This window comes from Mobula birostris, chromosome 26, assembly GCF_030028105.1.
Source record: "Mobula birostris isolate sMobBir1 chromosome 26, sMobBir1.hap1, whole genome shotgun sequence".
Lineage (NCBI taxonomy): Eukaryota > Metazoa > Chordata > Chondrichthyes > Myliobatiformes > Myliobatidae > Mobula > Mobula birostris.
The window spans coordinates 42944450-43016538 of NC_092395.1; the positions used below are offsets into that span (position 1 = coordinate 42944450).

General features: G+C 43.3%; 1 protein-coding gene and 1 pseudogene across 1 annotated transcript; one reads left to right on the forward strand and one right to left on the reverse strand.

Annotated features, from left to right (window-relative positions):
- The first annotated feature begins 5058 nt into the window (after positions 1-5058).
- Positions 5059-19656, forward strand: LOC140188251 (ubiquitin carboxyl-terminal hydrolase 35-like; annotated as a pseudogene).
- Positions 19657-30635: 10979 nt separating this feature from the next.
- On the reverse strand, positions 30636-33023 carry LOC140187954 (immunoglobulin lambda-1 light chain-like). Its single transcript, XM_072243808.1, has 3 exons — positions 32913-33023; positions 32464-32826; positions 30636-31322 (listed from the first exon to the last, which is right to left on the reverse strand). The coding sequence occupies exons 1-3, from the start codon at positions 32956-32958 to the stop codon at positions 31000-31002; spliced, it is 732 nt and encodes a 243-aa protein (XP_072099909.1). The 5' UTR covers positions 32959-33023; the 3' UTR covers positions 30636-30999.
- Positions 33024-72089: the final 39066 nt, after the last annotated feature.

Consider the following 72089-nt stretch of genomic DNA (forward strand, 5'->3'; position numbering starts at 1 on the left):
CTGGTGGAGGGATAGCCTTAATCTGGTGAGTTTGGATATTTGGAGGAATCCTGAAGGGAAACATTCCATGAAGAGAATGGTGTAAAATTTGAACATCATTTGTGAGGAGTTGGTAGATGCAGGTAGTCTCAACAAACACTTGAATTGCAGAGAAGATTACAGGCCAAATGCCAGTTCATAACTACATTCAGCAGGACCTGGACAACATTCAGGTATGGGCTCATATGGATTAAGTAATATTCATATGATGGATGTGCGGGACTGGTGTCATGTTCAAGGAGAGTCTGTCAAGCTACCTACCCGTGGCATTCAGCGCCAAACCACCATGATACTTTGCCACTATTTATAACATCTAAGGCAAGGACATAAAGGAATATTTTCCAATTTTGTAGAAGAGTACAGCTCCAAAAACATTTCAGAAGGTCAAAACTATCGAGGAGAAGGCAGCCCAATTTCCACCACCCAATTTCCATTGCCATTGACATTCATTTACTCCACCATGGATGGTCCCAAGCCCAGTTGAAAGAGGTGGAGTGTTGGACATGGGTCAAGCAATACATCCTGTAGAAACCAAGAGCTACAGAAATGCTAAGAGAAGCTTCAAAGAGCTCCTCCCTGAGAGAGGATGGGTCTTTGAAGATGGGCTACACCTGTGAACATCTTGAAAGAATGGGCCAGGACAGAGAACTCTGACCTGTGGCCGATGCTCCAGGAGGGTGATAGGCTTAAACAAACAAACATCAACATTTGTTCTATCCCCCAAAGGTGTACAATGAATTTAGTGTGGTCCACTTATAAAATGTCCTGTTGTTACTTCCCCATGTTACTCTAGCAACACCTTCCAAACCTTTCAGCTCAACCGCAAATACACAAGGTCAGAATAAGCAGGAGGTGTCCACTGCAAGTTCACTGCGAAGTTACTAACTTAGTAGACTTGGAAATATCTACTAAGCAGATAAAAAAATACCTATTCTTGGACCTTAGAAAGATTTCTATAAATGTACTGTGTTAGGGAGTTTCCTGAATCTTTAGCCTTTGGGAGAAAGTAACTAAAACATGAATATTTTGAGTTCGAAAAATGTTCTGTGATGTGAGGCCACCTGTGAGCTCACTTGAGTTTTATCGATCTCTATCTTACAGCCAAGATATCAGTGCAGGGAGATTCAACTGTTATATTGAAGCTGGAGCCAGTTAAGTATCTGAAACTGCTGGACTGTGGGGAGAAAGGCTGGGGCATGCAATATTTTTAATATTGAGCTGGTCTGCAGTGAACAGGCCAAATGGCCTCACTTTCTGAGGGAACCATTCTGATTCGCCATTATTTACCCTCTTATGATGACCTGTGAGTGTGAGGCGGTGAATTTAGTTCTGACACCTCCAAAGTAAAGCCTTCTTATTTTTTGCAGTTCATGAAGTTGATAATTGACTGATGTTTCCCAGTTTTTTCACTTGTTTCTGTACTGTCTAGTCATTGAGATTAAATGGCAGCATCCATCTCCAATGTAGTACAACTCCCTTTTGTAACTCTGGTTAGATCTGGAGATGATATTGTCCAGAAGGTTCTTCGAGAGTCAAAAGGAGTTTCCAAATTTATGGTTACAGCTGTTTCATCAGATGTTCATCATGGTAGAGGTCAGATAAGTCCAGCCTGTACCAGCAAACAAAGCAGAAAAATCACAAAGGATTATGAACAAATGTTTCACTTCCATATTGGAAAACCAGTCGGACTGCTCCCTGATAAGAAACCCAAGAGCAGTGACTGATTCACACATCAGTTTGGCAAATATACAGTGGAAACAGATATAAAAATCTACAGATTGCTAAATCTACAGGTTGCTAAAAATCTACAGATAAATAGATTCAAGATTCGAGATTGTTAATGTCATTTCCAGCCACTATGCAAGGGCAAAGAAAAATGAAGTAATTGTTACTCCAGATCTGATGTAGCACAAAAAGCCTGAAGATAAGAATACAGTACTAAAAAAAAGCATGCTAAACATAAATACCATAAGGACATAAGACATAAGAGCAAAATTAGCTCATCTGGCCCATCGAGTCTGCTCTGCCAATCAATCATGGCTGATCTTTTTTTCTCCTCCTCCTCAACCCCAGTTCCCGGCCTTCACAAATACATGAGATAGTTTACATACACAGATTGATTGTATGTCCATAAACTGACACTAGGCACAGAATTGTCTGTACATAAGGTGACTCTGACAGGAAATGATGAAGTAGAGGTGATGGAGGTGTGCATTTAAAGGTGGAGGAGTTAGTCATCCTTCGTACTTGGGGAAATTAACTGTTTTTGAATCTAGTGGTCCTGACATGGATGCTATGCAGCATCCTCTCAGCTGGGAGTGGGACAGTCAATGTGCAGGGTTGGTGGGATCCTTCATGACATTACTGGCACCATTCTGCTTTTACATCCTTAATGGTGGGTCAACTTGTGCCGCTGATGCATTGGCCATATCCATTGTATAGAACTTCCTGTCCAGCACAGAGCAGTTTCCTAACCATGCAATGAGAAAGCTTGTTAAGATGCTCTCTACTGTGCATCTACAGAAGGTCATGAGTAAAGATGTGCATAGTCCAGCTCACTTCAACCTCCTCAGAAAGTAAAGTTGTTGGTGAGCTTTCCCAGTTGTGCAGGATGTGTTCTGGGACGATGAGAGGTGATGCATGATGTGCGGCCGATGTGATGTGTGCGGTGTGAGTTCTCCTGACATCAATAACAATCTTCTTTGTCTTGTTGACATTGAGGAACAAGTTAATTGCCTGGAACCAGACATCAAACTCTTGCACCTCCTCTCTGAAGGCTGTATTATCATTGTTGGTGATGAGCCCCACCACTGTTGTGTCATTGGGAAACCTGACAATGTGATTACTTAATGTTTGGCTGTGCAGTGATGTGAGAGCAGAGTGTTTAACAATGGGGTGAGCGCAGAGCCCTGGGGGTGGGGAGAACCCGTGTTAAGGATCATGGAGAGGGAGGAGCAGTTGTGCATCCTATCTGAGGTCTGTTTGTTCGGAAGTCCAACAACCAGTTGCACGGTGGTAGATTTAGGCTGAGGAGTAGGAATTTGTTCACCAGTGTTTGTGGACAATCGTGTTGAATGCTGAACTGAAATCCAGAAACAGCATTCTGACAGTCCTGCAGGAGGGTCTTGGCCTGAAACGTCGACTGTACTCTTTTCGATAGCTGCTGCCTGGCATGCTGAGTTGCTCCAGCATTTTATGTGTGCTGCTTGGATTTCCAGCATCTGCAGATTTTCTCTTGTTCTGACGCAAGTGCTCCTGTTCTCTCGGTGTACCAGGGCCAGGTGCATGACAGATGCTATTGCATTCGTCATTCAGTAAACATATTTGTGAGTGTCCAGTGTGGCGGGAATGAGCTTTTGATGTGTGCCATTACCAGCTATTCAAAGCACTTCATGATAATTGGTGTCAGTGACACCGGTCGATAGTCGTTTTGTTCTGAGAGTGTCGAGTACTTATCGTACAGGAATGATGGCGGCTGATCTGAAGCATATGGGACAGCAGCCTGGATGAGTGAAGTGTTGTAGATGTCCGTGAGGAGGTCAGTGAGCTGGTGTGTACATTTCCTGAGTGCTCAGCCTGGGATGTTGTCTGGCCCAGCTGCCTTATGGGGTTTGACTCCCTGCAGAGTCCTTGTGATTATACAAACAGGAAAGCAAGTGTAAGCAAAACTAGAAAAAGACAATAAAAGCAATAATTTGGGCTGTAATTAACACACCTCAGTCAGAATCAGAATCAGCTTTATTATCACTGACAGATCCAATACACTTCCCTTGTGACTCTCTCTTTTGTAAAATAAAATCATTTAAAATCTGAGGACAATAACATGCAAGGTAGGACATTATTAGTAGTTCTTCATGAGATAAACTGTCCAAAACATTGATGGTGACAAAACAAATGATGGTGACGAGGAGGTGTACAGGAGTGAGATAGATCAGCTGGTTGAATTGTATTACAACAACAACCTTGCACTTAACGTCAGTAGGAACAATGAACTGGTTGTGAACTTCAGGAAGAGGAAGTTGAAGGAACACACACCAGTCCTCATTGGGGGATCAGCATTGGAAAGTGCGTGCAGTTTCATTCAAAAGGCGATGACTCAAACAGACAGTATCCAACATTCAGGTCCCATCATTCAGGACATGCCCTCTACCTAATGCTGCCATCAAGGAGGAGGTACAGGAGCCTGAAGACACACACCCAATGTTTCAGGAACAGCTTCTTCCCCTCTGCCATCTTATTTTTGAATGGGCAATGAATCCATGAATACTGCGACAGTATTTTTCCTTCTCTTTTTCACTACTTGTTTAATTTAATCTTAATAATTCTTTCTGTCCCCTAATGGGTGGTGTATTTGTATATATTTCCCTCAATGTTGAGGACTGGGAGTTTGAGGGTTCCGCGTAGATATGTGAAAAGGTCGAAGAGTGTATCAGCAACCACCTGCATACGGATGAACTCAAGCTGTAGGCTAGAAATGAAAGAGACGTTGACTTACTAATCCACCTGACAAGGGTGTATGGAAGAGACATTGGGATGTCATTTGAACTGGAAAAGTGCAGCGGGAAGGTGGTAGGAAGAGGGAAACTCATCAATACTGAGGGAATTGAGTTACCTGAAGGTGACATACCAGATCTACAGGACAGCTACAAACACCTGGATATCCTGCAGACACATGGAAGCCACAATGAGGACACAAGGAAGGCTGCAACATCCAAGTACCTCCAGAGAATGAGACAGGTCCTTAAGAGCCAGCTGATTGGGAAGAACATGGTCAGAGTCATCAACACATTCGCCCTGCCAGTCATCAGATACCCAGCTGCAATGATGTGCTGGACAAGGAACGAGCTGGAAGCCAGTGACATCAAGACCCAGAAACAACCAACAATACATGGAGGCTTTCTCTCAATGTCTAACACTGAGTGACTGCACACCTACTGGAATAAACGGCGATGAGGTCTTGGAATTGTCAAGGCCACAATCCTGGAGGAAATGTGAAACTTCTGTGAGTATGTCAGGAAGATGGCCCTTAAGGATGACCTGCTTAGAGAATACCTCAGGCAGCAGGCTGGGGACATGGGTGAAGCAGAGCCAGAGCACCAGAGGCCATGGCAGGACAAGTCGCTGCATAGGACGTACCATCCCCAGATATCAGAGGTGGCTGACATTAGAAAGTCCTACCAATGGCTGGAAATAGCAGGGCTGAGGAACAGCACAGAGGTGCTGCTCATGGCTGCACAAGAACAGACACTGAACACAAGAGCAATAGAAGCAGGAGTCAATTAAACCAAACAAGACTCAAGATGCAGACTGTGGACGGATCTCCACTGAAACCATCCAGCACATAGTAGCAGAGTTTAAGATGCAGACAGGGACAGCATACACAGTCAAGTTGCAGGAATTGTGTACAGGAACATCTGCACTTAGAATAGATTGGACACCCGCAAGATCAAATGAGGAACACCTGAGAAGATAGTGGAGAATGACAGAGCTGAGATCCTGTGGGACCTCCAAATATAGACTGATGAGCAGGTATTGGCCAAGCAACCAGATATAGTAATACAGGACAAGAAACAGGAGAAAGCAATGCTAATAGATGTGGCACTCCCAATTGATAGTAACATCAGGAAGAAAGAATATGAGAAGCTGGAGAAATGCCAGGGTTTGAAAGAGCAGATACAAACAACATAGAAGGTTAAAGCCAGAATAATTCCGCTGGTGATAGGTGCACTTGGAGCTGTGACACCTGGACTGGGAGAGTGGCTCCATCCAATCCCAAGAACAATATCTGATATGTCTGTGCAGAAGAGTGCACGACTAGGGACGGCAAGGATACTGTGCCAAACCCTCAAGCCCCCAGGCCTCTGGTAGACGACCCAAGATTGAGGGAGAAATACACATACTCACCACCCATAGCAGGTGAGAAAATGTATGTGCCCCTTATTGAAATTTATCATTTATTAAATTATTATGCAATGTAATGTAGTGTTGCTGCAAAACAACCAATTTTATAACGTATGTCGGTGATATTAAATATGATTCTGATGCCGAAACATTCCCCTTAAAGAAAATACTGCCACAAAATGTTTAACATGGAAACTTACTGTAAATATAAGTGAACACTTCAGTTATTTTTCAGACAATGTTGTTTGTTTCCAATATTTCAATCATAAATTATCCTGTTTCACTCTATAGAGTCCGATATTTCAATACTACAAATACACTAATACAATCTGACAATAATATTCCAACTTGTTATCAATGAACTGTAGAATATTAAGACCCAAAATTCGAGTCATTGATAAAATTTAACCGAGATTTTCTGATCCTTGGAATGACAATACTACTTTGAAAGCCAGCTGCACTCATTTCAATATAAAAAGTTTGACTGGGTGAGGCAAGGCTGCTGCGAGTTGGTTCTGCAGCAGTTTACACTGTGAATGGAGGAGGCCTGGAATGTAACACAGTGATAAAATATTCCATGGGAAATTGGATGTTATCGTTAATGTGAAAGAAACAACCGATTTTAATTATCAATTTTATAAATAAAAACAGCCCCGCAATAAAAAAAAAGCTTTGGTTCAGTTTTAGAGCAGCTGCTGCCTGGGTATGAAAACAGCAAACATCTGTGGCTACAGCAGGATATGAGCTGTTATTTTAAGGATGGGACAGCCCAGAATGCTTACATTTGCCATTTCTACCAAATATCATAGTTCCTGTTCCACCTGATATTATTTTAAGTATCTGTGAAGCACTTGACCTTTAAAGGGACATTATCTCTGGTGCTACCCTTGAGTTATGGCAGTGAGAACAAGAATTACTTCAGAAATTGTGCTATGTTGACTGTCAGAGCAAATTCACCCCACAGATTTGTTCACTGAATTCCAGGGGAAGAAAATGTTAATGAGGCCTGACGGTTGATCTGTGCGACAGTCAGTTTACTCCCATTAAAGAGTTGTAGAATATGGCTTCTGTTAACTGCCATCTACTTTACAACAACCTGTTGATCACATCTACCAGTACGATCATTGACAGAAGAATCTTCCATATGTGGATTGGTGAGGCTGAGGTCAAGTATGTTTCTCTCTGCTGTTGCTCATTCATTGTCTGCTGCAGGCTCTCACTCGAAGCTCTGTCCTTCAGGACTTGGCCAACTCAGTCTGTGTTGGTGCAACCCAACCACTCTTGGTGACCACCATAGAAGTCCCAGTAAACATTCTGTGTTCTTGCTTCTATTAGTACTTACTCTGTGTTGCTCAACATGGGGAACATTGATTCATCCGTGGAGGGAGGCCAGGAGATTGTAATCAGGAGGAGGTCTCCGTGTCCATGTTTCTCTTGATGTTACGAGACTTCACTGTGTTTGGATTCAATGCTCAAGACACCAAGGGCTCCTTTCCCCTGCTGGTACACCACTGTGCCCCCACCTCCACAGAGTCCTTTAGGAAAATACGCACCCAGGATGGTGAGGGTGAAATTGCCATTTTGTCTCTCCTGCTCCTGTCTGTTGCTGGAGCCACACTTTGCACAATGTAATGTCAAACAACCCAGAACCAGGACATCTCTGCAGGATGATGGATTTCCAGCATATGCAGCATCTCTTGTGTTTATCATCATTGCAGAAGTTCCTCTGGGAAGTATACTCATCCCAACTGCTTCATCAGTGACCTTCCTCCCATCATAAAGTCAGCAGTGGGGTGTTCACAGGCATTTGCAGAATGTTCAGTTCCACTTGTAACCCTGTCACCCCTCAGATGATGCTTCACTGCCAGCCTGTATGCCGCATATTCTTTCTTCCTGATGTTACCGTCAATTGGGATTGCAGTATCACGTCGGCAGACAAAATCAAGCAAAGTTCCTCATTCAATTTGGTGGTATTTGTTCTAAGTGTATTTAATAAAGAATGGAATTTGTCCTATTATACACGACCAAGTCCAAGAACCCTCAGGTGGACAATGATACTCCACTGGATTATATAATAAGTGTGGATGTGATGAAGTGGTTGGACCATATTTCACAGGATTGTCTCAAACTAGATACAGGTTCCAAAGTGTTTGTAACAAATGTTGACTTTTCATTCATTTCCTTAGACACTGCCTGACCTGCTGAGTTCCTCCAGCAATTTGTGAGTGTTGCTCTGTAGGTGAGCATGTTCTCCTATGAGATACCTGCTCATTATATTGATTGAGACCTGTGCCCATTGTCAAGCAAAATGAGTGAAGTGTTTGGCTGGATCCACGACAAAAATATTTCTGGAGATCTGGAAGGGAAATTCTGTCCAACACAAGGAAGGAAGGACACTTCATGGGGCACTGAATCAGCAAGCATGGAGTAAGCTGGAGGTTAATTTCTGAGATGAGTGAGTTGCCTTTGTCTGGAGCAGAAAAACAGATTTTAAAAAAAGCCAGATGTTGGGGGAATTCAGCAGGTATAGCAGCATCTGTAGAGGGAAATGTACAGTTGACATATCGTGTTGGGTCCTTTTATCTAGACTGAATGACAAGAAGGCAGATATCCAGTATAAAATGTTGAAGGGAAGGGGTGGAACTAGAGGTGGCAAGTGAGAAATGGATCAATGTGAAGGGTGGGGGGTGACAGATAGATGGAGAAAGGGAAGGTGGAAATGATGACAAAGATTGGAGGTGATAGATGGAGGAAACCAGGGCTGAAAATAATGGAATCTGATTGGGGAAGTTGGGTAATGGAATGAAGTGAGGAAGATGCGGAGGGCAGATGGGAATGGTGAGGAAGGGGAGACATAGTGGAACAAGTGTATGGGTCATGGGCAGATGTAGTAGGTAGAGTGAGGAACTGAAATTGAGTGTTAGGAGATAGGGAGAGCTTAGGAAAAATGGGGAGACCAGGAGAAGAAAAAATAGGAAGAGAGGAGGAACAGTTGACTAGAAATTAGAGAATTCAGCTCTCATGCCATTAGGCTGTAGTCTACCCAGGTGGCATAGAAGGTGATGATCCTCTAGTTTGTGTTTAGCTTCGCCATGGAAGAGGCCGAGACTGAGCACAGACATGTCAGTGTAGGAACAGGCTTGAAAATTAAATATATAACAACTGGGTGCTCTATATAGTCATGGCAGACAGAACACAAATGCTCAGGAAGCTGGTCATGCAGTTTGTGCCTTGTTTCACCAATATAGGAGTGGCCACGTTGGGAGAACCAGATGGAATAATCTAGGCTGGAGGCTTTGGATGTGATTTTGCATTTGCATGTCTGGCCAGGAACCAGGATGTCTGATCTTGAAAGCTACCCCCATCAGCAAGTCTATCAATTCTCTCTTAGCTCCCCCCATTCTCAATATTTGTATTCAAACAAAAAACCATCAAACTTTCAGTGTGAGAAGATCGAAGTTTTAGGACAGAAAATCTGTGAACAAATGAAAATATGATTCAGTAAATTTTCAGCTTAGGTTTATGCATATTTCTTGAATATTTGAAATGCATTCCTGGGATTTGGGCATCATCGTCAAGGCCAATATCAATTTCCCATCCCTCATGGAGTGGTGGTGAACCATGGACTGGACTCGCTGCCAACCTTCTGAGGCAGGTGCTCTCACAGTGACGTTGGGGAGGGTGTTCCAGCAGGTAAATTGAAAGACTGGCGAGACATTCAGGCCAGGATGCCAGTTTGAGAGGGGGCCTGAGGAGGTGGTAATCTTCTACATAGCTTGCACTTGCCCTTCCTGGTGACCTTGGCCACTGTTTAGGAGGTACAGTCGGAGGAGCTGAGTGTATAACTTGAGATTTTCCACCCTGCAGCCACTGTGGGCAGTAGTGGAATGAGTGAATGTCTCGAGGAGTTATTCCAGGAGGTATGATCAAGAGTGCTATTGTGTCCAGGATGACACTGAGCTACCTTTGAGTTATTGTGACTGTTATCAAACCAGTCAGTGGAGAGTACTCAAGGTTTAGGTATTACAAGATCATAAATATAGGAACTACTTTAGGCCATTTGGCCCATTAACTCTGCTCCGCCATTTCGTCATGGCTGATCCATTATCCCTCTCAGCCCCAATCTCCTGCCCTCTCTCATATCCCGTCATGTCCTGACTATACAAGAATCTATCAATCTCTGCCTTAAAATATACCCAATGACTTGGCCTCTACAGCCACCTGTGGCAACAAATTCCATAGATTCAGCACTCTCTGGCTACAAGTTCCTCCTCATGTGCATTCTAACAGAATGCTCCTCTATTCTGAGGATGTGTCTCCTGGTCTTAGGCCATCCATCATGAGAAACATCCTCTCCTCATCCACTCTATTAAACCCTTTCAACATCTGATAGGTTTCAATGAGGTCAACCATCATCCTTTTGAATTCCTGTGAGTACAGGCCCAGAGCCATCAAACACTCTTCATATGACACATTTTTCAATCCCAGAATCACTTTCATGAACCTCCGTCGAACCTTCTCTGGTTTCAGCACATCCTTTCTTAGATAAGGGGCCCAAAACTTCTTACAATACTCCAAGTGAGGCCTTACCAGTGCTTTATAAAACCTCAACATTACATCCTTGCTTTTATATTCTCATCCTCTTGAAATGAATGCTAACACCATATTAGCCTTCTTCATCATTGACTCAACCTGCAAATTAACCTTCAGGAAATCCTGCACAAGGCATCCCAAGCCCCTTTGCATCTCATATTTTTGCATTTTCTCTCCATTTATAAAAATAGTCTATCCTTTTATTTCCTCTGACAACACGCATGATCATGCACTTCCCAAAACTGTATTCCATCTGCCACTTCTTTTCCCATCCTCCTAATCTGTCTGGGTCCTTCTGTAGCCCCTCTACTTCCTCAAACCTACCTGCCCCTCAACCTATCTTTGTATTGTCCATAAACCTTTCCACAAAGCCAACAAATCTGTCATCCAAGTTATTGTTATATAACAGAAAAGAAGCAGTGCCAACACACCCCCTGTAGAGCACACATTGTCACTGGCAGCCAACCAGAAATGGCCTTCCTTTATTCCCACTTTTTGCCTGCTGCCAATCAGCCACTGCTTCTTCTTCTTCTTCTTCTTCTTCTTCTTCTTCTTCGTCTTCTTCTTCTTCTTCGTCTTCTTCTTCGTCTTCTTCTATTTCCGGCAGTTTGGACGCATCTAGGCATATTACAGCCCTCCGCAGGATGTCTAATTAATTATAGAACTTCAAGGAATTCAAATTCTTGAATATAACCTAGTCTCACTTCTAAACTGAATGATAGACTGTTCAATCTGATGTTGGTTCTCTTGATGGCCAAACAGAGATTGAATAGAAAACCAAAATAAATGTAAGCCAGATAGCCTGTTGAAAAAATATACTTCTTTCAATTTGGTATCAATTACAGCTCAGTAAAACATGCTGGACTGTCTCTGGACTACCACAGTCACATAATCCAGTAGGATGTTTTCCTATTATCTTTAAATAATAGTTTAGCCCACAATGCCCCAACCTAAGTCTTGTTAATTTCACCATATCTCTACGATTTAAAAAGTAACGGTTTGAGACCTTCTTAACTAGTGGGTGACTAGAAAAATAATGCCTGCCCTTTGATTCTTTTTTCCAATCCTCCTTCCACTTCCTCTCTATACCTTTTTAAATCCTACTTCTCAATTCTGCTCTGCCTAGGGGAACTCTAATTTCTACTTGCCTGCTCTGTAAGGAAGCCTTTGCAATGCCATCCACAATTTCATTTCCCTCCACCCCAGCATGCCCAGGTATCCATGAAAATCTAACTGTACAACCCATCTTCCCTACTCTAAAGAACACTAAGAGAATCTCAATAACTGTGTCAGGATGAGCTTTTGATTCATTCACTTTTATAGCTTCTAAGGCAGCAGCAGAATCCGAACAGATGATAACTCTGCATGGTCGAGAGTCTTCTATCCACCATAAGGCCCAGAGGATTGCTAATAATTCTGTTGCAAAGACAGAAACACCATCTGAAACCCGGTGATCAATCCAAGTTGAGACCCATACATCCCAAATCCTGCCCTACTGCTCTCTGGGTCCACTGAACCACCAGTAAAAACCTTCAGATAAGATCCGCATTTTGTTATTTAAACATTAATTTGTGATCAACACTGATGAAATTGCTCTGCTTCCTTGAAGCTGAAAAAGGAGGAATAGGTTTACTTCTGGTTCGAGCAAGAACCAAAAAGGTACAGGTGGGAAACAAATTTGGTCAACTATGTCTTCCTCAGTCAGTTTCAATTTTACAGCCCAGTTATTAACCAAATCTAAAATTGGATATCTTTTAATTTTACTTTGGCGCTCCGACTTCCCCTGCAAAAGTCACTTTGGCGGACAGCTGTGATTGAATCCATTTAGTTTTGCCCAATACTGCAGGCCAAACTGAATTCATCTTAAATGTAGAGACACTTCTCCCATCCCCACACATAATGCCGGGACTGATGTTGTTCTAAAAGCTCCACAACAAAGTCTAAGTGCTTTGGACTGCACAGTGTCTAGTTTTCCAAGCACTGCCGTAGCAGCAGAACCATATGCAATATAACCATAATCTATAACTGATCTAATCATAGCTAGGTATATTAAGTGCATAGTTTCCTGCCCTGCTCTCCAGTCACATCCAGCAATATTTCTCATAACATTTAAAACTTTCTCACACTTTCCAATTGTTTTATCTATATGAACCTTTCAAATAAGTCTTTCATCAAACCAGACACCTAAAAACTTGAATACCTTGACTTTTTCCAGTGGAGAATCATATAGACACAATTCATAATCAGGAATCTTTCTTCTCAAGCTAAAAATCATATATTTGGACTTAGAAACAGAAATCCTGAAACCCCATTTTTTAGCCCAGTTTTCAACTGACTTTTGTACCTGCCCTAATATATACTTGATGTTTCTTCCTCTTTTCCAGATTGCACCATCGTCTGCAAATAATGATTTGCCAAATCCTGTCCCTACCTGATCAAAGATATCATTTATCATGACATTAAAAAGAACTGGACTAATGACACTTCCTTGAGGGGTACCATTACCTATTTTAACTGACTTGGAGATTGTTCTGCCTATTCTTACTTGAATTGTCCTTTCCTTAAGGAAATCTTTGATCCAATTAAACATTCTTCCTCCAATTCCCACATCATGGAGTTTAATTTATAAGCCCTCCTTCCATAGTGAGTCATATGCGTTTTCAATATCTAGAAATACACTTACCATTACTTCTCTATTTTGAAATGCTTTTTTAATATCATGATCTAAAAGGGTAACAGATTCCCATTGTTGATCTTCCAGTTCTAAAACTATTTTGATAGGCAGCAAAATGTCCCTTATTTTCCAAAAAGTAACAAGTCTGTTGGTGACCATCCATTCCATAATTTAACAAAACACTGACGTTAAAGCTATAGGCTGATAAGAACTAAGACTAGACGTACCCTCACCTGGCTTTAAAACTGGAACTACCACCGCATGCTTCCATTCACTGGTAATTTTCCTTCTTTCCACACTGAGTTAAACAATGCTAGTATTTCTATTAATACAGAGTCATCTAAATGCTTAAGCAATTCATACCACAATCCATCCCTACCAGGAGATGTGTTTGAACCTGATTGGACAGCTTCCTGCAATTCCTGAAGGGAGAAAAGCAAATTTATGGAGCTATTATCATCCAAACTCCTGTCCAATTTCCAACTTTCCTTTAACATGATTTCCTTTCTCAAATCACCTAACTCTCCAGAACTGTGTAACTCTTGGAACACCTCTGCAAACATATCAACCTTTTCCAGACAAAATTTTCATTTGAGGACACCGTGCTCACTATGGCCCATTTGATCATATCATGCCTGAATGTGCTGTGTGGATAGTGGAAAGACCGAGAGTTGTCACCACCATATAACAACCTTTGACCTAACCCTGTGTCTAAGCTATTTATCTGGCTGGACCATTTGAGCTTTTGGACAATGTTAACCCTCAGGATATTAATGGTGGAGAATTCAGGAATGTTACTGTCATTGAATGTCAAGGCTCTGTGATGAGATTCTATGTTCTTGGAGATTGTCATTGCCTGGCACAATAGGTTGCAAATATCTCTTGCCACTTATCAGCATATGACTGAATCTTGTCAAGGACTAGGTGGCCTACGGGCTGGGTCTTCAGCATTAGCTAAGGGGTTAAAAGTAAAATTGGCCATTCTGCTGCTAAGTTGGTAGAGTCCTGAAGCACAGATCTTGCAGACTGAGCCTGTGGCAGGAAGTGAATGAACAACAGCAGGGAGAAACATACTTGACCTCAGTCGCACCAATCCACCTGTGACAGATGGGGACTAATCCCATTTTTACATCGAGGACTCCTTCTGTTGTATGATGTTGTCTGGCATCACAGACATGTTACAGAGAATAAATCCAGAACAGCTGACAGCTCAGTTCGGGGCATCTCTGAGGCTCTCTGGACTCTCAGCATCAGCAGAATTGTCCACCACCATAAGCTGTAACCTCACAGCCCAGCATATCCCTGAACCTCCTTCACTGTCAAGCCAGGGCATCTACTCCAGTTGAATGATGAGCACAGCAGGGGTTCTGGGAGCAGCACCAGCCAAACCCAACACTGATGAGGTCTCGGCATGGAGAAAACACAGCACCGCTTCATTGCTCTGTTCTTTTCATTGCAATAGAAAGGGAAACAGGCTCAGAAAATGTAATGGGAGTGAATTCACCATCATCCAATTAAACCCATCAGCTCTGATTAACATTTCCTTCCAAATTCAGTGAATAAACCTGAGAGGTAAAGTTACTCAGACAACCAACGTGACAGAATTTCTGAAGCAATTCTTGTTCTGAATGTCACAATTCCAGGAGAGAATCAAAGATAATGTCCCTTTAAACAGCCAGTGCCTGATCGATTCTTAAAGTAAAAAAGGGTGGAATAGAAACTACGATATTTGGGTATTGTCATATAAAAGACAGTTCGTAACGTCTTGTCTCAGTTCTGGCCAGCCCCTCACCTTAAAATAACAGCTCATTTCCTGCTGGGGCTGTAGATGATTTTTTTCATGGTTAATTCAGGTTAGGTTTAAATCAGTGGTTGCTGGGCGGCGCAGTGTGAAGGTCTGGGAGGGCCAATCCCGTGTGGTATGTCTAGATAAACAAAATTAAATAGACTTTGTAGACAGGTGTGTGAGATGAACCTAGCGGAGATTGATTAACTTCGCTCGGTACTGGACTGCCAAGGATTGGCAGTTGGATGTCATGAGCAGCTTCTTCAAGAAATACATGTTTCATCATTTTAGAAGGTCTCTGGTTTTGTGCATTCACTGTGTCTTCTGCTACGTGTTTCCAGAACTTCCATGGAGAGTCAATTAACCTGCTGGTTCTGGAACAAAACAATATAGACCCTGCTTTTTATCATGGGCTCATAAATCAATGCTCCCTTGTCTTTGAATTACAGCGTGAAAGGTTCTCTCAGACAGGAGTAAGGTGGCCAAGATAATTTCCATCCTCTCTGCCAGGCCCTTTGATGGGCAATAACTTTATGGCAGAAAGATGCACCTGTGTGATCTGATATAAATTTCTTTCCAAGAGTGGAGGGGGCATCTGTCAACCTGCCGGGGGCTCAGAGACACCCAGCTGACTCCTCCAGCTGCATCAGGGTGTGCGATCCATGGCCGACTATTCTATTGATTTCCATATCCTTGCGGCAGAGAGTGGTTTGGACAATGATTGCTTTATTCAGACTGGGATTAAATGACCAGCATTAAGGTGTTCTTGCAACCAGGGATCAGGGAGAGTATTTGGAGGAATTTATAGACATGGCCGTCAGAATTGACAACCATATTTCTGGAAGAAGAAAGGCGTGACGTGACACGACTGCGCAAGCATGTGGACATCAGCCAGTGAGAACAGCGAGAAGATTTTAAAAGGAGACAGCTTTTTTGAGATGGTGTTGGAGGAGAGGGAGACAGAGTAGAAAGGCTTTGGCTCAATGGGGCTTCGGCGATAATGGGTTGAGGTGAGGTAGGTTTCTGTGTAGATTACAGACAGGAAGTATGTGTGTGAGGCCGGTGTTCTGTGCTCGGTGTCAGATATGGGAAGTCTGGGAGACTTCCAGCCTCCCGGATGGCCACATCTGCACCAGATGCATTGAGCTGTAGCTCCTTAGGGACTGCGTTAGGGAACTGGAGGTGCAGCTCGATGACCTTCGTCAGCTCAGGGAGAGAGAAGAGGTGATAGATGCAGCTAATCACACCGGGGCCTGGGGAGACAGATAAGTGGGTAACAGTCAGAAGAGGGAAGGGCTGGAGTCAGAGGCTAGAGAGCACCCCTGTGGCTGTACCGCTCAACAATAAGTACTCCTGCTTGATTACTGATAGTGGGGGAAGCAACAGTGGCACAGAGTCTGGCCTGTGGCTCGGAAAGGTAGGGAAAGGAAGAGGATGGCATCTGTGATTGGGGACTTTATAGTTAGGGTGTCAGACAGGCGATTCTGTGGACGCAGAAAAGAAGCACGGATGGTAGTTTTCCTCCCAGGTGCCAGGGTCTGGGATGTTTCTGATCGCGTCCATGACATCCTGAAGTGGGAAGGTGAACAGCCAGAGGTCATGGTACGTATTGGTACCAACGACATAGGCAGGAAAAAGGAGGAGGTCCTGAAAGCAGACTACAGGGAGTTAGGAAGGAAGCTGAGAAGCAGGACCACAAAGGTAGTCACCTTGGGATTACCACCTGTGACATGTGACAGAGAGTATAGGAATAGAGTAAGGTGGAGGATAAATGTGTGGCTGAGGGATTGGAACAGGGGGCAGGGATTCAGATTTCTGCATCATTGGGACCTCTTTTGGGGCAGGAGTGACCTGTACAAAAAGGACAGGTTGCACTTGAATCTGACAGGGACCAATCTCCTGGTGGGGAGGTTTGCTAAGGCTACTGGGGAGAGTTTAAACCAAGATTGCTGGGGAATGGGAACCAAACTGAAGAGACGGAGGAAAGGGCTGTTGGTTCACAAATGGAGAAAGCTTAGAGACAGTACAAGAGGGAGGATAGGCAGGTGTTAGAGAAGGCATGTGTCTCTTTGAATGCAAGGAGTATTATGAACAAAACAGATGAGCTTACAGCATGGATCGGTACTTGGCGCTATGATGTTGTAGTCATTACAGAAGCTTGGATGGCTCAGCGGCAGGAATGGTTACTTCAAGTGCCAGTCTTTAGATGTTTCAGAAAAGACAGGGAGGGAGGCAAAAGAGGCGGAGGTGTGGCACTGTCGATCAGAGTTAGTGTCACAGCTGCAGAAAAGGAGGGATTGTCAATGGAGTCTCTGTGGGTGGAAGTTAGGGACAAGAAAGAGTCAATAACTCTACTGGATTTTTTTTATATACTACTCAATTGTAACAGGGACATCGGGGAGCAGATAGGGAGACAGTTTCTGGGAAGGTGTAACCATAACAGGGTTGCTGTGGTGGGAGATTTTAATTTCCCAAATATTGATTGACATGTCCCTTGAGCGAGGGGTTTAGATGAAGTGGAGTTTGTTAGGTGTGTTCAAGAAGCTTTCTTGACACAATATATAGATATGCCTACAAGAGGAGAGGCTGTACTTGTATTGGGAAATGAACCTGGTCGGGGGTCAGATTTCTCAGTAGGAGAGCCTTTTGGAGATAGTGATCACAATTCTATCTCCTTCACCACAGCATTGGAGAGGGATAGGAACAGACAAGTTAGGGAAATGTTTCCATCTTATTCATTCTCCAGACATTCCCTGAATCCTTGGTTATCTATGGTTACATCTTCATAATAATCGGTTTAACTGGTGTTCTGGCACCATTCAGAGCTGCTCGACCCTCTGCTGGGATCAATGCCTTCGAAGAGGTTCTGAGACACCTTCCCCTGGTTCCAAGAGGCTGACCTGATTCTGTTGACACACAGTTCCGCAAGAATGTGGATGTATTTGGTGGATTATCAATTGCATTGACGACTGTGGTTCAGTATATGCCATTGGAAATCATGTATGGGATCATTGAAATCTTGATTAATGATGATTGCATAATAGATATAGAAAAGGTGACTGTTTTGACCAATATGACTGATTGGCTTTGATGGTCTTTGCCAATAACATTGATAAGTGGATAATTGGTTTACTGAAATGTTTGGCAGCTGTGAAAAAGTTCAGCATTTTGATTGACGTCACGGTTTCAGTAGTTCATTGGGTGTTATCAAGGCTCTTTCACCCAGTTTTAAGAGCAAGAGGACTTGCTGTACTGAAATAACATGCTGGGCTTTTTCCAAGGGCTGAAGTAGCTAACACTGGGCGTCATAGTTTCAAGGTGTTTGGAAATAGGTACAACAGGGATGTCAGAAGCAAGTTTTTTAGATAGAGAGTGGTGGGTGTGTGGGAATGCACTGCCAGTGACAGTGGTAGAGGCGGATACAATAGGGTCTTTCAAGACACTCTCAGAGAGGTACATGGAGCTTAGAACGATAGGGGGCTATGCAGCTAATTCAAGGCAGTTTCTAGAAAAGGGTACATGGTCCGCACAACATTGTGGACCGAAATGTGCTGTACATTTCTACGGTCTATAGTCTAGATATGCTTTTAAGTTTGCAACATTTTTTCAGAAGCATTCCATGTGAGCTTGTTCGTCACATTCCCAAATTCATGATATCACCCTCCAAAGAGTCCAACTCTGCTATGCACTGTTGACAACAAATACCTGAATTTGTGCACTGCATGATCTTCTGCTTTTCAGCCTTCCCTGACCTATATGAATCTGTAATACAGGCAATAAAGGATTTTCCAATTCCAAATGAGGTAAAACAAAACAGCTACTGTCAGAATGTGCGAATGTCACAAAGTAATACTTGGGAAACTTTGTACTCAAGACTTGTTACAAGATCGGATGCAGCAAAGATAGGATTTGCTGATGTGACAATACCTACTAAACGAAGAGTGTCATTCAGATCCTTTTCATGTTTCCTGACTACATGCTACTCAAAGAGAGTGATTCACAGTCATTAATGATGAAACTTCAATGGTTGGTTGTTTTCCTGGAACATAGTCAGCGACCTGCCATCTCTCCCAGCAGCTTCTTGAAAGCTTCATATCCTCTATGGTTTAATCAAGGGGTGAACCAGGACCTTCAGAGTATATAATATATCTATTGGAAAGCTGCATGAAGAAAAGCAGACTAGTAAAGGGATTCTCATGGACAGAGACATTCAGACAGTGAACCTTGTGGAGAATTTTGAGATCGAAAGGAAACGAAAATAGAAAGAACGTTTGAGAGGTTGCTTTTACAGATCTACCCCTAACATTTCTGTCACCAAACAAGGTCCTGCAAGTGTGTGGTCATTCAAGTGACTCGAATATTTCAATGAAGATTACGAGTGCAGATAATTTGGTATCACAAGCTGAGCAACAACACACAACTGTTAATGTTCTAAATAAACAGACATAAACAAAATATAAGCAGTTTTCAGTGCAAGTGTTAATCAGTTCCAATGGAAAAACAAGTGAGGAGACTGCAGCATTTAGAATTAGTTCCTTGTTACCGAATGATTTTACAGAGGCCTCCAGCGCAAAAAAATCTGTGTCTCATAAATTGTAGATCAGTGTCTGACCTTAGTTGTAACTTCCTTACACCAGAAATGCTTCCAGCTGATAACAGATAATTAGATGTAGGAAAGATGGTGAAATTGACAAGTTCTGCAGGAAATCAGGATATAGTGTTGATGCATTTGTCAATGTAATGGAAAAAGTTGGGGAGGGATGCATAACCAACAATAAGACAGGCATAGCTGGGTGCATATGAATACATATGGTTTTGAGCTTCTGGAATGTTGTTGAAGCTGTCCTCATCCTGACAACTGGAGAGCATTCCATCACACTACTGACTTGAGCCTTGTCAGTGGTGGACAGTATTTGATGAGTTTGGAGGTGAGTTACTCACTAGAGGATTCCAACATCTGATCTGCTTTTTTAGCCATGTTGCGTACTGTATATGGTTCCTTCAGTATCGTGTGAATGGTAAGACCCATGGTACAAAAATGCCAGTTGGGAGACTAGCAAGTTGGAAGACATTAAAATGTCGAAGATGAGGCATCCTGGATATATAAAGTTCACCGAGTTAAACAGCACAGTACCAGCCTCTCTGGCCTAATTAGTCCATGTCAACCAAGATCTCCATCCAGGTTAGTCCCATTTCCTATTGTTTGGCCCATAACATTCTAAACATTTCCAATCCAAATACCCTTCCAAGTGTTTTTTAGAAGTTGTTAGTGTACATGTCTCCACCCCTTCCTCTGGCAGTGCATTTCACAAATATGCCATACTTTCTGTGTAAAAAAAGTTACCTCTCAAGTTTAAAGATTCGTGATTCAAGATTGTTTAATATCATTTCCCGTACACAAGTATAAAGAAAAACATAAGAATTGTTACTCTGGATCTGATGCAGCACAAAAGCCCCACGAAAGATAAATAACACAGTAATAAGAATTTAAAAACACTATTAGTATAAATACATAAGATAGCTTGTATACATTGATTGATTGTCTGTCAACAGAGTGATGCCAGGTTGCACATAAGGTGACTGACAAGAAATAATAAAGTAGTGGTGGAGTTAGTGTGTAGAGGGGTTGATTCACCTTCCTGCTTGGGGAAAGTGACGGCTTTTGAGTCTGGTGGTGTTGGTGTGGATGTCATGTAGCTCCTCCCTAATGGGAGTGGGAGAAACTGTCCATGGGGAGGGTTCTGGGATCCTTTATGATTTTACTGGCACTTTTCTGGCACCTTTCTGTATATATGTCCTTGATGGTGGGTATGCTGCAGGATGACATGAGTATGAATGTGCAAAGTCCAGCTCTCAATTGCCTCTTCAGAAAGTAGAGGTGTTTATGAGCTGTTGTGACTGTGTAGGATGTCTTCTTGGACCAGGTGTGTGATGTGGTCTCCCAGGAGTTTGAAACTGCTTGCAGTTTCCACTGCTGTGTCGCCCATGTCAATGGGATGCACGAGTTCTGCTGAAATTGATCATCTTCTTTGTCTTTCTGACATTTAGGAAGAGGTTATTCACCTAGCAACAGTCTCGACCTCTTCCAGTTCCTCTCTGTAGGCTGTCTCAGCACTGTTGGTGATGGGCCCTACCTCTGTCATGTAAGGTGTTCCCTCTGAACTTAAATCTATGTACTCTTGTGCTTAATTCCCCAAAACACGGAAAAAATACTATCCTATCCCTTCATGGTCTTATACACCTCTCTGTGATCAGTTCCAACCTCATTCACCTCTCCCTATAACTCAGTCCCTTAAGTCCTGGCAACTTGTAAATCTTGCCAATAACTGCATTCTTTCCAGTTCAATAATATCTTTCCAACAGCAGTGCAAACAACACTGAACATAATACACCAAGTGTAACCATTGCAGCATCCTGTACAACAGCACCATGGCCTCCCAACTCTTATACTCATTGCTGTGACTGATGAAGTCCAATGTGCCAAGAGCTTTTGTTACCACACAGGCTACCTGTGACTCCACTTTCAGTTAAGCTTGTACTTGCACTTGTCACATATCCCGTGAGTATGCTATTGAAATGATGTAATTGCCTGATGCCATTGGAATTATGTAATGGTCTCGTGCCATTAGAATGATGTAATTGTCTTGTGATAGTGGGGTGATGTGATATCATGTGATGACATGTTTCAACTAGTATAAAAGGGGAAACCGCAGTTGTTGCGTAGTTCGTTTTGGTGACTTCCGTTGGTAGTTAAGCCATCGGAGAAGAAGAAAGAGCGAGAGTGAAGAATCCCCAGCCCCGAACGAACCCTAAAAGGATTTGGGGTTATCCTGCAGCATTCGGCACAGTACGGGTGTGACATGTGGAATCGTTCACACGTGGCACGAATATTTTGTTCACCCTAAGATGGCAAGGGTTGTGCGATGATCACTTTGTTGAAAGGTCAGTTACATTGAGAAATCGTATTCTGCGTCATAACAAGGCATTGCGGCTGGGAGCTGCGTCAGCAGTGACATCTTTACTTTGGGGACTGTTTGAAAGCTGGTTTGGAAAGTCTCTCCTCTCGACTATTTTCAGGAATTTTTTGGACTTATTAAATTAACACCTTAAGACTTAAGTGCTTTAATAAGATCTGTTAAGAATTGTCTTTAAATTTGACCGTTTGATCACAAATGACACATAACGCTGTTACTATCCATCTTAAGTTAATTGTTTGTTTACTGTCCATGTTTTTGAGTAGAGGTTAATAAATGTTGTTTATTTTATAAAAACTTGACTCAAATTCATCTCTATTTTTACTGGTTATAACACACTCCAAGGTAGCCCTTTACACCATCACTCCATATTCATGTGAAAGTTCGACCTAGATTTGATCTTCCAAAATGCAATGCTTTGCACTTAGAAATACCGAAACATAGAAACATAGAAAACCTACAGCACAATACAGGCCCTTCGGCCCACAAAGCTGTGCCGAATATGTCCCTACCTCAGCACTACCCAGGCTTTTCCCATTGCTCTCTATTTTTTAAGCTGCATGTAGCCAGCCAAGAGTCTCTTAAAAGACACTTTCATTTCTACATCCACCACCACCACTGGCAGCCCATTCCACATACTCACCACTCCCTGCATAAAAAACTTAGCCCTGACATCTCCTCTGTACCTAATTCCATGCACCTTAAAACTATGCCCTCTCATGCTAGCCATTTCAGCCCGCATGATCAATGTCTCTCACTATCTTGGACACCTCTATCAAGTCACCTCTCATCCTCCATCGCTCCAAGGAGAAAAGGCCAAGTTCACTCAACCTATTCTCATAAGGCATGCTCCCCAATCCAGGCAACATCCTTGTAAATCTCCTCTGCACCCTTTCTATGGTTTCCACGTCCTTCCTGTAGTGAGGCGACCAGAATTGAGCAAAGTACTCCAAGTTGGGTCTGAGCAGGGTCCTATATAGCTACAACATTACCTCTCAGTGATGTTATCCAAATTGAACTCTATTTGACATTCTTCATCTCACATCCCCAGCTGATCAAGCTGCACCTGTAATTATTAATGATCTTCTTCATTATTTAGTATTAATCATGTCTTGTATGTTTTTATTCAAGATGACAAACATTAATTGGTCCAGCACCATCCCTCGAGGCACAACATTAATCATAAGAAACCAGACCAAGAAACTATCCTGAAATATCCTGTGAGTGCCCATGGTCAATATGGGTCATTATACAGTTCTCCCATTCTCAGCTGTGTTTGTTGCACATCAAGCAAACCTTCACGAGTGCAATGCCGAGAATGGGTCAAAGTTCAATGCTCTGAACAAGTTCATGCATCGACATTACTTCTTGGATGTTGCTCAAACGAGATCAAATTCTCTCAATGAAAGAATTCTACCTTTGACGTTGGGAACAGGAAGTGTGGCTGCCCTTTTCCGGGTGACCTTGTTTTGGTCCAACATTTCATCTCTGAACATGGATACGCTATGGTTTCCAAAACCTGGTCTCAACACTGTCATTTTTCAGACAAGGCCAGGATTAGCTGTTAATTCTAATAAGGGCCAACAGGGAGTAGCTGAAGAGAATAAGGGAATTTTCCACCTCTGCTCAAAGTTAAACCATTCAGCTTTAATCTTTGTGTGCTGCAATTTTCCCTCTTTCTCTGAGAGCATCAGGAGCATCAGTCTCACTGACCCAGTGACCCTTCTTCCCATGGGAATCCAGACAGTGAGTGTGGCAGACAAGAGCAAGTGAACCCATTTGGCCCAGTGCTGCCCTCCTCACACAGCCAGCAATCAGGGTCACCGACAGAGAGCGGGAGTGTGGACATGCTGGCTGAGCTTTAACTTGTAATCTGAAGCAGGGACGCTGGTTGTAGTTACTGCAATCTCCGGGGAAGATCAATTGAACCATTTTGGAAAGGTAGCATGACACGGACCTTATTGGTCTGTACATCTCATTGAATGATTATTGCATAGACATATTTTGTTATGTAAGTCTATCCACTCAGTGATGGCTGTCATCAATGACATACATCTCCCTCGAATCCATTACCCTATTTATTGCATTCAGTTCTGGTCATCCCAATATGGGAAGAATGGGGAGGCTTTAGAGAGGTAACAGAAGAGGTTTACCAGGATGCTGCATAAAGTTGACGGCAGGTGGGATAAGGAGCGACTGGATAAATCGGGTATATTTTCCCATGGTGAAAGTGTCTGATACTCGAGGGCATTCATTTAAGTTGAGGGGGCTAAGTTGAATGGAGATTTGCAGTGCATATGCTTCCACAAAGAATGGTGAATGCCTAGAATGTCCTGCCAGAGTTGGTAGTGGAGGCAAATATGTATTAGTTTTGTTCCTTTCCTATCTTAACAGAATCAAAATATCTCCGTACTTTTTCTGCTTGGGATACTATGGATTCAGAGATTAATGACCAGGGTTTGCATTATACAGTGGATGATCATTAATGAATGTCAATGATGCATTGTGCTCAGCTTCATTTAGGAGATTTGCCCCACTGGAGTTAATTATTTCATTACCTTCCACCAGTCTCTGACATCCTGAATGTCCTTGCAGCACAAAATTGCTTTACGATCGGCCACTTTAATCCTTTAAATATCTTTCCTCCAAAAGGAGGAAATCAAGGGGCTGAAACCAAATTATAGACTCCACCAGGAACTGGTTTTCAGAATTTTCCTTTTTGTAATCAAATAGAGATGTAGTCAGTCAAAACATATACCAAGCTTCAGAAGGAACTTTTGGAATATCAAAGCATAGGACTTATAAAAAAATACAGAGGCAGGGGGATGAAGCGAATGACAAGAAATTTATGTGAGAATTATGAAAAATTGGATGTTTTGATAACAAGACGGTTGGGGGCATGGAAAATATACTGAAGAATTACAAGTGGAAAGCTAAAAGAAGAGACAGAGAAATAGGGATAGAGGCACATGACACAAATCATGAGAATTTTAAATTGGACACAAGGTATCAAATTAGGGCAAGTAGAGATGGATAATCGATCAATGGATCCTGATGGTGTTTCTCAATTGTATCAATGAAAGTGATGTATATATTGCTGGCAAGGACAAAATTTGTTGCCCTTCTTCATTAGGAGAAGGCATTCCTGATGGGCTGCCTTCTCAACTGTCCAAAATTTGTGTTATGTATGTACAGTACTTCTGCAGTGACATTGGGCTGGAGGTTCCAGTATCCATAGCAGAGACAACAAAGAAACTATTCAGGATAATGAGTGACATTGGGGTGAGGAAGTGGAATCCAGCTCATCTTGTTCCCAAGTGCTGGTTTCTCTTGACCTTTGTGATGGTGCAAGTCATTTGTGTTAATGATGCTGCTGAAGAAGCCTTGCAGTGAATCTCGATTCCCCCCTCATCCAGATGGATTCCATCCAGGCTCAGACACTGTAACATGCTGTATTTCACTAACTGCAGTGCCATTGATATTATAATCAGCTGTGTAATCTATCCTTCAGCAGTTTTCTCCAGAGAGGGTAGAATAAATCTGCTGTTATTCCTCAGCCTCACTGACTCTCCAATTGTTATTCCCCAATTGGTCAGGTCATAGTTTGGACTGCAACTGCTTTTGGCAAAATAGCATAGAATAAAACTGAACTCAACGGTCCCAGGACTGGCCAAGTTCTGCCTTATTCCCATTTACTTCCTACCGAAGCAGTGGACCATGCATTGGGAGAATAGACACTAGGATGCTTAGATAGCCTGAGAGACATATCAGACAATGTTGTTATCTCACAGCTTCGGTGACCTGGATTCGGTTCTGAGTTTGTCCATGTGAAATTCATATGTTCTCTCTGGGACCATTGAGTTTCCCACTGATATTCTGTTTTCCTTGTACAGTGCAGATATGTTACTGTAAATTGTACCTTATTGCAATGAAGCAACAAAAGAATCAAAGGATGTTTGATGGCATGTGTGAGTAAAATGGAACCGGCATCAATGGGGTTACTCTGTTGGGAGCTTTTATGGACCTAATGGGCTGAATGGCCTCGTTAGGTGCTTACCTAAATAACAATTCCACAGTTTATGCTGTAATATTTGATTACTGACATCTTTCCAGTATAAAATTATGACAAATGATGATTATTTTCCTCCTGTAGAGGTGCGGAGATATCACGAACTGAGACGAAGTTAGTGTGAGATTTCTCTGATGGGATTCATGGGTCTTGAACATTGCATCATAGTTATTTAGTAAATATGTTTTTTTTTCCCCCCAGGAACCTCAGGCTGCAATGTCTGTGTTGTGGGAGATCAAACCTGTGATCCCGCTCAACACAATAAATGACCGAGCACTCAGAAAGGAAAACCCTTCCTCCAGGCAATGATGCTGCCTGACTTGGATTCACTATTGTAGATATTCAATCAACTGGACAGCTCCTGACATACCCACTAAAGATGGAGTCAGCTGATTCTTTTCTGCTGATGGAAGGAAGATTCTACCTGCTACTGCCAATTAGATCTGAGCTGGCACTGAGCTGCCTATCTACAGAACAAAGATAGAATGGATCAGAATGGTGCAAGGGTGGTTATATTGAAGTGAGGTCCAGTGTTGCTCAGTAAGGTGAGTTATTAGAGTCAGTGATATGTCATGATTGCAAATAGGTAGATTTTCTTATGCACATTGACTAAGGAGAGGAAGTAGATTGCTCAGCCCTTTGAACCTGCTCTGCCATTCAATCACATTATGGTTGATCTTGCTGTAACCTTAAAGCCCCATTACTCCATGTTCCAATAACTTTTCACCCTCTTACTGATTTTACAATGTGATTTGAATCTGTTTCCACAGCTTTCTGAGAAAATGAGATCCCAAGGTTTGTGATTCTCTGAGAGAGAAGCAACCATTGATTCACATCTGTCCTAAATAGCCAGAACCTGAATTTTAAACATGAACACCATGTTGTAGATGCTCCTACATGAGGAAACATCCTGTCCATAGCCACTCTGCAGAGATCCCTCCAGAGACAATGATCCAATTAGTTTCCCTCTCAGCCTTCAAAATTCCAGTGGATACAGGCCTCACTTTCCCTCACAAGATGACCTATACATCAGTGTAGTGAATCTAGTAAAAGAGGATAAATGAGAGGGAAATGTCTGTTCCTGCTTCTTGCTAGTTGGCTGATGGTGCAGTGGCATCTGTACCAGACTTCAAGGTGAGTCGTCTCTAGTTTGAATCCATCTGGCCCCTTGTTCACTTTACATCCGTGCTGCATTGAGCGTCGAGCTACCAACTTGGCCTCATTAAAAACAGGCACGTGGTGAAGAAACTGCAAAGAGTATTTTCAGTACAGCAGATGATATCTCACCAGTACTTCTTTCAACAGAAACACAGATTGCTGTATTCAGATAAGCTACCTGGATCTGATAGATAAGACACCTGGACCAGATTGACTGCAACCCAGGTTTCAGAAAGACGTAGTTGATAAGATTATTGAGTTGAGGCATTAGTAGTGATCCTTCAAGAATCATTAGATTATGTAATATTTTTGGAAGAGCAGAAAATTATAAATGTTACTCCACTCCTTAAGAAGGGAAGAATGCAAAAAACAGGAAATTATAGGCCAGTTAGTCTGACTTCAGAGGTTGGCAAAATGTTACAATCCATTATTAAAAATGAGTTTTGGGTGCTTGGAGACACTTGATAAAATAGGCGAAAGTCAGCATGGTTTTCTGAAAGGGAATTCTTGCCTGTGAAATCTGTTTGAATTCTTTGAGGAAATAACAGGTAGGATGGAGAAAAGAGAGTTAGGGTAAGTTTTTTTACTTGGATTTTCAGAAGCGTTTAAGGAGGTGCCACACATGACGCTGATAAACAAGATAAGATCCCATATTATTACAGGACAGATACTAGCATGGACAGTAGATTGGTTGACTGGCAGGAGACAAAGAGGGAGAATAAAGGGGACCTTTGGTGATTGCTGGTGACTAGTGGTGTTCCACAGCAATCAATGTTGGGACCACATCTTTTCACATTATATGTCAATGGTTTAGATGATGAAATTGATAGATTTATAGCCAAGTTTGTGGATGATACAAAGATAGGTGGAGCGGCAGGTAGTGTTGAGGATGCAGATAGTATAGAGAAGGACTTGGACAGATTAATTAAGAAAATGGGCAAAGAAGTGACAGATGGAATACAGTTTAGGGACATATATGGTCATACACTTCTGTCGACTATTTTCTTAATGGGGAACAATTTTAGAAATTAAACATGCAAAGAAACCTGGGAGTCTCAGAGCAGGAATCCCAAAAGATTAAGTTGTAGGTTTCGAGTACAGGAGCAGGGAGGTACTACTGCAGTTGTACAAGGCCTTGGTGAGACCACACGTGGAGTATTGTGTGCAGTTTTGGTCCCCTAATCTGAGGAAAGACATCCTTGCCATAGAGGGAGTACAAAGAAGGTTCACCAGATTGATTCCTGGGATGGCAGGACTTTCATATGAAGAAAGACTGGATGAACTGGGCTTGTACTCGTTGGAATTTAGAAGATTGAGGGGGGATCTGATTGAAACATATAAGATCCTAAAGGGATTGGACAGGCTAGATGCAGGAAGATTGTTCGCGATGTTGGGTAAGTCCAGAATGAGGGGCCACAGTTTGAGGATAGAGGGGAAGCCTTTTAGGACTGAGATTAGGAAAAACTTCTTCACACAGAGAGTGGTGAATCTGTGGAATTCTCTGCCACAGGAAACAGTTGAGGCCAGTTCATTGGCTATATTTAAGAGGGAGTTAGATATGGCCCTTGTGGCTACGGGGGTCAGGGGGTATGGAGGGAAGGCTGGGGCGGGGTTCTGAGTCGGATGATCAGCCATGATCATAATAAATGGCGGTGCAGGCTCGAAGGGCCGAATGGCCTACTCCTGCACCTATTTTCTATGTTTCTATGTTTCTATGTAATGCTGGGACTTTATAAGACATTGGTCACACTGCATGAGGAATATTGTGAGCAGTTTGGGGTCCCTTATCTGGAAATTTATATGCTGTCATTGGAGAGAATGTTCACGAGAATGATCTCTAGAATGAAAGGGTTAAAATACGTGTTGAGTTTGATGGGTCTGGACATGTACTTGCTGGAGTTTTGAGGAATAGGGGTGGGGGGTGGTGTCGCAATCCCATTGAAACCTGTTGAATATTGAAAAGCTGAGCAGAGTGGATGTGATGAGGATGTTTCCAATAGAGGGAGAATCTGGGACCAGAGAGCAGAGCCTCAGATTACAAGGATGTCACTTTAAAACAGAGCTGAGGAATTTTTTTAGCCAGAGAGAGGTGAACATGTGAAATTCATTACCCGAGACACTGTGGAGTCCATGTTAACGGGTATATTTAAAGCAGAGATTGATAGGTTCTTGATGAATAAGTGCATCGAAGTGTACAGGGAGAAGACAGGCAAATGGGGTTGAGAAGGATAATTAATCAACAATGGCAGGGCAGACTCGATGGGCCAAATGATCTAATTCAACTACTATGTCTTCTATAGTTATTGATGAAGCAGCAGGTGGAATGTACAGCATCAAGAAATGCTGCATTGATATCCTGGGACTGGGATGTTTGATATAGAATAACCACAACATCTTATTCTGGTGAGATATGATTCCAGTCACTGCTATGTTTTCCTCATGATATCCATTGATTTTAGTGTTACCAGGACTTGATGGCATGTTTGAGAACAAACGGACACTAATGGGGTTGCTCTTTTGGGAGCTGGCATGGTCCCAATGTGCTGAATGGCCTCATGATTTATTTTCATAAATTCCACTATAAGACCATAGGACAGAGGAGCAGACACCGGCCATTCGGCTCATTGAGTCGGTAGCACTATTCGATCGTTGCTGATTTGTTATCCCTCTCAAACCCATTCTTCTGCCTCCTCCCTGTAACCTTTGACACGTTTTCTAATCAAGAAAATATCAACCTCCATTTTATGTAGCGGGCTGTTCGGGAGGGAAAGAATGGATCAAAGTAGGAACGGGGTTCGGGAAATAAATGCGATAGCGCTGTAAATGGAGATAGTTTGAGAGTTCAGCCTAGGAAGCATTTGTTGGGGGTAGGAAGGAGAAGAGAGAGGACGAGAGTGCGGCTGAGGCAGTAGGGGAAGGGGGATCAGGAACTAATGTGAAACAAATCCTTAACTATTCTGTCTCTGGACTCTTGCATCCGCACACTATCACCCAAAAGATAGTCGAGGAACAGGTTTAAACTTCTGACTGGGCAATTTTCATCCCTTGTGACCCAACCATTTCAGATAACCAGACTTTCTAGTTTGTGTCAATATTGGTCTCTTCTGACGAAGCCTCATTAGCTCAGAACATAACTACAATTTATTCCTCTCTCCGCCAATGCTGCCCAGGAGCCTGGAAATTTGCAGCCCCGATTATGTTCATTTCCTGTATTAACTTTCCCAAAGCCAACTGTTTCGTTCTGATTTTACACCGCAGCCTTACAGTCAACCCATCACCCTATCCCCGATTCTCAACAATGGAACTTCCTTCCCAAGCTGCCGCACAGATTTCCTAAACTTCACCATGCCAGGTCACGAACCAGAGCCGACAGACGAATCAACTCCCTCTTCCCTCCTCCCACACAGTGTCACGAAAGATGACGAAACGCACACACTGGAATCGTTCCTGCACTGATCATATTTATTGGTAATTAATTATCGTCAGTTAGTCTAATTACGAGAAGGAATCACAAAACATTTATTAATCATTCTAATTAATCCAAACCCAGTTTCAGAGAAAACCAAATATCGCCTGAAATTTCCAGAAGACAAGTAACTGTCCGCTTTAACACCGTGTAGCCTCTCAGCAGGAAAAAGAACATAATCAGCCTCGGGTACAAATATTCCAACATCAAAGTGGAAACTACAGAGAGCGGAACAGAAGGGAAGTACCGGGAAGAGCGAGTGAGAGTGGTAGAGATGAAAGATACAAGGCCATGATCACCCGTTAATCGGGAACAAACAAGGCCGAAGCCGCGCTCTGTTTAACAGCTGGATTGTGTGACTGTTGCGGATATTGTCGAGGCTGCTCCTTGTTGAACTGAGCAGGAGTACCTCTTCCCACTGCTCCAGTCTGCGCCGGGCACCGTCAGGTAGCTGCTGAGACTGAAGGTTTTGTCCGCGTTCTGAGTCACTCCGCTGGTTTGCACCTCACTGCTCGTCGGACGGTCGTTCACTGTCCAGCTGACGACAGGGAATCCGATCGACAATTTACTGACCAGGCAAACTAAGGTGCCCGATCCTTTAGCGGAGATCTCCTCGGCTGACGGCCCAAGTAGTTTCACTGACGGGTCTGGGAGCTGCCGATCTGCAACGGGAACAAGAAATAACGTGTTTCAAGTCGCAGAGGAGCTCTCGTCATTTCACAGTTTGACAGAAGCGTAATTAAGTTTTCAACTTCATTGAGTTGAGCCCAGAGTCTCACCGAGGGACAAGACAGTGCCCATGGAGGACGGTGCATGAAGGTCAACACGGAAAATCTAGAAATCTACTGTAACCGGTGAGGCTGTTGGTCTTTGAGTCATTCCCGGAGTTGAGAGACACACTGGCATCAAAGCGCCCCAGAGTAGTTTAATGTGCCCACTCTCGATGCCATCAGTGACACATTCCTCCTCTTCCCTCCGGTCCGCCCACCCATCATTAATGAGAATATATATGTTACAATCTGCTCTGCCCCAGTGGGCGAGGGCACTAAATGCGCGGTCCTGAGCTCCATGGAGCGGGTCAGGGTAAGACCGCTCTGTGACCTGTGATAATGTCGAACGATTCGGCTCCCACTCACATGGGGGACGGGAGGCTGGATTCTCCGCAGAATCTGAGCACTGGCCACAGTCGGTGTAGTGACCGGGATCGATGAGCAACGGTTCCTGGGAAGGAGCAGCTCTCACGTGAATCGGTGGCAGGAGAGAGAAGGCAAGGACTGGGCAGTGGGAGAGGGTCTTTTAAGGGATGGGTGCTGGAGGAGAGTTCCGCCCTCACTGGGAGGGCAGGACGTTTCGCTGGAAAATTCGAATTAATAACTTGAAACTTGTTGTTCTGCTGTGTTTGCAACTATGGGCTGTCTTCAGCCGGCAGTGCCCTATCCCCACGGACAACTTTGGCCCCACTTTAGGAAGATGGATCCCTTCACGTTCGTTCCAATTAAACCAACACAAAAACAGACAAACTAAAACTAGGGCAGAAGTAAAACGAATGAACAGAAAGTTTGTCCGAATCATGGTTTGTCAGAAAACACAACCGGGAAGAGTAATGCTTCATTAGAGTACGGAAACAATTCTCCGAACCCAACTCTATCGATTAAAACTGACACTGCTCGCGAACACGATTAGACTGTAAATCAACACTTTCATTGTAAAATTCGCTAGGTAATTATAACGTATAACTTGTTAATTGACGGGTGACCGTACTTATGGCGTGGTCGCCGCAGGAGATGTTTATCGGACACTTACCTGTAACAAAGAACTTGGTCCCTTGGCCGAACACGAATGAGTAGCTACCACCCGCGTAAAACCACTTTCCGCAGTAATAGACGGCAGCGTCATTCATCTCCACGTTTTTTATGATTAACTGGTAAACGGTGCCGGCGCCGTTGGATGTCGATGTGAAACGGTCGCTGCTAAACCCAGGCCCGTAGGTCGGGGCGCTGAGCGAGTGATGGTAGTACAGGATCCATTGTGGAACTGTTCCCGGTGTCTGCTTGTACCAACCTACATAATAGCCATCCTTTGTTCCGACGTTACAACTCAGCGTGGCCGTGGCTCCTGGACTCACCGACACGGTCGGAGGCTGAGTCAGAGTCTGGGACTCTCCAGCTGTGAAAAATCAGAAATTCAACTTTAACCATTGACTCTTTAATGTGACCCCAAGACCCACCTCAGCAACCAGTGACAGTACTTACAGCCCAGCCACACTGCTAGAGACCAGAAAAAGCACAGCGTCCGCATCGTTACTGCCCGTCAGCTTCCTGCCTCCTGTCTGTAGGTGGATCTGTGACTGACTGGCCGCCGCTGCCAATGGAGCCCAGTTATAGAGCCATTCACACCGGGGAGGAAATCGATGCAAATCAGAGTGACTGACACTGACCAACCAGAGCGGGGTTCGGAAACCCTCCCATATACTGTCACATACCATCGGGTTGAGGCGGCGACATTGTTCGCAACTGACTGATCTGTTAAAAACAATTTGCGAATGAAAAAGTGATTCATTAACATTTCCCAAACTATGCCTTCATTTCCCTGATTCCTTCCTTCAGTAACAGATGCCCCTCACACCTCCAGTGACAACAGGACAGGACTGTGCAAGCTGTTGAAGGGTCTCGGCCCGAAACGTTGCCAGTACTGTTTTCCATAGATGCTGCCAGGCCTGTTGGGTTCCTCCAGCATTTCGCGTGTGTTGCTTGGATTTCCAGCATCTGCGGATCTTATCTGGTTTGTGATAGAGCAGTGCAGGCTTCCTGTTCCCACATCAGTCATTCAGTCATGGAGTTCAAACCCAGTTTGGCAGTTTGAGGGGTTGAATTCGTTCTAACTGTCGGGATTTAGATCAGTGCGGAAAGTATTGACTATGAATGTAAGAATTGAAAGGTTTATTCTTGTAAATGTTTTTTTCAGTATGAGTAACGTTTATTTTAATGTGAAATCTAACTTGTGCGACCCCAGTTTAGCGCTACTGGAGCGGGAGAAGCCGGACTGGGTGTGAAAGCCCCTCAATTATTGTAGCAGTGTATCACCGAGGGGGCCCCGTGAGTGGCAACAGCCCTATTAGCTTTAAGGAATGGAAAGGACAGTACTGAAAACATTGGCCATGAATGTAAGAATGAAATGACATTACATTTAATTTTTGTAAATACTTTTTATTATGAATAAAGTTGATTTTGATGTAAAATAACCTGTCTGACAGACTGCGCCGGGCCGGTATATCCCAATTACGGAGAGAGTACCTGGACCCTGGACAACGGGAAGTAGGGACAATTGGCGTTGCTCTGGTATTTGTCAAGGCTCGACAAAACTGGAACAAGAGGAACGAAGTAAAGTGCCATCACAATGAAACTCTAATTAGCGGGAACGTGCATATTTACGAGCACGATTGTCGAACCTGTTCCGCAGCCCGCCTTTGAGGACGCGCAGTCCCTGCGTCAGAGCCCGTGGTTGTGACATGTACTACCGAAAGGCCACAGGCAGCACAGCCTCCCGGAATTTGCTGTCCTCCGTCCCCAGGCGACAGCGAGCGGGAGAGTCAGGACCAAACAATGGCCTGGAGGAGCTGACTGGCTCCATCCATTCTTTCGTATCAAATAAAAATGTCAGAACCGATAGTTTACGATACACGGCTTCGAGGGACCTGCTGGAAATGCACAATGCTATGCTTCTAACTGGCGCTTGGCAGACTCCATGAAAACGGGTATTCACCTTTTTTTTAATATAAAAAAAGGGCATCCAGAGCTTTATAGCTGACCTGCTAGAAAATTCTACTTTCAAACTTTTCACGTTTAAACACTGATCAAAAGCGAAATACAGCAGAAACAATTCTGATGGTGTCCGCTGGAGAGAGAAACAGGGTTCCAATATCTGACTCTCATCAGAGACAATGATATCTTTTATTATATTTCGAAGGTCAGTTGCGTTTCAGCTATCAATCAGTCTTTTCATTTGAAACAGCGTAGTATGGTGTTCATATCTACCCAATGGGAACTGATTTCTAAACGGAGCTTTCTGATGAAACTGAAAAGCTTGAGCATGTAGATATTTGAAAGAAGATGTGCTGGAGATTTTGGAAAGCATCAAGTTGTGTAAGTCTACGGGACCGGACTAGATGTGCCCCAGGCAACTGTGGGAGGCGAGGGAAGAGATTGCTGAGCCTCTGGCGATGATCTTTGCATTACCAATGGGGATGGGAGTGGTTCCGGAGGATTGGAGGGTTGCGGATGTTGCTTCATTATCCAAGAAAGCGAGTATAGATAGCCTAGGAAATTATAGACCAGTGAGTCTTACTTCAGTGGTTGGTAAATTGATGGAGAAGATCCTGAGATGCAGGACTTATCAACATTTGGAGAGGCATAATATGATTAGGAATAGTCAACATGGCTTTGTGAAAGGCAGGTCGTGCCTGACAAAGCTGACTGAATTTTTTGAGGATGTGACTAAACACACTGATGAAGGTAGAGCAGTAGATGTAGTGTATATGGATCTTAGCAAGGCATTTGACAAAGCACCCCATGCCAGGCTTATTGAGGAAAAAGAAGGCATGGGGTCCGAGGGGACATTCCTTTTTGGATCCAGAACTGGTATGCCCGTGGAAGGCAAAAAGTGGTTGTAGATGGGTCATATTCTGCATGGAGGTCAGTGACAAGTGGTGTGCCTCATCGATGTGTTCTGGGACCCTTACTGTACATGATTTTTATGAATGATCTGGATGAGGAAGTGGAGGGATGGGTTAGTAAATATGCTGATGACACAAAGGTTGGGGGTTTTGTGCATAGTGTGGTGGGATGTCAGAAGATACAGTGGGAGATTAATATGATGCAAAGCTGGGCTGAGAAGTGGCAGATGGAGTTCAAATAAGGTAAGTGTGAGGTGATTCATTTTGGTAGGTGAAATATGATGGTAGAATGTAGTATTAATAGTAAGACTCTTGGCAGTGTGGAGGATCAGACGGATCTTGATGTCTGAGTCCATAGGGCACTCCAAGCTGCTGCGTAGGTTGACTCTGTGGTTAAGAAAGCATATAGTGTATTGGCCTTCATCAGTCGTGGGATTAAGTATAAGAGCTGAGAGGTAATGTTGCAGCTCTATAGGACCCTGGTCAGACCCCACTTGGAGTACTGTCCTCAGTTCTGTTCGCCTCACTACAGGAAGGATGTGGAAACCAGAGAAGGGTGCAGTGGAGATATGCAAGGATGTTGCCTGGATCGGGCAGGATGCCTTATGAGAACAGGTTGAGTGAACTCGGCCTTCTTTCCTTGGAGCGATGGAGGATAAGAGGTGACGTGATAGAGGTGTGAAGGGTGATGAGAAGCATTGATTGTGTGGATAGTCAGAGGCTTTTTCCCAGAGCTGAAATGGCTAGCATGAGTGAGCACAGTTTAAGGTGCTTGGAAGTAGGTACAGAGGAGATGTCAAGGGTAAGTCTTTATGCAGTGAGTGCTGAGTGCATGGAATGAGATGCCAGCGATGATGGTGGAGGCGGATATGATAGGGTCTTTTAAGAGATGCCTTGACAGGTACATGGAGCTCAGAAAAATAGAATGCTATGGGTAACCCTAGGTAAATTCTGAGGTAAGGACATGTTTGGCACAGTTTTGTGGGCCAAAGGGCTTGTATTGTGCTCTAGGTTTTTCTATGTTTCTATGGTTCTATGAATGAATTCACAGCATTTTGCTGTAAAGGCTGCTTTTTTGTGGCTCTTTTGAATGACTGCTTACTTTTCTTTCAGTCACATTGTGTAAACTTTCAGAAATGAAAGCCACTTCTAAACATGTCTGCCAGCACTTTACAGGAGTGATGGTTTGTGAGCTTTTTACATTTCATTACTCATTGATAAATCTGGAAAGCCCCATGCAATTGGAGAAGAACAGATTTAGCCAGCTGAAAGGAAGCTTCTGAGTACAGTTTTGCATAAATCACCAGGCCAAATAATTGAAGCCAGTGACAACTCTGTTAAAAGATGAATAAATGAAATATCTGAGAATGTGGAGGACACAGTGGGCAACAGAATCTGTTCTTCTTGTTTGTCTACTGCATAGAGCCTTTGTTGAAATGCAAACCCTATTCCTCTAGTTTTGAAATGGACCTGGACCAACCTTTGATTCATCTGGGAATCCAAGATGGAGTGAATAAGACTGATCACAATGCATAAGTCCTTAGACAACTGAGGCAATAACATATGTAATGTCGTCCTCACCCTGATGAGGATATTCATTTGTGGTTGCTTTCGACTCTCTGTGGAAGACTCTAAGTATGTGGGCACCAGGTACCACTATCAAAGTTTTCTCTATTCCTGGTGTTGAGAAGGACAAGTATGGCACCTTTGTCACACAATGTCCCAGTCAGCTGGACGCTCGCTGCAGCCACTTGTAAGGGCTTGGTGGGGAAGGACCACAGTGGAGGGTTCTTCCACGAAGGGAAAGGGAGAGACCAGGTTGGTGAAGAAGCTCCAGAATTGTTGCACTCAGTATACCCCCCAGGAAAGGGCATAAGTGGGAACGGTGTTATTGGCTTGAAGGAATTTAATTGAACACTACTTAACACCTTTTAAAAAAAATGACAAGGCATTGCATGGTTTATTCTTCTGAATATTTTTATGAATATAGATGCTACCTGGCCTGCTGAGTTCCTTCAGCAATTTGTGTGTGTTGCTGTCACAATATGTGCTGGCAATGTTGGAACCCAAGTGCAAAGGAAACACAGAGTCCAATGAAGAGATGACAACCAGAGTTTATTCATAAAAATTCCAACAGAACATCAGTGGCTTGGGCAAGCCGCACCGCGAGATGTAATATTCTCAAAACAAGAACCCCACAACTAGCGCTAATTGGGCCTCTGCTTAAATATTACAAGCAAGATGGAATCCCTGAGCCTTAGCAAGTTTAATCATCAAACACCCAGAGACTGCGTTGTAGAGAGTAAGTTGCTCAGAAAGAAAAACACAAGGAACTCATAAATGATTAGCAAGAATTAAGCAATTAAGCTGCTCTTAGAAACCTCAGAGCCCAACACTCTCCGGCTTGTCAGACAAGCCTGAAGAGCTCATTACAAAGTCATATAATAAGGCTGGTGTTTCAAGTGTAGATTTTTCTTGTTAATCAAGACAGTCTGATAAAAGAGGATCTGGCAGGGAATCTCAGAGCAATGGGAATGGACACTCCAGGCAATGTGAGACCTCAGGAGCTTTCCTGTTTTCTGGACAATGATGGGTACAGGAGGTGTTTTCAGCTGGAAGAACAGATCCTCTGGGATTTGGAGCTTGAGCGACAGCAATCCATCCACAAGGCTGAATGTTTCTTGTGCAGCAGGTTTCAGGAGCTGGTCATCCTGCAGCTAATGTGAGTGCATGAAGCAGGGAGACTGGCAGATCACCAGGCAGACTGAAGTGCAGGCAGGTGGGTCAGCAGATCCTTGAGGACTTCCTGCTCTCTCACTGTATGATATTCAGTGTACTGATTGATGATAGTCTTCCTCTAAGGACCTAAGCATAACCAGACAAGTGGGTTCACAGTGCAGGCAGAGGAACAAAAAGAAGAATAGTTCTTAATTTGAAGAGCAGAAAATCCAACTGTATATCAAACAAATAGGCTACCTAGCCCACGTGCCAACAATGATGTCAAGTTAAACTGAACCAATCTGCTTCCACCAGGTTGATATCCCTGTTATATTCCTTTGGCTGCTGCAGTTTCCTTCCACGTGTCAAAGGGGTGCAGGTTGGTAGATTAACTAGCTGCTATAAATTGCCCCAGGAGTGTCAGTGAGTGGAAGAATCTGATGTAAATTGAAGAGAATGTGAAGGGAAGAAAATGTAATTGAATGGGATTAGTGCAGGGTTAGAGCAAATGCAGATTTGATGGACAGTACAGACATGATGGGACGAGGGGTCTGTTTACAAACTCTAGGTATGCTGCATATTATACAGTGAATGTGAAGCAAGACTTTGCAAATGCAGTCAGAATTTAAGGAAGCTGTAGGAAGATTAGGAAGCAGGAGAAGAATGGTGAGAATCTCTGGATTAATTCCCCTTCTTCACTCTGTTGGTGCTGTAAGGTGCAGGTAAATGTTAGCCTGAGGATATAGTGCAGGAGGGCAGCTGCAGATCCATGGGTGACTGAGATCAGTTCATGGGTGGGTTTGTGTGTGTGTATGGGTGGGGGTGGGGTTGTAGTCAGCTCAGGCCAGACTGTGCGACCAGAGCTGTGACCAGCATCCTCATAGGATATTTCACTGGAGTAGGAGGGAATGAGAACATGGGAAAGTAGCAGTGTGGAGGATAAAAGCTGGAAAGAGGAATAAAGAGAGATAAGTAGTTCCAGAGCAGAAATAAACATTTTTTCACAAAGGTCAAATAATTACAAAATACAAGAAGCTCCACACAAGATTCATAATGTGTGCAATTTCAAAAAGGTTATTAAACAAGACTGATGAACAGTGTTGGTTGATAATGTTGTGATAACTTCCATCCAGTCAGCTTTGTGGGATCTGATGTGGCAAATGAGGCTAATGTGAGAACCACAGACTCTTCTGGGGATGAGGAAGGAGGAGGTCGACAGGTGAGGAGTGTGCAGTCTGTGAGAATTTCTGCTCTCTCCACTACTGATACAGGAACTCAATATGTTCCTGGTCCAGGGTCTCGAAGTTGTTCCTTCTCAAAACCAAATGCTCCTTTTTGACTTGATTGATTAGAGGCCCTAGAGTCCAGGAGTCAGTGAGGATATTGCATTTCTTCAAAGGGGCTTTGAGCACATATTTGAATCTTGTTCTCTCTTCTCCTATTAAACACTTCCCATGGCAGAGCTCAGAATATGAGTTATGTTTGAACAGTATGGACTCAAATATCTGAACAACCTGTCCTGTCCAACATACAAAATTCCATGTATCTACGCTGTTACGTACCCCGTAACTGGGTTGCCAAACCAGCAGAACTGGAACGCTTGTTGGAGTCTGGATTACTAGGGACTAATAAAGTTTTATTGAAGAAATAAGTAATACAGTACACTAATCGTAAGGATATCAATGTAACAGGTTAGCAATGATAATACACACATATACACAGAACTAGGGTAATAGGAATCAACCAAGCTCTATCGCAGTCTTGGGGTAAAATGATCAGTCTTAAGTGAAGCAGAGTTCAGTTCAGTTTAGTGCAGTTCACAGTAATCGCTGTTGTCGTACCGTTGGAGAGAGAGAGAGAGAGATGCACTTTGGTTTCAGGCAGACCTTTTGATGTCTTCGCAGTTGGTTTTGGGCAGACCTCTTGATGTTTTCTAATCCCGCTGTGGTCACCGACTGTGACCCCTCCATTCCGGATACGATCTTTCTTCTGCGGTGAACCCGGCAACCAGGCAAGGGCGGACACACGCCCCAGGTTCCCACCGATCATACCTTTACACCCTGTGAGCCTCTAGTCGGTTCCCGCGAACCGGTCCTCCAAGCTCCCACCAACTTGTTGGGCCACACGGCTCTTTCCAGGGTCTCGTGGTGTGTGTCGTGCCTTAGCAAACCTGCTCCTTTTATCCCCCTGCTGGGGTATCACCTGTCCATCAAACTTCAGACAGTTCAGGTTCAAAGCAACCAGTCTGTCAATAGCTGAATTGTGTTTCTTTCCCGTTAATTCCTCTCTTCTCTCTTATTAGCATTTTGAATGTTTCTCCATTGTCTTTCTTATCTCTCTCATTAGCATCATCCATCCGGTAGCTCCGCTGGGCGTCACATATGACAATGCACTTAGAACTGCTCATGTTGCCCTGGGCCCCTGAAAGTTCTTCACTTGTGTGGAGATTCTGTTGGTGGTACTTTACAGTCCTTGAGATGCCTTCTGTAAGTAAGGTAGAGCTCAGGTGTATCTGAAAAGACAGGGATCTGTGTTGTCTGGTGAACTGTGAGTTACATGACAGCTGAGTGTAAAGTTCATTCTGTTGTGTTCCTCAACAAGAGGGTGAACAATGCTTTGGAGCACTGCCTGTGTGCAGGTATAAATGCTCGAATCACTGGTACAAAGCAGACTGGCTACTGAGGTTTGGGAATCTTTGCTCTTAGTGCAGATATGCTGGTTGAAGAGTTTCCTGTTAGTTCTGGGGATCATCTGCACTCCCTGTAGAATGTTCTTGGAGGTGATATGCAACAAAGGAGCAAGGCAGTTTGAAAAAAGTGTTCAGGAATGTCTGCATGTTCATTTGACACCAGTCTTTACAATGAATAATTCTATTGCTGAACTTTACTAGAGCAAATGTAAGGTAGAACTGAATTACATTGGGAACCAAATTTGGGAAGGATGTTCTAAAAATTGAGGGAGTCAAATGAGTTTTTGCAGAGTGAAGAGAATGCCCCTTGTTCCTGTGGATGAATAAATTTCACACTTTGATTCAGGGAGCAGCTCTATGGTCACTGACGAAGATGATTGAAGAAGATTCTGTCATTGACACTCCCAGTGGTGGAGAGATAGGAGACCCCTCTGTAGTTGCCACAGTTGGACTTGCTTCTGCCACAATCTATGTCTGTGACCATTTTCAAGTTTTGATTAATGAGAATTTTGTAGTGCAGGTGCAAAGGAGTGCAGAATCTGTTTGCTTATCAAAATTTATATGGGATCTTGATCTGTTGGCTAAGTGGGCCTAGGAATGGCAAATGGTGTTCAATCCAGATAAGAACAAGGTGTTTGTTGTTTGCTATCAGCCATGTTGTATGAAGTGGGTGATCATTGTCTTTCCATGACCATGATTGTTCTTGGCAAATTGTCTACAGAATCCATTGGGTTGTCATTGCCTTCTTCAAGACAGTGTCTTTACAAGACAGGTGACTCCAGCCATTATTAATATGCTTCAGAGATTATCTGCCAGGCGTTGGTGTTGTTGTGATATGCACCAGCTGCGCATATTACCATCCATCACCTGATCCCATGGCTTCTCGTGACCCTTAGCATGGGTCATGGGGGTCTTGGAGGGGCGCTGGGTCAAAGCAGGTCTTACACCATGCCCAATGGTGACCTGAAGGCAAGCAGAGGGAAGGATCACCTTGCATCTCCTTTGGAAGAGAGTTATCAGGGCATAGTCAGCATGGATCTATTTGTGGGAAAGTGTGTCTCGATAACTGATTGAATTGTGAGGAAAACCGAGAGATTGGATCAACTGAGTTTTACTTCCCGTGAACTTGCAAAGCCCATGGTATGAGTTGATAGGAGTATATGCAATTATGAGGAAGAGAGTGGGTAGATATTCAGGATATTTTCCCAGTGGAGGAAGAGACTTTAACTGGTGAGGTAGGACATATAAAGGAATCCTGAGGGGAAATTTTCCACTGAAAGAATGGTGGGAATCTGAAAGGTGACTCATGAGGAGATGGGAGAGGCACATTGTCTCAACAGGCACTTGAATTGCAGAGAAGATTACAAGCCAAATGCAGACAAGTGGGGCTAAAACGAATAACTACAATGTTTGGCATGGTGGTGCTGGGCTGAAGGGCCTGTTCCTGTTCTGTATAACTCTGTGACTCATCATAGCCTTTAGTTCAAACACTGACCAAAGAGCTGAATTCCAGAGGTGAGGTGCAACTGACTGCCCTTGTTATCAAGGCAAAATTTGACAAACTGTAACATCAAGGAGTCACTCTGAAGTCAATCGGTATCACAAGGAAAACACAGTAAGGACTGGAATTATAATGCACACAAAGGCAATTTATGGTTGTTATATGACAATCTTTCCATTCCCAGGATGTCATTGCAGGGGTTTCTCATGAATTACACTCAACACAACTATGTTTAGATGCTTCATCTTGATGACCTTCCTTCCATTGTTAGAAAAGAAGCAGGAATGAGGATTGATGTTTGCAACTCATCCGCTAATCCACCGGTTCATAACTACATGCAGCAAGTCCTGGACAACATTCCAGAATGGAGTCATAAGGACCAAGTAATGTTCACATGACAAATATGCCAGACAAGGGTCATGTCCAAGAAGAGTGTGTCAAGTTATCTCCCCATGGCATTGAATGCCATGATCATCACAATACTTTTCCACCATTTCTAACATCTAAGAGAAAATCTGCAGACGCTGAAAATTTGACCATCACACAGAAAACGCTGGAGGAACTCGGCAGGTCTGGCAGCATCTATGCAAAGAAGTACAGTCATCATTTCAGGCCGAAACCCTTCAGCAGGACTCACACAGGACTTCCCGTAAAAAATGTAGAGTTTCAGAAACATCAGCAGGACTTTCAAAGGCCTCATTCCTGGGAAATGAGGGATCTTCATGTATGAGCTTCACCTGGAGGGAACTTGAAAGACTGGCCCAGGACCGAGGACTCTAGTCTGCGGCCTGTGCAACCCAATTGTGATATGTTTAAATAAACAAACATCAATATTTATTCTACACACCATTGGTAAAATGCCCTGCTGTTACTTCCCTTGGTTACTCTAAGACCACCTTCCAAAACTTTGAGCTGTATTACCAAGTACACAAGGGCAAAATGAGCAGGAAATGCTACCTGTAAGTTCACTGCCAAGTCACAACCTATCCTATCTTGGAAATAACTAGATAGTAGATAAAGATATCTCACCTTGGACCTGAGAAAATTTCTACTAATGTACTGCATTTGGGAGTATTCCGAATGTTTAATCTTTGAGAAAATGTTACAGAATGCTTTGAGTTCAAAAGAGTTTTGTGTTATGTGTGGCCACATGTGAGTTCACTTGGGTTAGATCTATCTCTATTACACAGATGTTAGTGCAGGGAGATTCAATTGTAATATTGAGAGAGAGCCAGATACATATCTGAAACTGCAGGGTTGTGGATAGAGGGCTGGGGCATGTAATATTTTTAATATTGAGCTGGTCGGAGGTGAACAGGCCAAATGGCTTCACTTTCTCAGGTAACCATTCTGTTTCACTATTATCCAGTCGCTTATGATGACCTGTGAGTCTGAGGCAGTGAATTTAGCGCTGGTGCATCCCAAGTAAAACCTTCTTGTTTTTGTGCAGTTAACAAGATTGATAATTGTCTGATATTTCCCTGTTTCTTCACTTGTTTCTGTACTGCCTGGTCACTGACATGAAATGACAGCATTCAACTCCAATATTGTGCAACTCCCTTTGTAACTGTGGTTACATCTGGAGATAATATTGTCCAGAAGATTCTTCGGGAGGCAAAAGAAGTAGCCAGTATTATGGTTACAACTCTTTTATCAGATGTTCAGCATGGAAGAGGCACAAAAAAGCCAGAAGATAAAGAACACAATAATAAACAGAAACACAATAAATGTAAATACATAACATTGCTTATACACATAGATTGATAGTGTGTTCATAAACTGACACGAGGCACAGGAGTGTTTGCCCATAAGGTGACTCTGACAGGAAATGATAAAATAGTGATGGTGGAGGTGTGGGTTAGTGCGTAGAGGTGTTGGTCATCCTTACTGCTTGGGAATATAACTAATTTTGGTTCTGGTGGTCCTGGCCTGGATGCTACACAGCTTCCTCCCTGATGGGAGTGGGACAAGCAGTCAAGGAGCAGGATTGGTGGGTCCTTCATGATGTTTTTGGCCCTTTCCCAGTACGTTTCTGTATGTCTGTCCTTGATGGCACGTAGGCAAGTGCCAATGACTTTGTATTGAACTTCCTGACCACCATAGTGCAGTTCTTTTACCATTCAGTGATTAACCTTGTTCGGATACTCTCTACTGTGCATCTGCAAAAGGACATGAGTAAAGATGTGCATAGTCCAGCTCCCTTCAGCCTCCTCATAAAGTAGAGAAGTTGGTGACCTTTCCTGATTGTGTGAATTGGGTTTGGGAGCCATGTAAGATTAAGCATAATATTCCCTCTCAGGAGTTTGAAACTGGTCAAAGTTTTCATTGAGGTGCGGTCAATGTTTTGTGAGTGGTTTGAGTTAGATCTCCTGAAGTCAGTAACAATTTCTTTTGCCTTGTTAACATTGAGGAAGAAGTTATTTGCCTGGCACAGGCGTCGAACTTTTCCACTCTCTGTCTGCAGGCTGCCTCATCATTGTTTGTGATGAGCCTCACCACTGTTGTGTCATCGGTGAACTTGACAATGTGATTGCTTGGGTGTTTGCCTGTACAGTGATGTGTGAGCAGAGTGTGCAGCAGTGGGCTCAGCACCCAGCCCTGTGGGGAGGGGGGCACCTGTGTTGAGGATGATGGACAGGGAGGAGTGATTGTGCATCCTGACTATTTGAGGTCTGTTTGTTGGGAAGTCAAATGCCCAGTTAGATACTGGTGCATTTAGACTGAGGAGTAGGAGTTTGTTCACCAGTACCTGTGGGACAATAGTGTTGCTGCTGAACTGAAATCCAGAAACAGCATTCTGACACAATGATCTAGTTTTTGAGGTGTACCAGGGCCAGGAGCATGACAGATGTTACTGCATCTGTCGTGGAGTGGTTCTGCCAGTAAGCATATTGGTGAGTGTCCAGTCTGGCAGCAATGGAGATTTTGATGTGTGCCATTACCAGCTGTTCAAAACACTTCATGATAATTGGTGTCATTGCCACCGGGTGGTAATTGTTTAGTGTGAAGGTGTAGAGTTCTTTGGAACAGCAATGATGATGGCTGATCTGAAGCATGTGGGGACAGCAGCCTGGATGAATGAAGAGTTGAAGATGTCTGTGAGGCGTCAGTGATCAGGTGTGTCCATTTCCTGAGTGCTCAGCCTGGCATGTTGTCTGGTCCAGCTGCCTTATGGAGCTTGACTCTTTGCAGAGTCCTTGTGATTATACAAACATAAAAGCAAGTGTAAGAAAACTAGAAAAAGAAAATGAAACCCTGCTGGTTTGCTTCGCAGCGTAGGTCGAGGGAAAGCACACTCCGGTCCCGCCAAACCCGTGAGATTGAGACAACTCTCCCATCCCCATCCCTGGTTTGTGTGGATGCTGTGTAATTTGCAACCCAATTACAATGCAGTGCCAAGAAACAACAGAGAGCACACTGTGTACGATTAAAGGAATTACATTTACGAATCTTAACTAAAGGGTTAGGAAAGAAAAGAAAGAAAAAGCAAAAAGATCTCAGTATAATTAAACAGTCAAATGTGCACAGTTGGAGCTCAATTCACCGATCCTCAGTCAATATTGCTGCCTGGCTCAACTGAATCATGATCTCCCCATCCGGTCATATCCTTTCAACCGGTTCTCTCCAGCATCTTCTCTCTTCATCTCACACCGAACAAAAGACCCAGCTCACATTCCAAAGCATCCGCTATCTCGAGCCATAACCCAAACACTGCTTTTACAGAAAAACCATTAAGTTAGCAGTGAAACATTTACCAGGGTGTTACACTCTCTCCCCACCAAAATTAGTCCTGTCCTCATGACATTGAGATAATTTGTTACCCCTTCATACAAAGCACGAAGTCCAACCCAGGTGTAAATGGCAGGCTGACTCATAGCTCACCAAGGTGCCACACTCTGTTCCCTGGGTGTGACATAGGTCAGTCTGTCTGGGGTGGTCTCCTGACTCTTTGAACCTCCTTACCCCATCATCATCTTCAGCTTCAGACACTCCTTGAGTTCCTTCATGTCTACCTAGGCAGGCTTCTGCCTGTCCAGTACTTGTGCCTCCTGACAACTCAGACCCCTCGTCACTTGGCTGAGCAACCCTCATACCCAGTTACTTTAGAGTCCAGCCTCCCATTATTTTCTAACCGCAAATCTGCCTGTCCAGTGCGAGTTCCCCTATTTCACTTGCCTCAACATGAGAAGACACAATAGACAATAGACAAAAGACAATAGAGAATAGGTGCAGGAGTAGGACATTTGGCCCTTCGAGCCAGCACTGCCATTCACTGTGATCATGAGTGATCATCCACTATCAGTATCCACTTGGCCTCCACAGCCTTCTGGGGCAGAGCATTCCATAGATCCACCACTCTTTGGGTGAAAAAGTTTTTCTTCAACTCCGTTCTAAATGGCCTACCCCTAATTCTTAAACTGTGGCCTCTGGTTCTGGACTCACCCATCAGTGGGAACATGCTCCCTGCCTGCAGCGTGTCCAATCCGTTAATAATCTTATATGTTTCAATAAGATCCACTCTCAGCCTTCTAAATTCCAGAGTATACAAGCCCAGTCACTCCAATCTTTCGACATATGAGAGTCCCGCCATCCTGGGAATTAACCTTGTGAACCTACGCTGCACTCCCTCAATAGCAAGAATATTCTTCCTCAAATTTGGAGACCAAAACTGCACACAGTACTCCAGGTGTGGTCTCACCAGGGCCCTGTACAGTTGCAGAAGGACTTCTTTGCTCTTATACTCATTTCCTCTTGTTATGAAGGCCAGCATGCCATTAGCTTTTTTCACTACCTGCTGTACTTGCATGCTTGCCTTCAGTGACTGATGTACAAGAACACCTAGATCTCGCTGTGCTTCCCCTTTTCCTAACTTGACTCCATTTAGATAATAATCTGCCTTCTTGTTCTTACCACCAAAGTGGATAACCTCACATTTATCCACATTAAACTGCATCTGCCATGCATCTGCCCAGTCACCCAGCCTGTCCAAGTCACCCTGCATTCTCATAACATCCTCCTCACATTTCACACTTCCTCCCAGCTTTGTGACATTGGCAAATTTGCTAATGTTACTTTTAATTCCCTCATCTAAATCATTAATATATATTGTAAACAGCTGTGGTCCAAGCACTGAACCCTGCAGCACCCCACTGGTCACTGCCTGCCATTCCGAAAGGGACCCGTTAATCGCCACTCTTTGTTTTCTGTCAGCCAGCCAATTTTCAATCCATGTCAGTACTCTGCCCCCAATACAATGTGCCCTAATTTTGCCCACTAATCTCTTATGTGGGACTTTATCAAAGGCTTTCTGAAAGTCCAGGTACACTACATCCACTGGCTCTCCCTTGTCCATTTTCATAGTTACATCCTCAAAATCTTCCAGAAGATTTGTCAAGCACGATTTCCCCTTCATAAATCCATGCTGACTTGGACCAATCCTGTTACTGCTATCCAGATGTGTCATAATTTCATCTTTTATAATTGACTCCAGCATCTTTCCCACCACCAACAACAGGTTAACCGGTCTATAATTCCCTGTTTTCTCTCTTCCTCCCTTCTTGAAGAGAGGGAGAACATTAGCCACCCTCCAAGTTGGGAATCTCTTCATCAATTATTGGGGAGTTTGCGAAGGGCAGCTTATACCACACCCCCATTTCCTCATCCTCCGAGTTTGTAACATATTCAGGGTTGGGGTCCAGTCTAATCCTTCCCACTGCTGGGTCTTCAGTTCACTCACGTCACCGCAGAGTTCTCTTACTAAGTGTAAGGTCCATTCAGGCTCTGGGTCAACACGTACCTCTTGTGCCAGAGGTGGAAGGTGGTTCCAGTGGAGAATCTTGGCAGGCCCATTCCATCCTTTGGTTTCTCCTGGAAAATGGTTATGTTTGGCCTCTGACTCTCCGCTACATAGAGCGTAGCAGTTAGCTATCTTATGTTTCCCAGGTAGCCCCCAATTCTTCATGAGGACTCTGTCTCCAGGCATTGGCTGGAAGAACCTAACCCTTTTATCATACCTCCTCTTATTTCCTTGATCCTGCTTGGTAGCTGAGTCCTCAGCGAGTTCAAAAGCCTTTTTCAGCTCCCTCCTCATTATCGGACACATATTTCAGATAAGTCTTCTATTTACATTCTTCCCCACCAGTCCCAAAACAGAGATCAAAAGGCAACCTCACTTTGCTCCCAAGCATCAGATAATATGGTGACTACCCGGTAGCTTCAATCTACCATCTGTGTACAATTATAGCAGTGGACCAGATGTCCAATATGTTGACTACAGCTGTTCTTTTTACTGACCTCCAAGGTTCCGAGCATGTCTAGCAAGGGCTGATTGAAACTGTTGGTCTGGGGATCACCTTGCAGGTGATAAGGCATAGTTCTCGACTTTTCGACTGCAAGCATGCTCAGTAACTAATGTATGAGCCTACTCTCAAAATCCCGTCATAAGATCCATTAGGCTTCCCTTTGCATCCAAAAAAACTTCTAGGGCTTGCATGTAGCCCGCAGAAGTAGCAAAGGAGTTCTGTGTCTATGAGGATCTCACTATGTCAGCGGCTGGTCCCCTCAAACTCTTTACCAATCGTCTGTTTACATCTTCAGAGCTCTGCCGCTCATCCAGCATCTGAGAGGTCTGTTCCACCCAGTTCTCATGCTCCTCTTCGCCTTTAGGGGTGGACTTCATTCCCAAAAACATTCTCAGCCTACGGCAGCTGGCGTTTGAACCTGGGCATTTTGCCATTTACTTGCCAGGGAGGTAAGGGCAGCTGCCAACTCAGAATGCTCATCCCTGTCTTGAGGGTTCATTAGACCCTCTACATCAGGACCACTCCTTCCCCTCACTTCGTAGAAATGAGAGCAACTTGTCTTTAATGTCTCTGTCCCCAGCTATGGCAAACTCTGCCTCCAAGTCAGCACGATTGCCTGCAATCCCTTCCTCCTGGAAAGTATGGACAGCCCATGGCCCCTCTCCTCTCCCGGGGTCCCAATAGTACCAGGCAGTTCCACTGCTATTACATCAACGCTAGTCTGAACTAAAACAAAATCTTTGCCTGCCATTTTGTCAAACTTCTGCTCCATGATATTAATTGTTCCTAATGCTTTACCAGTACTTGAAATCCAAATTAACAATTCATTAGAACTACAAATGTCCATCCCACTCAATACATGCACATTCGTTACCGGTAACCCCATGGATTCACACCACCACTCAAACCCCGCAGCATCCACAACCACGTATCTTAATCACTTTACCGGACAATAGTATAGCACAGACTTAAACACACAACTCACTGGATCAATGCTCAGGGCTGTTACAACTCAGTCCCAGGAATCAACAGCCAGCACACTGCGTAGGATTGAAGAAATTATATTTATGAATGTTAACTGAAGGGCTTGTAAAGAAAAGAAAGAAAAAACAAAAATGGCCCATTATAATTAAACAGCCAAATGTGCACCAGTTGGAGCTCAATTCACCGATCCTCAGTCAATCTCGCCGCCTGGCTCCACCGAATCATGATCTCCCCATTGGGTCGTATCTTATGACTGGTTCTCTGCAGCACCTTCTCTCTTCATCCCTCTCCAAACAAAAGACCCTACTCACATTCCAAAGCATCTGTTGTCTCTAACCATAACCCAAACACTGCTTCTATAGAAAGACGATTACGTTAGCAGTGAAACCTTTCCCATAGTAATTTATAAATGTTTGTTATTATGGATTGCAACATGGTGCTGCTGCAAAACAAATTTCATGACATATGCCGGTGATATTAAACATGACTCTGATTCTGAAACATTCCCCTTTTACTGAGAACACAGCGGTAAAATGTTTAACATGGAGACTTACTGTAAATATAAGTGAAAACTTCAGGTATTGTTAAGACAATATTACTGTTTGTTTCCAGTGTTCCAACCATAAATGATCCTGCTTCACTCTACAGAGACTGATATTTTCAATAGTACTAATATATTAATATTACTTGACTTTAATAACCCAACTTGTTAGCAATGAACTGCAGAATATTAAGAGGCTATATTCCAGTCATGGATAAAATTTAAACTAGCTTTCTGGATCCTTGGACTAAAAAGAGTAATTTGAAAGCCAACTGCACTCATTTCAATACAGAAAGATGATCAGGTGAGGAAAGGCTGCAGCGAGTTGGGCCTGCGTCAATCAGTTAACACTATCACAAATCAGTTTAATCAAATTCGAAAAAAAACTATGGATGGAGGAGGTCTGTAATGTAACACAATGAGAAAAAAATCCATGGAAAAGTTGATTTTATTGAGCTGTGTGGGAGATACAAATCATTTTAATGATTAAATTTCAAAATAAAAATTGCCTCGCCATTTAAAAAACAAGTTTTGGTGCAGTTCAGATCAGCTGCTGCATGAGTATGAAAATAACGAACATCTGTGGCCCCAGCAGGAAATGAGCTGTTATTTTAAGGAGAGGGACAGCCCAGAATGTTTATATTTGCCTTTTCTACTATATTATCCAAATATCATTTTCTGTTCTACCTGATATTATTGTGAGTATCTGTCAAACACTTGACCTTTACAGGGACATTATCTCTGGTGCACTCCTTGAGTTATGGCAGTGAGGACAAGAATTGCTTCAGAATTTGTGCCATGTTTGTTTTCAGAGTTGCTTCACCCGACAGATTTATGCACTGAATTCCTGGGGAAGGAAATGTTAAAGAGGTCCGATGGTTTAACTGTGTGACAGTGAGTTCACCCCCATTACATTGGCAAAGCTTGGTTTCCTTTCCATTGAAATCTGAGGAATATAGAAATGAAGAGAGTTTTAGAATATGGCTTCTGCTCACTGCCATCTAATTTACATCCAGTCGGTGATCACTTCTTCCAGTACGATGATTGACTGAAGCATCTGCCACCAGTGGACTAGTGAGGTTGAGTTTAAATATGTTTCTCCCTGCTGTTGCTCATTCATTGTCTGTGGCAGTCTCAGTCTGGAAGCCCTGTTTTTCAGGGCTTGGCCAACTCAGGCTGTGATGGTGCAACCAAACCACTCTTGGTGATGGAAACTGAAGTCCCCGGGAATACTCTGTGTCCGTGCTTCTCTCAGTACTTTTTCTGTGTTGCTCAACATGGGGAATATCCATTCATCAATGGAGGGAGGCCAGGAGATTGTAATCAGGAGGAGCTCTCCCTGTGCATGTTTCACCTGATGCTGTGAGCCTGCTCTCTGCCTGGATTCAATGCTCAGGACACCAAGGGATCCTTTCCCCTGCCGGTAAACCACTTTCCCCCCACTTCCAGAGGCTCTTTCGGGACAGGACATACCCAGAATGGTGAGGGTGGAGTTGGCATATTGTTTATACTGCTCTTGTCTGTAGATGGAGCCATGCTTTGTGGAAAGGAATGTCAAGCATCCCAGAATCAGGACATCACCACAGGATGATGGATTTCCAGCATCTGCAGAATATTTTGTGTTCATCACAATGGTAGAAGTTCCTCAGGACAATGTCCTCATCCCAATTGTTTCATCGCAGACATCCTCTCATCATAAAGTCAGTAGTGGGATGTTCACAGACATTTGCAGAATGTTCAGTTCCACTTGTAACCCCTCAGCTAATGCTTCAGTCCCAGCCTGTATACCATCCAGACGTCGACAGCATTCAGTCATGGGCTGATAAGTGCCAAGTGATATTTGCACCCATAGTGTCAGGCAATGACTATCTCCAAGAACAGAGAATCTAAATACCTTGCCTTGACATTCAATGACATTAACATTGTTAAAGCCTCCACCACGAGTATTCAGAGAGTTTACATTAAGAGAAAAATGATGTGGGCTATTTAACTACATGCCATGCCCCCAGGATTGGGTCAAAGGCTGGATATGATATGGTGGGTGATTCACCTCCTGGCATCACTAGATATTTTCATTCCTTGCATTCCATAAGCCAGAGTTTTGATGGAATATTCTCCATTTACTTTGATGAGTGTTGTCCCAGCGACTCTCAAGAAGCTCTGCATCATCCCGTCTGCAGCAGCCTTCCTGATTAGTACCCCCAAAATCAACTGAAATATTCATTGACTCCACCGATGCCAATGGCAACAGCTGTGTAGAAAATCTGGAAGATGCACTCAGTTATTCACCCACCTCCTCTGAAGCACCTCTCAAACCAGCAGCTAGACCACCTGGAGGGACAAGTACAGCAGCTGCAGATGAACAGCGCCACCTGCAGGCTCTCCTCCAACTTACAAACCATCCAGACCTAGAAATGTGTCACTGGTCCACCAGCTATATTCAGCAACATTCTCTCTGACGTCACTGTGGGAGCACTTTCCCCCAGACAGCAGCAGTGCAAGAGTGCAGTTCATCACCAATCTCTCACGGGATGACCAATGGATACTGGGCCTGCCAGTGATGTCCAGATATCAAAATGAATTTTTAAAATGGTGTAATCTACTTAGTCTTATTTCAACATTTCCTGAATCTTAGTGTAATTCTTGAGATGAAAAGTTGAACTGCTTTCTGAATTCACTCACCTGCTCTGAAGCACATCTCAAACCAGCAGCAAGACCATCCAGAGGGACAAGTACAGCAGACCAGATGAACACCACCACCTTTAGGCTCTTCTCCAACTCACAAACCATCTCGACCTGGAAATGTATCACTGGTCTACCACCGAACTTCTGGAACATTCGTGTGATTAAAGCTTAAACTGCTTTCTGAATTGCAACTGGTTTACAATTGTCACATGTACAGAAGTATCATTATACAGTGTAATCAGGAAGCAGAAGGAAATACAATAACAGAGTGCACAGTAAATTGTTGCAGCTGCAGGGAAAGTGCAGTGCAGGTAGACAATAAGGTGCAAGATCAGAATGAGGTGGACTGTAAGGTGAAGAATCTATCTCATTGTACTAGGGAATGATTCAATAGTCTTATAGCAGCAGGTTGGAGGTATCCTTGAACCTGGTGGTACATGCTTTTAGGCTTTTTCTGTTCATTCTGATGGTGGTAAAGGTCTTTGATTATGCTGGTTGCTTTACTGAGGTAGCAAAAAGTATAGACAGAATCCATGGAGGAGAGGATAGTTTTCTTGATCTGCTGAGATGCGTATACAACTCTGTCACAGGACAGGATCCTGTGCACCACCCCCATCCTGAAGAAATTGACCAGATGATTTGCTTGTCTGACATTGAGGGAAAGGTTGTTGTCATCGCTCCATGTTACTAAGCTCTCCATCTTCTTCCTGTATTCTGATTCATTGTTCTTTGTGTTATGCCCACCAAGGTGGTACCATCTGCAAACTGATGGTGTTAGAGCAGAGTTTGGTTCCACAGTCATGACTGTAGATAAATCTCAAGGTTGTTTATGGTATACATAGTTTGGTAATAAATTTACTTTGAACTTTGCCTGTGGAGGGAGTAGAGTAGGTGGTCAAGTACTGAATCCTGTGGAACACTAGAGTTGAAAGTCCTCATGACAGAGATACTGCTGCCTCTCCTCACTGATTGTGGTCTGTTCATCAGGAAGTTAAACTTCCTGTTGTGGAAAGAGGTCTTGACCCCCAGGTTTTGGAATTTTGTGATGAATTTGCCTGGAATAACAGTATTGAAGCTGGGGCTGCAGTCAATAAACAATAGACTTATATAGGTGCCTTTCCTGTCCAGGTGATCCAGAGATAACTACAGAGCCAGGGAGCTGGCATCCACCACAGGGGAATTGCAGTGGGTTGAGCTTGTCTGGGAGGCTGGAGATAATGTGTGCCATTATGTGAGGCAAGTGGAGCTTAGGAGGACGATGGCGCCTAATGGCAACTCCTTTGCTTGCATCTTCAAAACAGCTCTATTTCTATCTTTCATATCTCTTTTTTTCCTTTTCAGGGTTCTTTTGAAGACCCTGACCTGGAGTTGCACCCTAACTTTGGTTGTTTGCTGGGACGGGACCTGCTCTCGGGATCTCATGAGTGGCTGCTTTTCGATATGCCAAGGACACGCATGGCCCAGATGACTAGTGCGCTTTCAGGGTGGCAAATTTTGATGGCTCTGGAGGCGGCCAGACTCAAGGTCGGTGCGAGTGCCTGGTGCATCATGGGAGACAGAAGATTGAAAGCATTGAGCTGACTACTGGCTATGTGCCCAGAGCCCCGAGTTCTTTGAGTTGCTTTGTTATGTCTCCCCTCTCACTGTGAAATGGGAAACACATCTTTTTCCCTTACTAGGGAGTGAGAGAACCTGTGTTACCTCAAATATTGGGTGAACGAGTAGTCTTTGGGGTCATGCAAGTCTGTGTCTTTATTGATGCTTTGCTGCACGCTTGAGTGCTTGGTGGGTAGTGCTGATGCTTTTTTGCTGGTCGGGGAGGGGGAAGGTTGTGGCTTTGTTGCTGTTTGTGCTTGGGAGGGAGGAGCTCGGGGGGGTGCTTTGTGGTTTGAACATTTAACTCTCATTCATTCTTTGGGGCACTCCTCTGTTTTCGTGGATGTTTGGGAAGATAAAGAATTTCAGGATGCATATGGTATACATTTCTCTGAGATTAAGTGTACCTATTGAAACCTATCAGCAGCCTTCCAAAATGTTAAATTCTGGAGGACATCCACGTTGGAGATAAGAACAATGTGTGATGTTGCATAAATTCCTCTTGGACTTCCAGCTGGGTCCAGGTGTTGACCTTAACTGACATTGCGATGACAAGCTCTACCATCTTTATCAGGGATGATGCCTAGACATGTTTAGTCTGTTGGAGTATATACTCGACACCTGCTGTCTGTCTCTCTTGATTGTTAAGTCCTCAACCATTTAGGTTTCTGCTCTCCTACCTTGTTTAAGATTGTATTCCAGTTCTTACTTGAAGGGAGACCTTTATCATTTTAGAAATCCTAATCTGTAGTCTTATTTCAATGGCTTCCTTCACCAGGCAGTCACAAAAGCCACTGGCACAGCAGAGTAGTTTTGTGTCATTGAAGTCAATCCTGTACTCATTGAATATGATCAGTGTGTGATGTATCAGCCAAGGACCTGTAGAACTGAACACAAAGCTTACAGAAAGGCAAAGCCACTTGGTAATATTAAGAAGTGGTAGGGTATTTTTATCGTGTGTCTCGTGTTGTTACTGAAGCCTCCAGCATTGAATTAGAGTGAAGAAAATGCTACCTATTTAGGAAGCATTCTACAGCATGAATTAAGTAAGTCGACCTTTCTCCTATTATCCTGTCAGATGTTCTTGGGACATGACAAAGAACTGCAGGAGGACAATGATACGACACGGGATTATATAACAAGTGTGGATGGGATAAGGTGATTGGACCATATTTCACAGGATAGATTCAAACTAGATGCAGATTCCTCTGTGCTTGTGAAAAAATGGAGCGCTCTACCCCTGTGTGTGGTTAATTGGCACCTGGATCCCTGGGATGGAAGAAGGGTCTTGGTGGAAAACATTGAGTGTTTATTCATTTCCAAACATGTTGTGTGTCCTGTTGAGTTCCTCCAGCATTTTGTGAGTGTTGCACTGCAAGTCAGCATGTTCTGTTATGAGATATGTGCTCATTATATAAGGTTGTTGATTGAGACCTGTGTCCATAGACAAGGAAAATGAGTGAAGCATTTGGCTGGATCACTACAAAAATATTTCTGAGGATCTGGAAGGGAAAGTCTGTCCAACCCAAGGAAGGAAGGACAGTGTATGAGGCACTGGATCGACAAGCATTGAGTATGCTGGAGGTTGTTTTCTGGGATGAGTGAGTTGCTTTGTCCTGAGCAGAAAAAGAAATTTAAAAATACAAGATGTTGGGAGAATTCAGCAGGTAAGGCAGCATTGGTGGAGGGAAATGGACAGTAGATGCTTTGGGTTGGGTCCATTCATCTAGACTGAAATATAAGAGGGCAGATATCCAGGTGACGGGAAGGTTGGAACAACTGGTGGCAATTGATAAAGGTATCAATGTTAAGGGTGGGGGTGACAGGGAGATGGAGCGGGGAAGTTGGAAATGTTGACAAAGCTTGGAGGTGATAGGTGGAGGGAACAAGGTCTGAAGATGATGAAATCTGATAGGAGGGGATGTTGGGTAATGGTATCAAGTGAGGAAAATGGAAATGATAAGGGATGGGAGACCCTGTGGAAGGAATGTGTGGGTGATGGTAAGATGTAGTGGGTAGAGGAAGGGACAAAAATTGGGTGATAGGAGTTGGAGAGCATGTAGGGAAAAAATGGGTAGACCAGGAGGAAAGAAAAAAAGAAGGGAGGGGAAATAGTTTTCTGGAAATTAGAGAATTCAGTTCTCATGTCATTAGGCTGTAGTCTACCCAGGTGGCATAGAAGGTGATAAGGTGATGATCCTCTGGTTTGTGTTGAACCTCACCTGGGACATGATGACGGGACTGAGCGCTGACATGTCAGTGTAAGGACAGGCCTGACAATTAAATGGCTGGTGACTGGGTGCTCAAGATGGTCATGGCAGATGGAACAAAGTGGTCACCCAGGTCTCGCCAATGTAGGAGAGGCCACATTGGGAGAATCAGATGCAATAAGCATGGCTGGAGGAATTGTGTGTGAGCTTTTGCATTTGCATGCCTCACCGGGAAGCAGACATCTGAACTGGAAATCTACCTCCATCAGCAAGTCTATCAATTCCCTCTCAGCTCCCCCATTTCCCAATATTTATATTCCAAGAGAAATTCACTTTGGTCCATAAATCAATTTGAGAGGATCGAAGTTTTAGGACATAATCTCTGTGAACAAATTAAAATATAATTCATAAATTTTCAACTTGGGTCTTTCTTGAATATTTAAAATTTATTCCAGGGATTTGGGCATCACTGGCAGGCCAAAATCAAATGCCCATCCCTTAAGGGAGTGGTGGTGAACCATGGACTGGACTCACTGCTATCCTTCTGAGGAAGGTGCTCTCACAATGACGTCGGGAAGGGTGTTTCAGAAGGTCAATTGAAAGACTGGTGATACATACAGACCAGGATGCCAGTTTGAGAGGGGGCCTGAGGAGGTGGTGATCTTTTGCATCGCCGGCACTTGTCCTTCCTGGTGACCTAGACCTTTTGTCAATGTTGAAAGTCGTATCTCATTTCAGACGTTTTATAACTCATCAATCCCTCATCCCTTTTCTTGTGTGGGTTAACTAGTAAAAATTCGATAATACATTAAAATTACAAAATGCATGATCATTGTAAGACCCAGCCTGCTGGGAAAGGATTATTCTGAAAAAGTAAGAGAATATTTCAAATATTTCCAAATTGTTCCCCAATGTACCAGTTCTGAATCAATGATATTCAATAAGTGTGAATCTTGTACCTGGATTCAATGACCCTCACATTGCATATTGTATTGGCCAGAACTGCAAAAAGTTTGTCTTATTAATGTCATTAATTCTTTCAAACATACTTCAGAAAATAAAGGAAGGAAACAGATAAGAAAGGATAAAACGTGAGCTTAAGAGAGAACAAAGACAAACCCCTTGTCAATAATTTTACAAAGAACCTTGAGGAATAACAGTAAATCATAAATACCTTTAGGTTCTACAGTGTAATTAATCTTTAACACTCAGGCCAAAGAAAACAGGCAGAGGCAAGAGTAGGTAGAACTTAAAGAGCTCTCTTCTTCACCGATCTTATTCACATAGATACATGGCCTCCTGAAATACATGATGTTCTCTCATGTAACTTCCCATTGAATTACACGGAAACTTTCTTCGAGTCCTGTTGAATTTCTTGTTGTAAAATTAGGATTAACTCAAATTCCTTGAACTACAGAATATCAGTCTATGGCCCTTTTATTCTTTCTCTCTTTGTCTCTCTCAAGATTCCCGGATGGTATGTTGCCTCCCGGGTGCCAGGGTCTGGGATATCTCAGACTGAGTCTTCAGAATTCTTAAGCAGGAGGGTGAATAGCCAGAAGTTATGGTCTATCTCATGGGTAGGTTGAGTGATGAGATTCTGCATAGGGAGATCAGGGAGTTACGTGCTAAGTTAAAGGACAGGACCTCCATGCTTGTGATCTCAAGATTGCTACCCATGCCGTGTGTTGGTGAGGCTAGAAAGAGCAAGATTATACAGTTTCATACATAGCTAAGGATTTGGTGTATGAGGGAGGGCAGAAGATTTCTGGATCATTGTGTTCTCTTCCAGGGAAGGTAGGACCTGTACAGAAAAGAGGGTTTGTGCTGGAACTGGAGTGGAACTAATATCCCAGTGGGAAGATTTGTCAATGCTGCATAGTGCTGTTTAAACTAGAGTTACAGGGGGCTGGGAACCAGAGTGCCAGAACAGTTAGTAGACAAGTTGTGGAGGCAGGTGTTGATAAGACCTCGGACAAAGTTAGGAATCAAAAGGTTGAACATGGTGCGACTAGCGCCCTGAGCTGTGTATATTTCAATGCAAGAAGTATCATAGGAAAGGTGGATGATAGTACTGAAGATGAGGTGGCTGGCTTACAACAGAGGCAATGTGTAGTGAGGAGAGGCTGTTGATAGGGCAAAATTGCAGTCAACAGGATGAGTTGCAATGCAAAAAGCAGACAAAAAGGAGGAATACTGTACTGAAGGTGTTATATTTTAATGCACACAGTATACAGAATAAGATAGATGAACTTGGAACACAGTTGCAGATTGGCAGGAGTGACATCAGGTTTGGTAGTTGTTGTGTCAAAGACAACATTTTCGGTTGCCGGTGTCACATTGCTCTTGGTGACATGACCATCACTGAGAGGTACGTCCAGTGGCTGCAATGTGTCCATCTTGCTGGATGCAATTCACTCCAGTGTGCTCTTTGGTTGAGCATCCAGTATCTGGCCCACATGATATCTCCATCTCTGATCTCCAACATCCACTGTGTACATCAGTGGTCCAGTTCTTGTAGCTATCCTACCAGCTCTCCATTTGTCTTCTCAGTAATCACATGCTTGGACTTCCTGTCCAAACTCAAGGCTCTTTGCTGATTCAATTGGCAACTGGTTGAACTGGTTATTCTGCACTTCCTTCTGTAGATCTGGTTTCAGGAAGTCTGTGCGAGGTCTCAGACTCCTGCTCATGAACAGCATTGCAAGTGTTTGATTTGTTGTCACATGACCAGAGTTCCGATACACAATAAAGAAATTGTCTGCCTCGTGCTGTAGAGAAGTGTCCTCCTTGACCATTGCTTTAATGGACTTCTTGAAGGTTTGGATAACTCTTTCAGCTAACCCATTCATTGATGGGTGGTGAGGAGCTGACTTCAAATGTTTGATGTATTTTTTTCTTCTTGAATTGCCTAAAATCTTCTGACATATAGTATGGTCTGTTGTCACTCGCAATTTCTTCTGATAGGCCGTTTATGGTGAAGATAGTCGTCAGAGCGGAAACAATCTTTTCTGAGGTGGTTGACTTCATTGGTATGACTTCAGGCCACTTCGTATGAGCATCCACAGCAATCAGAAACATGAAATCCATGAATGGCCCAGCAATGTCAATACGCACTCTTTGCCATGGTGATGAGGGCCAGTCCCTTGTGTGTACAGTGCCTGTGGTGGCACATTTTGAACTTTATGGGATCCTGAATGGCTTTTGGCCAAGTCTTCAGTCTGTTTATCTATTCCCAGCCACCACACGCACTTTCAGGCCAGACTCTTCATCTTGACTGTATCCAGGTGTCCTTCACGCAGATTCTCTAACACTCTGGTGCGCAGTTCAGAGGCAACCACTACATGAGATCCACACATCAGCGTTCTTTGACATGTCGACAGTTGGTCTGGTCCCACTGAGAACTTTGGGAATGTCAGATTATCATGAGCTGGCCATCCTTGCATGGTGATGTCATGGATTTTGGTCAATGTCAGGTTTCTTGTTTCTCTTTGAATTTTCAAATTTGTTACCGGAAATTGGTCCATTAATGCTGTTTGGATGATTACTCGTGCAGATAATTTAACATCACAGGTTGAGTGACAAGACATGACTGTCAAGCCCCAAATAAATGGACACAAACACAGTATTGTCCACAGAATTCAGTGCAAGTGGTAACATTTGAAATAATCGGTTCTCATTGAAAAGCAAAAGAGGGGACTGCAGTACCTAGACTTAGTTCCTTGCCACAGAATGATATTGCAGTGGCTTCCAGGGGAAAGGATGTGAAACTCAGAAAATATTATATCAGTGTCTGACCACCGTAATTAATTTCTTTCACCAGAAATGCTGTTGGTGATAACAGATATTATTATCATTTAAGGGCAGTGTGGAATTATGTGGCAAAGATGATGACATTGATAAATTCTGCATCAAATCAGAAAACAGTACTGATGCATTTATCAATGGTATCAAAAATGTTGAAGAGGGATGCCTGAGTCCTTTTGTACCCATGCTGTGTATATGGCTACTTTAGCATCTGGTAAATGGTAACACCCATGAGAGAAAGATTCCATTGGGTCCTGCCAATTGAAAAGTATCAAATGGACGGGATGAGCTACCCTGAATAAATAAGTTTCATAGAGTTCTACTGCACAGTCCCAGCCTCTTTGCCTCAATTGGTCCATATTGATTGGTATCTCCATCCAAGTTAGTCCCATTTGCCTGTGTTTGGCCCCTAACATTCTGAACATTTCCAAACTATGTAGCTGTCCAACTGGCTATTAAAAGTTGTTCTTGTACATGTCTCAACCTCCCCTTCCTCTGTTAGCTCATTTCACATAGATGCCACAGTTTGTGAGTAAAACAGGTTATTTGCCTGGCAGCAGGCCTCAAACTCTTCCACCTCCAGTCCATAGGCTGTCTTAGCATCGTTGGTGATGAGCTTCAGAAATGTTGTGCAAGGTGTTCCCTCTCACCTTAAACTTGTATATTCTTGTTTTTAATTCCCCATCCTTGGAAAAAAATGCTGAGTGTATTCACCCTTCATGATCATGTACACCTCTATATAATCACCTCTCAGTTCTACCCTGACTAATCTCTGCACATAACAAAGACCCTCAAGACCTCACGTCTTTTCTGCTGTCTTTACTGTTTAATAATATCTTTCCTATAGCAGTGCAGCCAAAATTTTTCACAATACTCCAAGTATGACCACAATGGCATCCTCTACAACCATGGCCTCCTAACTTTTATACTCAGTGCCCTGACTTATGAAGTTCATAATTCCAAAAACATTCTTTCCCATCTTGTCTACCTGTGACTTCACTTTCAAACCTTGTACTTTCACTCCAAGGTTCCTCTGTTCACCAGCACTCCCCATTCATGTGAAATTCCGACCTAGATTTGATCTTGAAAGTGTCATGTCTTGCACTTATCCACATTAAACTCCATTTGACATCCTTCATCTCAGCTGATCAAGCTGTCCCTGTAATTTTGATTGATCTTCTTCATTGTCTACTATACCACCTATTTTACTGTCAACTGCAAACTTATTAATCATGTCTTGTATGTACTTATTCAAATTGTTGACATAGATGACAAACAACAATGGGCACTGCACCATCACCCGAGTCACACCACTAATCATGGGCAACCAGACTGAGAAACTATCCTCCACTTTGTTTGCACTTCCCCTTTTTCCCATCAAGCCAATTGTGTCTCCAGTTAGCCAGTTCTTACTGGATTCCATGTGAAAAATCCTTCCAAAACAACCTAATAAGTAGAACGTTAAATACTTACTGAAGTTCATATAAATGACACCATGGCTTTGCCCTCACTGACATTCTCTATTGCATCATCAAAAAATCTCAGTAAAATTCATAAGACATGATCTCCCATGCACAAAGCCATGCTGATGCTTCTAACCAACCCTTGTGATTCAAGGTGTAGGGATATCGCATCCCGTAGAATCTTCTCCAGTCATTTACTTGCTCCAGATGTAAGACTTACTGGTGTATAGATCCCAGTATTCCTTGCCACTTTTCTTAAATATATGCGCAATATTTGCTACCATCCAGTCTATTTAGTAGCACTTCTCCATGGCTAACAATGAAGCAAGTATCTGAACAATGGTATCTAATTTCTTCTGTAGCCACCCACAGTGATCTTGGATGTAGCTGGTCAGGTTCTGTGGATCTGTGTTCCGCTGTACATTTTTAAAAATCTGGCAATGTTGGATCCAGAAAACAAGAGAAGCTAAATCATTGAGTAGATTCAGGGCTCAGTCTGGACAGATCTTTAGTGCAAACTGAATCTGGAATTATATCAAGAACTCATGTAAACATGATTTATAATAATGTTGAAGGAACAGTTGCACACTGAATAAAAAATCTGATAGCACTGGAAGTTCAGGCAACTGGGGTTCAGTTCCTGATGCTGTCTGTTTGGAGTTTGCACATTCTCCCCATGACCGCCTGGGTTTCCTCTGGGTGCTTCTCCCTCTGCCCATAGTCCAAAGATGTATCAGTTGGTAGGTTAATTGGTCATTGTATATTGTCCCATGTGTCCACTAATGTTAAATTACTGGGCTGCTGTGTGGCTTGACTCAAAAGGCTGGAAGGGTTACCCCACGCTGTATCTCAATAGATAAATAAATGATGGGGTACCGTGGTGTGAGCACACCTCTCTATCATAAAGGCGGCAGTGCATTTCTCAGGAGACAGAGCTCCTGGAAGAAACCCACCCAACCAAATTTCTTTAGTATTATCAAGGGAGGTGATGTCAGTACTGTCTATTCCAGTGGCGAATTCACATTCGAGTCTCATGATCCTTCCACCAAAGTCTTAATGCTCCCACTCTACCTCATCTGTACTGACCACATTATAATTCACACAGGTACCTGTGGAAATATAAGTGGGTAAAGTTAATAAATTGCTTACCTTGGAGAGAGAACCTGCCATCCAGTTCTTGCTTTAGATTTTTGCAAGCCAAGACCAGAAAAGCGAGGAATATGCTTGAATTGAAATTGACAAACTCCTGAATTGTGTGTGTATTTCAATAAGCACATATTTAATGAAGGAAGATCTTAAATATCTTGTGTATGACAATGGAAAATATGGATCATTATACAGTTATCCCATTCTCAGTTTTGTTTGTTGCACATCAAGCAGATTTTCACTTGTTCACTGGCCAGAATGGGTCAAAATTCAATGCTCTGAAATCGTTCACTCATTCTACTGTAGTTCTTGGATGTTGATGAAACTTTGGATCAACATCTTTCAATGAAAGAATCTTACCTTTGCAGTTGGGAAAAGGAAATTGTCACTGAAAAGAAAAAGTGAAGATCCCCATTTTACACTTCTGCCCAAATTTAAACCACACAGTTTTATTCTTTCTCTGCTCCAATTTTCCCTCTTTCTCTGAGGGTTTCAGAAGAATCAGTCCCACTGACCCAGTGACGCCTCTTCCCATGGGAATCCAGACAGTGATTGTGGGCAGACAAGTGCACGTGAAACCATCTGGTCCAGTGCTGCCCTCCTCAAACAGCCAGTAATCAGGGTCACTGACAGTGGCTGAGGCCTAAACAGGGATGTTGGTTGTAGTTACTGAACTCTCCAGGGAAGATCAATTGATCTATTCTGGAATAAGTAGCATGATGTGAATCTTGTTGGTCTTTGTATCTCAATAAATGATTAAGGAGAAGAAGTAGATTCAAACCTGCTCTGCCGTTCAATAATTTTATAACTGATTTTATTGTAAACTTTATGTCCCATTACTGCATATTTCAGGTAAACAGCCCCTGAGAACAAGAGTTTGAAAGGTTTATGGCCCTCTGAGAGAGAAATGAGCTTACCTTAACATCTATCGTAAGTAGACAAAACTTGATTTTTAAACATTAGCGTTTTGTTGTAGATCACCTATAAGAGGAAACATCTTGTCCATAGGGCCCTGCCAAGACTCCTCAGGAGCTGATGATCCAATCAGTTAACCTCTCAGTCTTTAAAACTCCAGTGAATACAGGCCTCACCTTCCCTCACAAGATTACCTGAACATCAGAGTAATGAATCTAGTAAAAAGGGGGAAAGGAGAGAGGAAGCAAAACTATTGGAGAAGAATCTTAGGCATTGCATTTAGTTTTATTTGGAAAAGCATGGGCTTATTAGTGATAGTCAGAAGGGCCTTGTGAAGGGCAGATTGTGCCTTACAGAACAGACTAAGTTCATTGGGGAGGTGACAAGGACGATTGATGAGGTCATAAAAGTTGTTCATGTACATTTTAGGAAGGTTTTTGTCAAGTTCCTTCAGGGTAGTCTGATGCAGTAGATTAATTCACTTGGGATCCATGATGACTTTAAAATTGGTTGGCCGTAGAAGACAGAGGACAGTAGTGGAAGCATTAGATGTCATCTTTCAAGAATCATTCTGAAATGGTTTTGGAGGACTGGAAAACTGCAAGTGTCACTCCATGCTTTAAGAAGAGAAGGATGCAAAAGACAGGAAATTGTAAGCCAGTTTGTCTGACTTTGGTGGCTGGCAAGATGTCGGATTCCATTCTTCAACGTGATGTTTTAGGGTACTTGCAGACACATGATAAAACAGGCCAAAATCAGCATGGTTTCCTGAAAGGGAAATCTTGCCAGAAAAATCTCTTGGAATTCCTTGAGGAAGTAACAGGTAGGATCAACAAAGGAGAGTCGGTGTATGCTTTTATTTGGATTTTCAGAGGGGCTTCGACAAGGTGCCACACTTGAGGTGACTGGAATGAGCTGCCAGGCGTAGCGGAGGAAGCAGATATGATCATCACATTTGAGAGGCTTTTATATAGACATGAAAATGCAAGGAGTGGAGAGATAGAAACACAGAAACATAGAAAGCCTACAGTACAATACACGCCATTCAGCCTACAATGCTGTGCCGAAAATGTACTTACTTTAGAAATTGCTTAAGGTTACCCATAGCCCTCTATTTTTCTAAACTCCAGGTACCTATCCAGGAGTCTCTTAAAAGACCCTATTGTATCCGCCTCCACTATTGTCGCCGGCAGCCCATTCTATGCATTCACCACTCCGTGTAAAAAGCTTCCCCTGATATCTCCTCTGTTTATATTTCCAAGCACCTTAAAACTGTGCCCTCTTGTGTCAGCCATTTCAGCCCTGGGAAAAAGCCTCTGACTACCCACACCATCAATGCCGCTCATCCTCCTATACACCTCCATCAGGCCACCACGCATTCTCCATCGCTGCAAGGAGAGAAGGCCAGGTTTATTCAATCAATTTTCATAAGGCATGCTCCCCAATCTAGGCAACATCCTTGTAAATCTCCTCAGCATCCTTTCTGTAGTTTCCACATTCTTCCTGCAGTGTGGTGACCAGAAATGAGCACAGTACTCTCAGTGGGGTCTGACCAGGGTCCTATATGGCTGTAACATTACCTCTCAGCTCTTGAACTCAATCCCGCGGTTGATGAAGGTCAATGCACCATACGCCTTCTTAACATCACAGTCAAACTGCACAGCAGCTTTGAATATCCTATGGACTCTGATCATCTACACTGCCAAGAGTCTTACCATTAATACTATATTCTGCCATCATACCTGACCTACCAAAATGAACAACCTCACACTTATCTGAGTTGAACTCCATCTGCCACTCCTCAGCCCAGTTTTGCATTGCATCAATGTCCCACTGGAACTTCTGCCAGCCCACCACACTATCTACAACACACCCAACCTTTGTGTCATCAACAAATTTACTAACCCATCCCTCCACTTCCTCACCCAGGTCATTTATAAAAATCACAAAGAGTAAGGGTCCAGAACAGATCCCTGAACACACCACTGGTCACCGACCTCCATGCAGAATATGACCCACCTACAACCATTCTTTGTGTTCTGTGGGTAAGCCAATTCTGGATCCACAATGCAAGGTCCCCTTGGATCCCATGCCTCCTTACTTTCTCAATAACCCTTGCATGGGGTAACTTATCAAGTGCCTTGCTGAAATCCATTTACACAACACCTACAGCTTCACCCTCATCAATGTGTTTTGTCACGTCCTCAAGAAATTCAATCAGTCTCGTAAGGCACAACATGCCTTTCACAAAGCCATGCTGACTATTCTTAATCATATTATGCCTCTCCAAATGTTCATAAATCCTGCCTCTCAGGATCTTCTCCATCAACTTACCAACCACTGATGTAAGACTCACTGGTCTATCATTTCCTGGGCTATTCCTACTCACTTTCTTGAATATGGGAACAACATCTGCAATTCTACTAATCTCTGGAACCTCTCCCATCCCCATTGATCATTCCAAGATCATTGCCAGAGGCTCAGCAATCTTCTTCCTGGCTCCCACAGTAGCCTGGGGTACCAGTGACTTATCCAACTTGATGTTTTCCAAAAGATCCAGCAGATCCTCTTTCTTAATGTCTATATGCTCAAGCTTTTCAGTCCACTGCAGGTCATCCCGACAATTGCCAAGGTCCTTTTTCGTAGTGAGTACTGAAGCAAAGTATTCATTCAGTACCTCTGCTGTCTCCTCCGGTTCCATACACACGTTTCCACTGTCACACTTGATTGGTCCGGTTCTCTCACATCTTATGCTCTTGCACTTCACATACTTGTAGAATACCTTGGGGTTTTCCTTAATCCTACTCACCAAGGCCTTCTCGTGGCCCCTTCATGCTTTCCCAATTTCATTCTTAATCTCCCTCCTTCTAGACTTATAATTTTCTAGATCTCTATCATCACCTAGTTTTCTGACCCTTTTGTAAGCTTTTTTTTTATTCTTGACTAGATTTTCAACAGCCTTTGTACACCATGGCTCCTGTAGCCTACCATCCTTTCCCTGTCTCATTGGAACGTTCCTATGCAGAACGTCACACAAATATCCCCTGAACATTTGCCACATTTCTGCTGTACATTCCTGTTTGAACATCTGTTTCCAATTTATGTTTCCAAGTTCCTGCCTGATAGCTTCATATTTCCCTTTACTCTAATTAAACGCTTTCTTAACTTGTCTGTTCCGATCCCTCTCCAATGCTGTGGTAAAGGAGATAAAACTTTCTCCAAAAGGCTCTCCCACTGAGAGACTTGAAACCTGAACAGGTTCGTTTCCCAATACCAGATCAAGTACATCCTCTCCTCTTGTAGGCTTATCTACATACAGTTTCAGGAAAGCTTTCTGAACACACCTAACAAACTCCACCCCATCTAAACCCCTTACTCTACATAGCTGCCAATCAAAATTGGGGAAATTAATATCTCGCACCACGACAACCTTGTAATTATTGCATCTTTCCAGAGTCTGTCTCCCTATCTGCTCCTCGAGGTCCTTGTTACTATTGGGTGGTTTATAAAAAGAACACCCAGTAGAGTTATTGATCACTTCCTGTTCCTAACTACCACCCACAGAGACTCAGTAGACAATCCCTCTATGACTTCCTCCTTTTCTGCAGCCGTGACACTATCTCGGATCAGCAGTGCCACTCTTTCGCCTCCCTCCATGTCCTTTCTAAAATGTCTAAAGTCTGGCATTCTAAGTAGCCATTCCTGCCCCTGAGTCATTCACGTATCTGTAATACAGGCCACAGCATCATACCCATCCAGGCCACAACATCATAGCTCTAAGTATGATCCACATTCTAAGCTCATCTGCTTTGTTCATGATGTTCCTTGCATTAAAATAGACACATCTCAAACCATCAGTCTGAGTGTATCCCTTCTCTATCACCTGCCTATCTTCCCTCTCATACTGTCTTCAAGCTTTCTCTATTTGTGAGCCAACCGCCCCTTCCTCCATCTCTTCAGTTTGGTTCCCATTCCCCACCAATTCTAATTTAAACTCTCCCCAATAGCCTTAGCAATCATCCCTTCCAGGATAATGGTCCTCCTCGGATTCACATGCAACCTGTCCTTTTGGTACAGGTCACGCCTGCCCCAAAATAGGTCCAATGATGCAGAAATCTGAATCCTTGCCCCCTGCTCCAATCCCTCAGCCATACATTTATCCTCTACTTCACTCTATTCTATACTCACTGTTGTGTAGCACAGACAGTAATCCCGAGATTACTACCTTTGAGGTCCTGCTTCTCAACTTCCTTCCTAACTCCCTATAGTCTGTTTTCAGGACTTCCTCCCTTTTCCTATGTCGTTGGTACCAATATGTACCATGACCTCTGGCTATTCTCCTTCCCACTTCAGGATACCGTGAACGTGATCTGAAACATCCCGGACCCTGGCACCTGGGAAGCAAACTACCATACGTTTTCCTTTCCTGTGTCCACAGCCTGTCTGACCCCCGAACTATAGAGTCTCCTATCACTGCTGCCATCCTCTTCCTTTCCCTACCCACTGAACATGTCTAAGTAGAAGAGGTTTAGTTTAATATTGGTATCATGTTTAGCACGGGTTTTTGTGATGATAGACCTGTTTTGGTGCGATGTTCTCATATTTCAGAGAGATCTAGTTAATCAGATAACCATCCAACAGCAGGAGTTAATCAGTAACCACACATCTCAGCTGACTGATCCCTTAACGATATGGTTACCAGGCAAGACATGAGAAACTCACATGGGATAAAATCTTATCTCTCCTTGGTTTAGCCAATTCACAAATACGTTTTTTTGACAGAGTAAATGGGAGGAGTTTCCTTCCTACAGTCAGGCAGACAAAATTTGAATTTAAATTCAAGGATTACCTCTTTTGGATTCTGTGGTAGAACGAATATACTAGATAGGATAGTTCAAAATAGATTTTTAGGCATCCGTTAGTCTCAATGAGACCATGGATTTGTGCCTTGGAAAGTTTCCAGGGCACAGGCCTGGGCAAGGTTGTATGGAAGAACAGCAGTTGCCCATGCTGCAAGTCTTCCCTCTCCATGCCACCGATGTTGTCCAGGGGAAGGGCATTAGGACCCATACAGCTTGGCACCGGTGTCATCACAGAGCAACATCTGGTTAAGTGCCTTGCTCAAGGACACACATGTTGCCTCAGCCAAAGCTCGAACTAGCGACATTGAAATCACTAGACGAACGCCTTAACCACTTGGCCACGCGCCAACAGATTTAGCATCTCAAAAATAGCACATGGTTCATTGGGTATCATCAGCAGCAAAACTTTACACTTCCACCACAATTCATAACCTCGTGACACAGCATATCCTCACTCCAACACTACAATCAATCAAAGCTGCTGACCCCGATTCAATATTAAAAACAGAAGTGTACATGAGCAGAACTTGTCAAGTCTAAAAATTACCTGAGACCTGAAGTTACCACACTGTGAGCATTACGCAGAAGATCAGCATAAAGTTAACTGGCAGTCCTCAGCCAATGGATCTGAACAAAGTGCTTAAGCCCCTTAAAGGCAAGAAAAGGATATTTAATAGGGGATATGCAAACAACAGATTTGTTAAAACAACAATATTTTTGCCAGTTATCACTGTGAACACAAAAAAGTTTGCACTTAAGGGTACAAAAAAAGCAATACTGGAAGAACACAGCAGGTCAAACAGCACCTTTGGAGGCAGAAGGTGTATGTTGATGTTTTACACTGAGAACAGATATCACGAAAGAAAGTAAACAGGAAATATTACCACTATATAGCAGTATGAGGAAAGGTGGGACAGAGGCTGGGAGGTGATAAATGGAGATGGATTGGGGTTCAGATAATGGAAAGAGAGACAGGGAAGGAGATGAGGACAAAGAGAGAGGAAAGCTAGTATAGCAGTTATCACAATGTTATTACAGTTTGGGGCTTTGGACTTCCGAATTTGATTCCGATGATGTTGTATCTATACAACTACGTACAAATAAATAACAAAGGAGAAGTTAATGTGTATATTCATCTTGCAGAAAGAGTCACAAATTAATGTGCATGCATAAGTTATTAGTCATAATCAGTGCTAAGGGGAGTCATTGTGCTAAAAGAAATAGATCCATACATTACACTTCCTCCCCATTTAGACTAACGTAACATGAAACTGTACATGGAACAAAACATTCAATTTCCCTTCAACAGACCATATTCAAATAATCATGTTTGCACAAAGCACTCCATAACTTAGTTCACTATACTAAAGTTTCATTCTTTGGATGGTGCTCTGTTTCTTTCAGGATAGTGTCTTTGGACCTGTGGAGTGGCATCAAGTTTGGCCAATGCTTTGTCAACGACAGCTTCCTCTGTTGTAGACGTCACATTGCTGTTAGTGACATGATCATTACTGAGAGGTAAGTCTGGTGGACACAATATGTACGCCTTCTTGGATACAGTTGACTTAGGTGTGTTCTTCAGCTGAGCAGTCTGGTCCACATGGTGTCTCCACTAATGAGCTTCAAAATCTACTGTGTACATCATGGTCTCGTCCTTCTAGATATCCCACTGTGTGTCCATTTGTCTTCTCGGTAATCATGCACTAGGATCTCCTGTCCAACCTTAAAGGTCCTTGCTGATTTACTTGGCAACTGATTGCACTGTTTATTTTGCTCTTCCCTGCAGAGATATGGTCTCATGAGGTCTCATGAGATTCCTGCTCATAAACAGCATTACAGGTGCTTGATTTGTTATTCCATGAAACGAGTTCTGATACACAAAAATGAAGTTGTCCACATTGTGTTGTAGAAAACTGTCCCCCTTGTCCATAGCTTTAATGGACTTCTTGAAGGTTTGGATAAACTTTTCAGCTCACCCAATGCATTGCTCAGTGGTGAGGAGATGAATTGAAAATTTTGATGCCATTTTTCTTCTATGAATATGGTGAACTCTTCTGTCATGTATTGTGTTCTGTTGTCCCTTACATTTCTTCTGGTAAGGTATTTCCGGAGAAGATAGAATTCGGAATGTAAAACAGTCTTTTTGTCTTTTCTGATGTGTTTGACTTCATTGATATGACTTCAGGCCACTTCATGAGCATCCACAGCAATCAGAAACATGGATTTCCTGAATGGCTCAGCAAAAGCAACATACACTCTTTGTCACGGTGATGATGGCCACGCCGACGGGTGGAAAGGTGCCTGTGGTGTATTTTCAAATTTTTTACATCCCAAAAAGTTTTTGGTCAAGTTTCCAATCTGTCCATCAATTCCTGGTGACCACATGTTGTTCTGGGTGAGACTCTTCTTTTTGACGGGACCCAAGTGTCTTTCATGTAGGTTTTCTAACACTCTGGTGTGCATTTTCGACAGAAATGCAACACAAGTTCCACACGTCAGGGTTTTTTGACATACAGACAATTAATCTCATGTGACTAAGAATTCTGGAAACAATGCGATTATCATAACCTAGCCATCTTTGCATGTTGATGTCATAGAATTTTCACAATGTTGGGTCATTCCTTGTTTCTCCATGTATTTCAGAATTTGTTACTGGCAGCTGGTCCATCAATTCTGTGTAGAACTCTTCTGCTGGATCACAGAATGAAGACTTTTCTTCTTCAGAAGTCAACAGTGGAAAACGTGACAATCTGTCAGCGGGGCTGTGTTGTTTGTTACCCTTGAACTCTATGTCATAACAGTGGGCTCTTAGGAAAAGTGTCCAAGTTGCACACAAGGGGATGGTGTTCTGTCAGTAGAGTAACCTTCTGTCTGTAGAGGTAGTAGTGCAATTTCTTTACTCCTCATTCTAGACTAAGAGCTTTTCAGTCGATCCGTGTATAGTTGCATTCTGCGAATTTCAGTGATCTTGATGCAAATGCTATCAGACATTCAAATGCATCATAATGGATCATAATGGGTGAGCTGTTCATCGAATGTTATTGGTTGCTTCTTTCCTTGAATGCTCTTTCACATCTTTCTGAATACTCCCACTTTTCTCCTGCCTGCAACAGTCCATTCAATGGGTGCAATGCCAAAGCTGAGACGATTATACTGGGAAAGTTCCTTGTGAGTGTTGATTGTGGAGGAACTTACTGCTTGACTCCTCAGCCTCCATTTGCAGATAGGCTGGTGACAAGTCAGTCCCTGAAAAACCCACCACACCTACCAAAGATGAAAAAATGTCTTCTATTTGCGGCTGGGGATACTGCACAGTGTGCAGCACAGGGTAATTACTC

Coding starts and splice junctions, on each gene's coding strand:
- LOC140187954 (XM_072243808.1), bottom strand. CDS start 32,958: ATGCGGACGCTGTGCTTTTTCTGGTCTCTAGCAGTGTGGCTGGGCT. Junction 32,827..32,912: donor TCTAGCAGTGTGGCTGGGCT/GTAAGTACTGTC, acceptor GATTTTTCACAG/CTGGAGAGTCCCAGACTCTG. Junction 31,323..32,463: donor GACCAAGTTCTTTGTTACAG/GTAAGTGTCCGA, acceptor TTCCCGTTGCAG/ATCGGCAGCTCCCAGACCCG.